The 72,089-nt window shown below is 41.2% G+C and overlaps 5 protein-coding genes across 6 annotated transcripts in view; 1 reads left to right on the top strand and 4 right to left on the bottom strand.

Moving 5' to 3' along the window:
- Window positions 1-531: 531 nt before the first annotated feature.
- Window positions 532-13,783, bottom strand: LOC145456695 (uncharacterized). The gene is made up of 7 exons (XM_080334796.1): window positions 13,590-13,783; window positions 11,803-11,867; window positions 10,642-10,819; window positions 10,061-10,102; window positions 7,660-7,773; window positions 4,321-4,477; window positions 532-1,021 (listed from the first exon to the last, which is right to left on the bottom strand). Exons 2-7 carry the CDS (start codon window positions 11,839-11,841, stop codon window positions 775-777), a joined length of 777 nt encoding a protein of 258 aa, XP_080190922.1. The 5' UTR covers window positions 11,842-11,867; window positions 13,590-13,783; the 3' UTR covers window positions 532-774.
- Window positions 13,784-23,528: 9,745 nt separating this feature from the next.
- On the top strand, window positions 23,529-50,460 carry LOC145456704 (uncharacterized). 2 transcript variants are annotated; one of them, XM_080334806.1, is made up of 15 exons: window positions 23,529-23,797; window positions 27,003-27,110; window positions 28,053-28,230; window positions 28,553-28,688; window positions 33,483-33,669; window positions 34,703-35,113; window positions 35,971-36,169; window positions 36,985-37,117; window positions 37,174-37,306; window positions 42,312-42,437; window positions 43,785-43,988; window positions 45,649-45,762; window positions 45,828-45,881; window positions 49,384-49,491; window positions 49,566-50,460. In XM_080334806.1, exons 1-15 carry the CDS (start codon window positions 23,702-23,704, stop codon window positions 50,199-50,201), a joined length of 2,823 nt encoding a protein of 940 aa, XP_080190932.1. In that variant the 5' UTR covers window positions 23,529-23,701; the 3' UTR covers window positions 50,202-50,460. The 2 variants fall into 2 exon arrangements, with proteins under 2 accessions (XP_080190932.1, XP_080190933.1); XM_080334807.1 differs by having other exon boundaries at window positions 23,531-23,797; window positions 45,652-45,762.
- A 498-nt stretch (window positions 50,461-50,958) lies between these two features.
- Window positions 50,959-54,443, bottom strand: LOC145456705 (ubiquitin-like modifier-activating enzyme ATG7). The gene has a single exon (XM_080334808.1). The coding sequence runs from the start codon at window positions 54,441-54,443 to the stop codon at window positions 52,416-52,418; it is 2,028 nt and encodes a 675-aa protein (XP_080190934.1). The 3' UTR covers window positions 50,959-52,415.
- A 38-nt stretch (window positions 54,444-54,481) lies between these two features.
- Window positions 54,482-56,956, bottom strand: LOC145456707 (mitochondrial tRNA methylthiotransferase CDK5RAP1-like). The gene has a single exon (XM_080334809.1). It carries the CDS (start codon window positions 56,343-56,345, stop codon window positions 54,600-54,602), a length of 1,746 nt encoding a protein of 581 aa, XP_080190935.1. The 5' UTR covers window positions 56,346-56,956; the 3' UTR covers window positions 54,482-54,599.
- A 14,757-nt stretch (window positions 56,957-71,713) lies between these two features.
- The window catches only part of LOC145457604 (uncharacterized), a 13,244-nt gene continuing 12,868 nt past the window's right edge, over window positions 71,714-72,089 (bottom strand). Inside the window, exon 9 of the mRNA XM_080335822.1 lies at window positions 71,714-72,089. This exon is cut by the window's right edge and continues 339 nt beyond it. The gene's annotated coding sequence lies outside the window, so the exon portion shown is untranslated.

Below are 72,089 nucleotides of genomic sequence, written 5' to 3'. Positions count from 1 at the left end.
ACTTTTGGGTCCATATTTGTAATAAACTCTGAACTTAGTGTGCTTTTTTTACCTTCTTGAAATTGGATATCAATGTCACCGACTTGTTACTAGTGGGAGCTACAGTGACACCACGGCGCCGTAGTCGGGTGGTACTAATGGGGCGTATAAACATGGAATTATTTCCTGCAAAAATCTCAACATTTGTAACAAATGTGCTGAGAAATATAAGAATTTTGCAATCTACTCAGAATTCCTTCGCGGGCCGGATGAAATCGTCTGGCGGGCCGTATGTTTAACACCCCTGGTTTAGAGAAAGAAAGCAGAAAGTCACTTTTACGTCATTTTTCCCGCGTATGTCGCAGGCTCAGACGTGCTGATTCAGCCTGTCACTACACCCGGTTTCGAACCAAACATTTGATGACGTAATAATTACAGTGCGCAAATATTAATTCACTGCGGCTATAATAGTGCGAGATAAAGTGATTGTAAAAGCTGCGATTAGTGTTGCATCGTAAGTCAAACGACAAAAATTATGTATAGCCACTGCACTTGAATTTCTTTTCAGGTTTATTTAAATTATTCCGCGTCAGAAAAAGTAACAATTATTTGCGATTTTCATCCGTTCTGCAATTTTTTTCATCCGAACAAGTTGGTACCTTCCAACAGGTTGATTTTATGGAATTATTATAGAATCTGATTGTTCCTTGACCAACTTTTTTCAAATTAAGTTACATTACAAAGACGACAAAATTTGTTAGTTGCACGCAATCACATCAACTCCGTCTCCCGGGATCACTGAGCAGCTCTTTCGCACAAATAATGATAGTCATCGGTGGCATCCTTATCCGTCCCGCTCGTCGGACTTCCTATGGTCATTCTAATATGGTCATCGATTGTGGTTCCTGGTCGATCGACTGACCACACGTTGGGCTCCGCCGTGACTCCATCCGACCAAACCCATTCTCCACTTGTTCTGTCAGCACCTATCCAGACGTGTACAGGTGCGCCGGTGGCTGCTAGCATCGCCTCCATCACCTCGCTGTAAGATAACGCTGTTGCTCGGCCATTTCCGAAGGACTACTCTAGGTTGCGGTTATAGTTAAGTACGTCGTAATATCAATTTTCGCTAAACACACTTACGACATCTGTCATGCTCATATGAAAACCAACTACAGAGAGAGGCGTGATTTCTGAAGGTACGGGGTGCAGTGGACATGTCTCGGGGCGGAGCGAAGGGGAGAGCGAGATAGCCGTATATTCAAGCATGTTTATTTTGACATTTCGGGAACCAAATGTCGAAATTGCCAAAAATTAGTATTTTTAAAAATATAAATTTCTATGAAAGTTTGTGATCGAACCCGAAAACTCGAGTAATTAAATCTGTACTTACGGCCAATCTGTGATTGATCAATCCAGCGATTAGGAAGTAGATGATATCCAGCCCTGACTTTTGGATTTAGCGCAAGGACTAGGCATATTTCTGTGTCGAAACCCCTTCCTTTTGAAGCGCGAAACCCCCTCCTTAAACGCGAAACCCCGTCATTTTGAAATGACCGTTCTGACGCTAATACTCGGTTGCAATTCAATAAGTCGTATTATCAGTGTTGCGCGCGGCCATTTAACGAGAGGCGTGTTGCCAATTAGCGAGATTCGGCTGTGCGCACTGCGCATTGCAGTCCACAACGTAACGAGACGCGATCTCCCGCTCAGATGACTGCAAAATTTGGTCATTGATTGTTTCAATTATAGTGCATTAAAAACCCTTGAAACAATTAGGTTGTATAGATAAGCCATAATTTTGTAAATACTTTCGACAGAGCGTATAGTATGAGCCTACGGACGATTCGCACCCGAATGGATGTTCTGATGATGATGACCGCCGACCGTAAAAATCCTGCATCGCGATGTAGTCCGGATTTGGTTAGAGATACTTTTGCCCGTTTATGACAGGGGTCGGAATTATTTATCGTCAAGGTCAAGGGAGCCATATTTGCCCTATATTATCAATTGTCAATGTCAACACACTGTGGCGTCACATATGAAGATTCGTGACGTCATGCATAACAAAATATTAAGAAACATGTTTTAAACACGGGCCATGTTTTAAACATTTAAGTTTTAAATTGATTTTTTTAAATGCAACCCTAGGTACGCGTAAGTAACATCACCTGGTGGGTTTAAAAATAAGACTATAATCAAATCATAGATTAGCATAAGGAGGTAGCAGACCCTATTTTTCGTAATACATGTCATGATGTGACTGATGTGGCGGTGTGTCAAAGTGTGAGATGCGTGAAGACCGTGATATGGGTTCTATATATAATTATTATAATCCAATTGTTAATTTGCCATATATCTAACGTTGCACTTAATTCAAAATTCTATATTTAAAACAAACTTGTTTAAAATATGTTCTTTTAGCCGTGACGTCACTAATTTTCAATTGTGACTACACAGTTGATCGACATTGTCATATCGATCCTCAAGAATTACAATTTAAAATATAGGGCCAATATGGGTCCTTTAAAATTTTTTACGGTCGGCTGTCATCATCATCAGAATATACAATTATATACATGTCGTTCCAACTACGTGCTATAACCGTTGAACCGACGACGATTTCTAGGGTTCCAACCATTCCATATTGTATACTTAAACTATATCTAGTGCAAGCCGCTCGAAGGCTCGTACTACATGTTTTTTTCTGAAAGTATTGGCGCAATTATGACATAATTATACAACTTTTGAAATTTTTTTTCAAAATGGCATTTGTTTAAAACACTGCATGCTTAAAAACATGTTGTAAACAAAGTGTTTTAAGACATCTATTATTTTAAATGCAACTCTACATTTTTATATCATTTACTAATAGCGTGTTGCACAGGTGGTCAAAGTAGTCAAGAAGACTACTCAAGTAGAAGTAGAAGTAGCGACGCAAAAATCTACTCAAGTACAAGTAGAAGTACTTTTTTCAAAGGCAACCTAAAACTACTTGAAGTAGAAGTAGAAATTCCTGGCATAAAATCTACTCAAGTAAGTAAGTAGTTTTGAAAACGGTCATAATACGTTCGCATGTAGCCTACTGTCAAACGTTGCTAATTGAGCTATACGGCGGGTTCAGAGAGCTTGATTCATATTGATGCATCACATGAGGTATTAATTTTCGAGAGCATAAGAATCCGTCTGCATCCTGGGATGGAAATCATAGTATCGCTATGGAAATCGCTATGGACGCTAATCTTTGTTTACCCGAACACCCCGTTTTAGAGCACGTCATAGTGCGGCGCCCTCACCCATATTATAAGGTCCATAGTTTAGTCGAAGAGCAATACCAAGAAGCTGTATCGGATACGGTGTTAAGACTTTGCGAGATTAGTATACGGTAATAAAAAATATGGCGGATCGTAAAAATGCCGTAGCCTACTACAGTGAAATTTTATTTTCGGAAATGGAGGCATTATTACACTAGCTTTTAAACTTCAACATGTAAGTTCCCCATGCAGATCCAGACAAAGGAACTGAAACTAATTAGAACTCAAACTAATGATACTGTGAGTTAAAAGAGAAATACAAACACTACTTCTGTAAAGCGGAAAATGTGTTTCATGTTTCTTGTTCAGATAGCTTCAACAGTGGTCTGCTAAAACAGGTCTGACGCTCAAAAAGTCAGAGACCACTTCTCCAGATTAGGACACGCCATGCTGGGCTGCTGGATTACGATATGATTGTGATAAATGCTAGATTGTGAAACTACTAGTTTAAACGTTATGATGGGCCATATTTACTGTGATGAATTATTTCATATGGACGACAATACGGTGGGAGTAAAGCGAGCCACGCTACCGCTACCTAAATTATAGCCTCTTCACCAATACTTTCGTCAAAACATACTTGTCTCTCCATATCTACTTTGCGCGAAGCGCGATGAAAATTCTGGGCTTTACTTAACTTTTATGAAAATTATATGTTAGTACTCCATGAAAACAGCCCCGAAATTCCTCAATCTCTCTTTCGATTTGGATGATTATAATACTTCTACTTGACAAACTGAAAATAGCGAAAAGTAAGTAAGTAGATCATAAAATATTACGAAGTAAAAGTAGAAGTAGCGAAAATTCGATCTACTTGAGTGAGTACCGGAAGTAGAGGCAAACTACTTGAGTACTTCGAAAAAGTAGAAGTACTTCGTTACTGACCACCTCTGGCGTGTTGATATCTAAGAACTCATAACGGCCTGACAGGGATTTTGATTTCTTCTCGATTTCTGAATCATACATTGGGTTCGTTCCATATACAGCACGGTATCATACGAATAATTATTATTATTATTATTCTTACAAGTTGATTGTAGTGTCCCTCATCCCTGACGAAGCCAACCGTCCACCCTGGCCTTCGCAAGCAGTCTTCGCATCCCCGTACTCGTACTCACCCGAACCGCTGACAGAGTAATCGTAACAGTTAGCTGCGCGATACCAACCGGTCGATTGAAATCCAACTGAAAAAGATACCAAAAGCAATGTCAACGACGGCAGGGGCAGAAGATCTTAGCGATGGACCGATCCGGATCGATGGAAGTAGCATTCAAAGACTTCGTCGCATGATGACGTATTGGTATATGAGTAAAATTTGTCTTGTTACCACAATAATGTGTAAGCACATAATTCGTATGAAATACCCAGGAAATTCCTGGAAATACCATGCAAAGAAATATTATCACCAAAATACTGCTCTTACTACTTGTTATTTTCATGTTCGTGGAGCGGGGAAAAGTATTGTCCCGTTAAAACGCAACAACAAATTTTTTTCAAACCATTGAGACAAATTTGAAATTGACCGAATATTAGGGATTGCGTTATAATGACTTGGCTATAGGGTGATGAGCGGGCTTACGCCAGTGAAAATAGATGTTGGGTCTAGATGAGACTAAAGAAATAAAAGTACCTCAACTCATTCATTCAACGACAAATTGAATAATATTTCGCCATGAAATTCGATCGTTTTAGAGTGATACCAGAGGCTTACAAGCAGACCTCCTCCAATTACCTACTAACATTTATGCGACTCTGTTTTTTTGAAATTACTTACTACTATTTCAGATCTTCATTTTCTACTGCATGTAATTGAATATAGATTTACGGTGTTAGTTTTACTTCTATTTGAGAAGCAACGCTAACTACTTTGGCCACCTTTGGGTTAATTCCCCAATTGCAGGTACCGCAGTGACACGGTCAGCGGTGTTAGCTAATGCTCGGAACTCTGAGGATTTGAGTCAATCTATCGGACAGTGGTGATCCAAGCATGTATCACAAAGGTGAAAAAACAACAAGGTAAATCTAAATCGATTTTTCATCGCTTTGACTGTGACGTTAGCTGGTTATACTGTTATTGGCGTAAATGCAAAGTAGTTTGGCATAGTAACATGCAATTGTCGGTTTCTTATGCCCAAGTAGGCTAGGCTAGGGGTCGCAGTTTCTGCGAGTCATAACCAGCACTTTTTGTGGTCTTAAGACGCAGTAGTGCTGATAAAGCATGGTGATTACACAACTGAGAATATAACCTAATTACGAATAAGTTTTATAGCGTGTTTTTTTAAATCACTCCTTTACATTTTGCGCAATACTTGATAAAAGTTGCAATAAAAAGTTGCATGAAATATAGAAAAAAAGTTGCAAGAGGTTGCAATGTAAAACTGCTACAAACAGCTTAAAACATCACACTATATAAATTTTGAGTAGCCTATTTAGGAAGCTGCCGAAAGCTTTAAAAAAGCTGTAAAAGTTGAAAAAAACTTGCCATAATGATGATATATTGCGAGAGATATCATGCCTCTGCTTACCCTTAATCCCAGAGAGTAAGTCAGTGTGTTACATTTGCGAACAGTTCTTTGCATGTAATCGGATAAATTGGGCACTCTGTGTCTACAAGACAGGCTGTCGCGTGTACGACTAGTTTACATATACGTGAAGAAAGACCAGTGCGTTAAATGAAGATATGCCCAACGAAGTAGGCTACGCAGGCAGTTTTCTGGAGTCAGATTACACAAGATTAACATCACGCAAACATTCGCTCTGCGTTATAGTGACATAAGTGACCCTGGCGCCTATCAAGGCACGACGCATCGCTATCTAACGAACCAATGTCTCAGCAAGCCATGTTATGTGTACAAGTACGACTCCTCCACCGTTACGACTTACGAAGAACCGCCCGATATTCCTGATCAGGCACACCGTATAATTGCATTGCAGTCAAGGGAGCATATTTCTGTGCAACATAATGGAAACAGCGCGCGGAATCGAGTCGAGGTGTTGGTAGGCTAAAGCGTATATGGAAAAAGGTTTGATGTTGTTCGATTTATCTTTACCACGTAAATTCATGCATCTCCCAGTGATAGTTTACGGCAGGGGTTCTCAACCCGCGGCCCGCGGGCCGCATGCGGCCCACAGACGATTCTTTTGCGGCCCGCGGCATCTTTCGATATAATCACTGCTGGCCCTGTATTGTTATGGAAGACCGATGTGTCACATTTATCGAAGAACGGTTGTTGTAACAAAGCCTGGAAGCTTGAAATAATAGCACGATAGTTTCATCTGGAGTTATACATATCAAACGTTGCTAGCTTGGTTTCAAGCCCAGCAATCCATATTTCGAATCATTTTTAAAATTGCCGACGACGTGACGGACGCATTGTTCAAAACTGCTTGGAATATCGCTAAACCCAAGAATCTGCTAGAGAAGGTATGACTTCAATAAAACTTTAACGCACTGTGCGAATATTCGCTGTTTCCGGAACTTAGCAGCAAGTCCTACATCACCTGACAAATTTCGAAGCTACAGTTGTCTGATTCAACACTCACCAGAAGAGTAACAGCGATCTCAGTCAATCTTTTATCGCACGTTCTGTAACACGTTGCCGCGTAGACTACTTTAGCCTAGCATTGGACCTATCCAGCGATGCACACAATGCACACACATTGCATAGCTAATTATCCAGGTGATTTTTATCAGAGTGGGCATGGGCATATTTCCAGAGGAAATGCTGACGGGGCAAACGTGGGAAGGGGACCAGGGCATCAATTTGACAAAGCTGACTTCTTTAACTTTTTGGTGTAGGGCTCCTGCCATGGAAGGAAAAGAGAAGAGTCGATTGATTTGCTCAGAAATGACCCCTAATGTCTCAATTCTTCTCATATCACTGAGAGCTCAAAGTGATAATGATCTCAGTAACGAAAAAGTCACCGTAATTTTATAATTGCTCGCTCACGCATTGACACAGAGAGTTTGGTTCTCTGGTGGTGGAAGGGTTTGAAGGGTGCATATACTATACCGACATGGCAACGGATGGAATGTACGCTCCATGAAGGGATTTACTTGCGCCACTTGATGATCAATATTCTCACAAAAACAGCAACTGCATATTCTCACAAAAAAAGCAACTGCAAACTTACGAACGCTCTCCATTAAAGCTTTAGAATACATAGAAATGTACCAAATGCCCGAATAAGACTGATAAATAGGCATAAATTTAATAGTAGCCTACAAATACATGGTGATAATGTTCTGCGGCCCGCAGCGTCTTTTAGTGTGAAAATGCGGCCCGTTATACGAGGGAAGTTGAGAACCCCTGGTTTACGGTGTCGTAACTAATACCATTCATTACATTACGCCTTTTCAGCTTACGTTGCGTGTTGCAGTCTTGTGATTGGGTAGTTGTTATACCCGAGCATACGGCCAGCCTTGTCTGCGTCCCCAAACAGGCGGACGAACAGGTTGACCATGACCCATAGCTGCATTCTGAAACCACAAAAGTTAAGGGTTACAATTTCGGCCTTTGACAAAGTATGCGGGTGACTGTCTATCAGTGAGTGTCAAACCATATCTTTGGTTTAAAACGGGTCGGCAACCTTTCGTAGGCAGCGTGCCAAGTATGTCAATGTCAAAATATTACCAACTGGCGTGCGAAACATGTTTAGCATTGTCATAATGATCGTTGTAAGCAAGGAATCCCACAATCCGCTCATCTGGAGCTGACAACGTAATAGCCTACGCCGGTGGCTCCTAAAGTATAGGATGTGACGGTCATAAACAGGATCGTAACTGCCGCACGCCCGCTCGAAGGAGGCCTAACGTTATTTCGTGAATGAACACAAATTATAGAGTAATGTTTTGAAAATTCATGCAACTTGATGAAATAACATTTCGCGCTTCGCGCGATGTTATGTTGCCGGATATTCAGCCCCATTCCCCAAAGAAAAAATACGCATGATGTATAGAAATGGGCATTTAGGTGTCGGCTGCTACTGCGCCTGACGCACCAAAACATATGAAGTTTTAGGCCATGTAACATGCGACTCCGAGAAGTGTGTCAGAACGATCGACAACGAAAAATAATTGGTCGAAAAGAACTGTCTTATGCTGACCGAAAACTTCAATATATATGCAATATACATATATGTTTAATTGTCCCTATGCACCTAAATGGCTGGCGCCGAATGTTCCTGTCCTGGCAACCTGAACCGCACAAGACAAATGCCATCACAAAGTGAAAAATTATTTGCCAGTAAATAAATACCAATTTGAAATCGTGTGCGTCTTTTAGTTTGGTACCTTTAGGCGATTTCAATATCAGATTTCAATATTTCAACATTGCTGACAGGAGGTCATGAAATTACATCAAGTAACGAAGTCATTATACCAACGGGCTCGTCCGAATATGATGAAGAATCATCATAATCGTATAATGGGAACGTATCGAAAATACCAGTAGCTGGTGTTCGCTGTCATGTTTGTTTTAGAATGCATAAATTTACCCTTTAACACGTCCAATAGTCTGATGCGGCCTGCGATCACAATAAGTCTGATAGCAGTTAGAGAGAAGTTTCCCTGATGTATTTTTAGGGATTATTTCTCGTGTAGACTTTTTGCATTCGCGCATGGGCGTTGTAGCTTAAATGGGTCGGCAAAACGACAGGCTAATGGGGAGGGATCAGGGATGTGGTGAAACCGAAATCATGTCCAACAATCACGCGACCAACGTGTATTGGCGTTTCTCCAGGATGAAAGTTTGTCAGCGACAAAATCAATTCTGCAACGTTCTGACGTCACCATTGCTGTGACGCAAGAAGGAAGACGGTGTCACAGTTTCCAAGCCGAAAGCATGGAGACATAGGGTGATTTCCGAGGAAAATCGGTATTCAAGACATCAATGTCGGTCGGTAATTAGAAGCACTTTCATAAGACGACGCCACGAAGACTTGCCGTTATACTTATAATTCTAACATTGCGTCGAGGGCCACAGAAAAGCGGTTGGCGGGTCGGAGGTTGCCAACCCTTGCTGTAGAGCAGCGGTTTTGAACTGTCGATTGGAATCAATTTTCCGACCGTTCTGCCACATATATGATGATTTTATTTTATATGATCGTCGTTGGGTTACATTACATCCGTTCAAGACATACGATGCGTAATGCGATACAGGCGCAGTAAGACGTAATGAACAGATAGGAGGATACCGAAATGACTATAGTTACTGTAACAGTATAGCTCCTAATCCAGCATCCATCTCGGCCTAGTGCTCCATTGCAAAATGTAAGAGATTGAAGCCTTGTCCACTAATTTGTGAAATAAAACACCACACCATATTCTATAATTCATTATGGAATCGGTCAATAAGATTGGGAATTGCATATAAATTGCTATAAATTTTTATCCGCTCTCTGCTCGCGTAATCAGATTTACCGGTAGAGCTGAGTTAGGTGATTTGGAAAATGTACGGCCGGTAAATACTAATTGAACATATTCGGGCGGACCCTTTGGTATAATGACTTCGTTACATGATGTGATTTCGTGGCCTCCTGCCTGCTATGTCAAAAGATATTGTAACGGCCCAAACGTACTAAACTAAGAGACGCACACGATTTCAAATAAGTATTTCTGCATCGCAGTAAGACGTCACTTGACGTCATACCTTCATGTTCGCGTTCACACAGAACCTTTCGAAAACCACTGATCTAGTCTATTATATACTCTTATACAGAGATGCGTGGAAATTCTGGTCGCTGCAGGCAAAATCATTCATACTGACCTGTAGTTGGTGTCGTCGTGGCCCTACTCCGTTCAATCAGCACTGCAACAATTAGGATAAATACATATATAGATAAATAAGTATCGTAAATTGGATGTCATGGTATACAGTAGAGTCCAGATGTGATCAGTAGCGATTTGATTTGATATGATCTCTGACAAAATAGTCAGGAGTCAGTGGTATTCAAGTATAGGCCTATATATTCGGCTGCCGTCATAGAAAAGCCTCCGAAAAACTTCATCATTGGATTACATTTCAAGTCATTCAGATTTAAATTGTTTCGAGTAAGATATGGCCAAAGTAAGGATATATGCCAGCGTGAGTATAGAAGATCATATTGATGTTATTTCACAATACTGCCCGACGAACAACTATTCTGAATAGCTGTTCAGAATAGGACTTCAATTCTTGAGGCTTCAAAATTCGAATCCGTCATTATGCTGCCGGATATATTCTCCGGAATACCGCTCAAAACTTGTTATCTAATCCTCATAATCACACTTGCAACCTTTCAGAGAATGTGTTGATGTACATTGTCCGCTTTACAATGTAAGATAGTAATCAATACTGTGAATTCTAACTTGACAATGCATAGTATAGCAGGTATGATCGTCCTAAGCTGCCCGATTGTCGCGGAGGGAGCGGCCCATAATATGGCTGGTAGTAATATGCAGGTGCTGCTGGTTCATAACGTGGTTGTTGTGGATAGCCTTGATAAGCGAATTGCTGTGGAGCGTTGACAGCTACAAGTCCTTGTTGCTGTGAAAATGGTAATATAAGTGAAATACTATCACAGATTATGAGCATTATAAGTTTAAAGTCCATCGAAGTCAGGCGCAGATAATCGCCCTTCTGCGAGGCATTGGTAACTCGGCGAGAGTTGCCGTTTTTTGGTTAACAGTTAACAGTAAACACTAGGCTACTTGAATTTGGTATTAAAAATGGTCAATGGACGGACATATCAGCTTGCGACACCGATACATGAACATGGCGATACGTGAGCACGAGAGCATATGAGAATCGGGAGTCATGAGCAATGAGCATACTTGAGCACGCGATACTTCAACATGGGGACACCTGAGTATGGGGATACATGAACAATGAACATGTGATGCAGAAACTTGAACCTCCTGATATCAACTCTCGATCATGATATAAGATAATCGCCACCGAAAATTGCCATCAGTTTAAATGGATTTGGATCTCAAACTCCAGTTCGAGGTAAGAAGCATAATTAAGACAAATTCAACGACAAATTGAATAACATTTTGCCAAGGAATCCTATCGCTTTGGCGTGATAATTCCAAATCCAGCAGGCTTATAAGCGTTGACCAACTTTACTTTGTGGAACTTCTTACTACTACTACTACTACTACTACTACTACTACTACTACTACTTCGCGCGAAGAAAATTTCAAGATTAATTGAAATCCCTCAAAAATTCGGGAGTCGATTCGTAAATTCAACTTACGCCAACACATGCTAATCCAATTACGTATCGATGGCCGCACAAGTTTCATTCTACGGCCGCAGGTTGGCCACTCCCGGACTATTATAGATGGTAAAATTCAAATAGATCTGGGGTTAGTAGGTCTATATGGCCCACAAATACTTCCTATTACCATCCAGTATGGTTGAGCTGCTCTGAGACTCTTCTGAGCCCAGAAACAATTTCGCAGTGCATAGCAAAATATCCTTTGTAGCAATATTGTATACATGTCAGAAATGGAAACTTATTCTACCTTCGCTGTTGGTGCTTGAGCATGAGCATTCGACGTCATATCCTCGGCTGCAGATTCCGCACAATCTAAATGTATCACGAACAAAGCAACTGTCATAGAAGCGAAAGCGCATCATGGAAATTTCGGGCGCAATATATATTGGAGTTGATGAATGAGAATCAACATCTATAGCAACGATAGCATCATTCGCTGGTATATTTCATACAGAGGTGGTCAGTAACGAAGTACTTCTACTTTTTCGAAGTACTCAAGTAGTTTTCCTCTACTTCTGGTACTTACTCAAGTAGATCTGATTTTCGGTGCTTCTACTTCTACTTCGTAATATTTTGTGATCTACTTACTTACTTTTCGCTATTTTCAGTTTGTCAAGTAGAAGTAGTTCAATCTTCCAATCAGGAAGATAGCCTGAGAAATTTCGGGGCTGTTTTCATGGAGTATCAACATTTAATTTTCACAAAAGTTGAGTGAAACCAAAAATTCTCGTCGCGCTTCGTGCGCAGTGGATACGGTGGGGCCAGTATGATTTCACGATAGTATCGGTGAATATAATTTAGGTCGCGGGTTGACGTGGTTCCGTTTACACCACATTGTCGCCCTTCGTTCATGTGAAATAATTCATCACAGTATATATGGCTCATCATAACTTTTGAAACTGATGTTTCGCAATCGAGCATTTACTTATCATATCGTAATCTAGCAAGTCCATGGCGTGTCCTAATCTGGAAACGTGGACTCTGACTCTTTTTAGTTTTGAAGCTGTTTTAGCACACCACCTTTGAAACTTTCTGGACTAAAGGCATGAAATACATGCTCCACTTTTAGAAGTAGTATTTATATTTCACTTTTAATTCCCAGTAACATATACTTTGAGTTAAAATTAATATCAGTTCTTTTGTCTGGATAACATACATGTTAAAGTATAAAAGCAAGTGTAGTGATGCCGTTAATTTCCGGAAATAAAGCTACACAATATGGCATTTTTACGGTCTACCATATTTTTTATTAACGTTTACTAATCGCGCATAGCATTTACACCGTATCTGATTCAACTTCTCCGTATTGCTCTTCGACTGAACTACGGGCCTTATAATATGGGGGATGGCGCCTTACCATGCTATTTTCTAAAACGTGCTATTCGAGAAAACAGAGGATTAGTATTGCATTTCCATATCGATTCTATCATGATGTTGATGAATCTATGTTGATGAATACTATCGAAAATTGGATACCTGTTGGTATGCATCAATATGAATCAAGCTTGTCACCTTTCGCATATAGCTCAATTTGAACCTTTTTACAATCCATGTGAACGCATTAGGATCGTTTTCACAACTACTTACTTACTTGAGTACTTTTAAAGTCAGTCAATTCTATTTCTACTTCAAGTAGTTTTAGGTTGCTTATGGAAGAAGTACTTCTACTCGTACTTGAGTAGATTTCTTTCGTCGCTACTTCTACTTCTACTTGAGTAGCTTTCTTGACTACTTTGACCACCTCTGATTTCATATTAGAATCAGAGAGTATACACGTAAAGTGTACGTACACGTACAGTTGTACACGCCTACCAAAATCAACACCTCACGGAGTAGGTTATTGCATTATTGGCATGCTTGTGTACTATTCTCGGCATAAACGAATAGGATATGAGCTGTTCAGGTCGTTCCTTCATACAACACTAAATCTGTCAAAATCAAGATGGGCGATTTCTCCGGTTGCAGGCTTGCAACGCTAGGATCGAGGCTTTTATATTATCGGTAATTTTATTGACGGATAAGCCACAAACTCACCTATCCCAGACAGTTACTGAAACCCGATGATTAATAGCGGCGCACATAGCAAACGGTAGCTGTACATTTCCAATTCAGAGAAGTAGGCCAAGTCTATCCCTAAAATCTAATGAGCACAAAATTCATAGTGGATAACCTACAGCTCGTTACCTCTCCCGCAGCACACGCCAGCCTATATAGCGATGTACTGTGGCGCAAAGGTTTTATATCTAATTTTAAAAATAAACATCACCTTGTATAAGGATATAAAATTGATTCCTTATCTCACAAGATCATAGCTATCATGTATGGTATAAACGTAAGGGGCATATGTAATATCAGTCACCGCACGGAAGAAAGCATAATTTCGAAGGTTCGTATGCCTATGCGATAAGCACACCGTACATTTGGGCCACAGGGCAAGTTGCTTCACTGTAATAATAACAGCTCACCAAACCGGTACCCCACGCTAAAATGGACATCGGATAGCCTCTAGCTATACGTTCAATACATCATACCGTTGTGAGTTATCTTTTTTCCGCAAGCTCACGGTCTCGCAAATTTCAAGCATAACGTAACTAACCTATGTCGGTTAGTTATCTATATAGTCAAAGCCGTTTAGCTTAACGCTTGGGCTTACAAAATTAGTTCGACCGGAGGCATTGTGGAATGTTTATATCTACCCTTACTGCGGCAATTATACAATAAATCGGGAAATATATCCATTTGGAATCGCAAAATAAAACAGTAAATCTGAATGACCGAACACGATGGATCTTTGGCAAGAGTACTGTCCTGTGTCCATCAGTATATTTGGACGAGTGCTACGAAGATAATAATCGCAATGCGAACCGCATTATAGAAGACGCATGTTGTTGTTGTTGTTGTTGTATAAGTGTAATATTGGTGCTCGACTGCTAATGGTCTTTTGCACCAGATCTATGATGCGAGTATCCTATATCCTTTTATGTCTTTATAACCCTCGACCGGTTAGTAGGGCATATTCTATCAGAGTGCCGATGGTAAGAGGATTGACCAGCAATGTTTCCAAGCGGAAAGGAACTGCGTCTCTAATTTGGTCCCACAGATACTGTCGAGGGCCTTCATACTTGGTGCAGTGAATGACGTAATGCTCAACGGCTTCAGGTACGCCGCAGTTTTCGCACTGTCCAGTATCGTGAATTCCTAATCTATGCAGATGAGAGTTCAATTTGTAATGACCGGTTTGCAGACGGATAAGTATGGCGTAGCCGTAGGCTCTTCTTGTATGTGTTGATACTAGGGATGGTGTGAAGTGAGGTTCACGTTCGCGATCTGTGTGTGAACCTCAGAAATTTAGAGGTTCCCGTTCACAAACGAACCTTCGTAGGTTCTGGACTATGAACCTTTTTCATAGATTACCATTTTCACGTCAATATATCATCTTTCGTTGAAATTCTTTGCACTTCAACTTCGCACCATACTATGCATGGCACTGGCAGCATAAAAATAAACATCACCAAACGGGCATGCACCCGCCAGTAGTAGTATAGATCGCTCGTGATTTGACTGGGGCTCTTATGGACGGGGTGGTGACCTGCCTGAAAACCCGGCGTGATGACCCCCCTTTTAGACCCCCCTCTCGGTCGCATGGTGCCATTGTGTCTTATGGGTGCGGTGATGATGCCACCCTTTCGGGTATAGGCTGTGGTGATGATATACCGTGAAAACTCGTGTTGGTGACCCCACCCTTTCGGTATAGGCTGCGGTGATGACCTGCCGTCTCGTTGGTGATACCACCCTGTCTGGTATACGTCGCGGCGATGACCTGCCATGGATTGTTTGGTAGTAACTAACGTTGTGGGTATAGGCCGTGGCGATGAGGTGGTGTTGAGTATGTATCAGGTATGGTAAATAGTCACGTGACTGGTCCTCAGTTAATGTGTATATTCCAAATTATTATATATGACAAATTCGAGTTAATCCCAACGTTTACGGTGAATGCGACTTCAATATATCGTTATTCTTATGGAACCGGTCACATGGTAACGTAGCTGATATAGACGCGACTAGATAGCGTTACAGGTATAGGGATCGCTCACGTGGTTCTACATGAAGACGTCGTAGTTCAGGCATAACAAATGACCGATCGTGTTCTAACTCCAAGTCTTTCCTCGCTGTCTATTGATTCGTACGTAACCTGAATGATACCAACTTTCAGATCGGATTATTCGCACCTTCCATACCGCTGTTTCGCACCTACAGAATAGTCTGCTGTTCACAGTCGTAGCATTAAGTCGCGATTTGCCACAGAGCCGGCGTAGACGGTGATTCGAATAGCAACAATAACCACGCTCACAAACTAACATTTCAAAAAAATGTGTGAAATAGTTTGCTAAATCTAGGAATTACTCGCATGGTAATATTTTGGTAATTAATCGGTCACAGAGCCGGCGTAGACGGCGATTCGAAAACCAACAAGAACCCCGCTCACAAGCTAACACTTCAAAAAGGCGTGAAATATATTGCAAATCCTACGATCGCTCACTAGATAACACCGCAGACATAGCCATATATCATGGTTTCGTGTTGCAGAGGTAGGAATCATTCTCAAGGTAATATTTTGGTAATTAGTTTGTCACAGAACCATCGCAGACGGTGATTCGAAAACCAACAATTTGACACTTTCCGGCGATCGCTATGTCAGTGTTTTCACACCTCTGGAATAGTGGTTAACTTTAGTTGCGTGATACAAATCATGAGAATATTCAATCAATGTGTCGATTTGCCAACTTGAAATGAAACTCACAACACAAATCAAGTTGTTTGGTATGAACAATGCTGTCTGGCTCTTGGTATGAACAATGCTGAACAATGCTGTCTGGCTCTTTTTCTCTTGAGCAACTCTCTCGTTTCGCCAGACAGCATTGTTGCGTCCCAATGCCAATCTCCATAACAATGAAAAATTCGAGGCTGATTGTGGGAGTTCCAGGTCCACGAGCGGAATAAAATTTATATTTTCGTAATCAGTGCAGAGTCAGCTCTCGATTGATACCCGTTTTACCAAATTTAATGATCGGCAAGCCGGTCAAAAATGACCGTCAAATTGCCTGTAGCCAAATGGAAATTGTGACGTGATACAATTTCACTGAGGCGTGAGATTTGCCTGTGTCGACACCATATAGGACACTATGCTGTTACTGTATATTTACCAATTCGAGTTGTAATCAAAATTCAATATCGTAACCATTTACCGATTGGGGAACGCGGCGAATAATACACATCCATTACCAAAACATCATGTCGATTTCTATCATTACGATAATCGAAACACATTGAATCGAATTAGTCACAAACTCTTTTCGTACGCTACATGACGCTGATACCGATGTTGGTACTGCGCTGAGTAATATTGTGTTGGTTAACTTCGATTTCAAACTAATAAAACTAGTTACTTTGTAGAAAACGAATGGATATCCCTACAAACAAACACCAAGGTACGAAAGATGTTTACATAACGCGAAACATTCGACTTCACTCGATATCTCCATATACGAAACTGTAGAATGACGGTGTAGACCAGTGGTTCTTAACCTTTTTTCGTCCAGCGCCCCCTTTCAAAAATTATCGTGCTCCAGCGCCCCCCAACTTCATATTGTGAGGAATGTAATAAAGACAATGAGTAAGAGGGAGGGCCGTAACAGCACTTCGTCAACCCCCCTATAAACGATTGCCTTGCGCACCCATAGCGTGATAAACCAAAGTTCTGAGGGCTTCGCCCCCACGAACCCCATAGCGTGATTTCGATGGTCAGCAAAGTTTGTGTGGCCTGGTCGCCCTAGGTACCAAAATATTCTATAATGCATGAATGAATAGGTGGTAATTACATATATAAGTCGCTATAAACTTTTTATCCTCTCAGCCCACGTAATCAGATTTACCAGTAGCGCTGGGTGAGCTGTTGTATAGGAAAATAAAGGGCCCGTAAGTAATAATTAAACATATTCGGGCGTGCCCGTAGGTAAAATTATTCGTTACCAGGGCCGTACCAACACTGCGTCAGCCCCCCCAAACAAAAAACGTTGGTCCTCGGCCCCCATCGGGTGATAAACCAAACTTCCGGGGGACTTCACCCCCAGACCCCCTTTCGGCTGTCCGCTATTTGCTGATACTAGGTATCTACATTGGGTGTCCATTTACTGAGGCAGCTACTCTGGCCTAGACGCGCGAAGCGCGAAAAATTTCACTAATTAATGATTGAAATTGTTCAATATGATCGGGAATTGCATATATATTGATATCAATTTTTATCCTCTCTCTGCTCACGTAAACAGATTTACCGGTAGAGCTGAGTGATGTGTGTTTGAAAAGGTAGGACCCCTCAATAATAATTATACATCTTTGGGCGTATACCCGTTGGCAGGAACGAAACGTCACTTCGTCAGGCCCCCGAAAAAACTTGGGTCTTGGGCTCCCATAGGGTGATAAACCGACCGCCCCCCCCCATCACGTTGTTCGCTTTTGCCACGGAATCAGCTGTACTGTTTAGCGAGCCAGTTCGAAGCGCGAAAACTTTCTATAATTCATGCTAAAATCGGTCAGTAAGACCGGGGATTGCAAATATATTGCTATCAATTTCTTGTCCTCTCTGCTCACGTTACCAGATTTACCGGTAGAGCTGAGTGAGATGCAATGTTCCCTCAAAGCTGCGCACGTGCGCAGCGCTGACACCGTATCTGCGCACAGAAAATCTACGTTGCTCACAACAAATCCGAAGTTATGACCTTTTTTTAGTCGTTACGCACTGTTGTCCAAGGGTCAGCGCAGTGAGTTGTTGAGTGTGCGCAGACTCATCAAAACTTGAAGCGAACATTGTGAGGTGTTTTGGAAACTGTAGGGCCCGAAATAATTAAACATATTCGGGCGGGCGAACCCGTTAATATGACTTCGTTGCATGATGTTATTTCGTGACCTCCTGTCTGCAATATCAAAAATATAAAATCGCCTAGCAGGAATATCCCTGTCGCCCAATCGTACTAAACTAAGAGACACACACGATTTCAAATTGGTATTTCTTCACTGGCATATAATTTTTCCCTGCCAGATGGAATTCGTGTTCTGGGGTTCAGATTGCCAAGACAGGAACATTCGGTGCCAGTCATTTAGGCGCCCATGGACAATTAAACCTATATGTACTTTGAAGGCTATATATAACGAAGTTTTCGGTGTTAATTGTTCTGAATACTCATTAAGGATATGTCCTATCACCACAGGATATCACCACATCATCTACTGCGAAGCCATTTTTCTCCAGCGCCCCCATACCGCCCCCCTGAGCCCAGCGCCCCCCATATCGCTCCCTGAGCGTTTCCGCCCCCCTTCAAAATCGCCGCGGGAGCAAGGTTAAGAACCACTGGTGTAGACTTTCAAACTAGAGAGTGTTTGGTTAGACTCTACAAACCGTTTTGATATCACAAGAGTATTTTTACACGAATGGTGACGTAACCAGATATTCAAATAATCCAACACAGAACTATAGTACTTACAGAAATATCATAGTTCTTGTGATAAAGTTGTATGTGCACAATGTTTATCGTATATAAGTCCTACACATTCATATCCGTCCGCCTTTTAGAAAACATTATACAGGCGCCGCGAAATCTTTCAAAAACAAAAACACGGTCACCTATCAATGTCATGACAGTAATCGAGTTACTTCCACAAAAGAGTAGATATGATTTCTAGTCACGACTCTCAAATCTTGCACACAGAACAATCTACTTTACCAACGAAAAGTGCTGAGTCATCACATGATTGCCCTCAAAACATCAGTAGATGGAGCTCTATTAAAATGTCCCTAACCCTTTGCACGCCAGTGGCAAATTGTGCAATGAATATGTTTTGTGAATCGAATTGTTGTTCAGCGTCAAGTCTCCACATTGAAGCATACATTAAAACAACAGAATCGTAATTCAATTAAAACCGCGAATCTATTTTCATTTTGCCCCAAACTGTCACACACAGAAAAATAAATTTTCTTACCCCAACACATACTTGTAACCAATCACTTTCATCAAACACACAACTCAATAAAATTATTTACTTTCTACAACATCGTAATTCCGATTTAGTTGAACATGTAGTTGAGAAAATCTGTTTATTAATGTGTATCGAAATCATCGTCTTCTGTTTACGGCGTTAGTGTGTGTTTCGTACCTGTGGACCCGTATTAAAACGGACTCGACATGACTGAATGCACGGAGGTAGAAATCGCATCGACTTACACGCGGTTACGGTTTTAAAACGAACCATCAGGGTTGTAACCAAGTCACATGGTTCCGAGTCACGAGTCAATCTTACTTTTGTGGTTTTGACTCGAGTCAAGTCGAGTCATTTTCACTTCATCACCGAGTCGAGTCCGAGTCCAAGTCACCGTTTAAAGGGTCAAGTCCGAGTCATAGAGATATGACTCGAGTCCGAGTCCAAGTCACAGTATTGAAGTCATGTTCAACTCATGTTTTCAATCCTTCTTTCGTGATATCGAATTCCGATGCTACAGATAGACGAGACAGGCCGCCAATATGATAACTCTAATCGTAGAACTTGAAATCAAATATCTGTCTTGTCAGTGTGATATACATGTCACAAATACAATCATCACAAATACATCACAAATACATCACAAATATACATATACATCACAAATACAAGCATTCAGTTTTTATTACCAGCACATCGACGACAGCTCACCTAGCTGATAGAGAACCAACGAATTCACGTCTACATGCTATCTGATAGAGAACCAACGAATTCGCGTCTAGATACCAGCGGATAGAGAATCAGCAAATGCATGTTTATGTCTGGAGAGGTATTTTCACCAGGCCAGCATGCTGTAAAAGCGTACATGCACCTATGTGCACTACTATCATTTTCATCCCATGATGTGGACGAATGCTTATGCTATCGAAAATTGGATACCTGCTGGTATCCATCAATATGAATCAAGCTCGTCACCTTTTGCATAGTTCAATTTGCACCTTTTTATAATCCATGTGACCGAATTATAGGATCGTTTTCACAACTACTTACTTACTTGAGTACTTTTAAAGTCAGTCAATTCTACTTCTACATCAAGTAGTTTTAGGTTGCTCATGGAAGAAGTACTTCTACTCGTACTTGAGTAGATTTTTACGTCGCTACTTCTACTTCTACTTGAGTAGCTTTCTTGACGACTACTTTGACCACCTCTGGTATTAACCCAGAAAAGATGACGCATACGGCGACTCCCATGGAGTGAACTTAGACTTCGTGCCACCACGACTCTGCGAAACTTCAATTGTGATGTTAAAGTTGATCGGAATTTATATATGACTCCTTGGGAAATATAATTGAAAATATAGGTCCAATATGGCTCTTATGCCGAAAAAGGCTCCCGGCTGCTGCGCTAATAGATTCTCTGTTTCGTTTGTTTTTCTAATTTAAAATCCCATTAAGTAAACGAATTCCATGTAGGGTCCACGGGAAGGTTCATTGGAGCCAGGAAGTATTCATTTTAAATGAATTTACACTTTAGTCCCCACCGTGACTCTCGCCCGCCGACTTTCCAATACTTCCAGTCGAACCCCCGGCTTTCATCCAACACGCTTTGATTGAACGAATGTTAAAATTTTACTCCGAAGTCTCTTTATGTTTGCATATTATCTATGTAGCGTGCGTGCATCATTTTGTTTGATATATCCCAATCTGGCTGGGAAACGAAACCGATATGCATCGCGACTTTTGTGTATCTCCCCGCTCTCTCGCTCTCTCTTTCGCCAACTTTCACGTTACTTATCTGCCAGCCGATCATACAATTATCATGTATAGTTATATAGCAGCAGTCAACATTGCACGCTATAGATTACGTAGCCTCGTGTAGTCGAGTTAACACTTGCGTCAGGTATCCATATCGGAATACGACGCCTCTGGAGTTTGCCATCAGGGACAGCTGTTTTATGTGACGTCATAACGCTACCTCTCAAACTGTAGAGAACGGTATACCGATCGATACTTAGTAGCAGCGAGAAGAACCGTGAATGCATTGCAAGTTCAGTACATCGTTAATCTGCCGGTGGACATTCCAGTACTGAGATTGAGATTGAGGTCTATTGTATTACTGGATTATAGACATGTTTGCAATTCAAATTTGACTGCAGATCACAGAGAGCTCAGGCTCCCCATTCTAGCGCGTGAGTTCTCTCCAGGTTGATACAAGCTCCGCGCAGTGTGTAAACAAAACCGTTATCTTTCTTCCCAAAGTTATGTTCCATTCCAGCCACACCATATAATGGCCTCACGGAAGGAACTCGAATTTGCAATGTTGAAAAATGGTCGTCACTTTTTCGTACTGTTTGTTAGTATGACTATACACACGGACCTAATGAAAGCTATTACAAGGCGTGCCATGAATAATGAATATTGGTCGAATAAATTAACACTTGCGATCATAATTTCGAGGAAATCGCAGGTATATATGATTCCCTGTGCCAAGAAAACTATTTGTCATCTAAACTGTTGTATGTGACCTTTGACATACAACATATGCAAATACATGTGTATTGTGTAACGTTACAGTCATACATACTCGTCCGAAGCACAAGGATTTCAACTAATTACACCGAATGCAGAAAAGTGGAGTTATATAGAGATTGGTTGAACAATATTTCTTTTGGGCTTAGGGTGTGCTGGTGAATATTCAGAGAGGATGCAGATAATTTACGGCGATAACGGGAGGTTATGATATATATATACAACTATATACGAGGTAATTGGTTCGGTGAAGTCACAATATCCAAATACTAACTTTTATGAGAGTATATATCAGTGGTCGGGAACCTATGGCTCGCGAGCCATATATGGCTCTTTTGGGTATAAGATATGGCTCTTTGACATATTTTTAATTTTGTTCTTGATTTTATCGATATTGCAGCAACTTGTTAAATTTTCATAACGACCAGAATAATTATTAGTCTCGTGGCAGAGCTCAAGAGAGTGGCGTATACATGGTTACGGGCTTGGACCCCTTTATAAAATACTCAAATTTAAGGTACTGCAGCGTCAGCGACAAATATCGCTCGCGAATTCAATGTACAAGTGCATGACATCGCGCGCCGCGAAATCTTGGATTGCTCCGTTTACGTTGATTGACCGAAGAGAATTGCAATCTAGCTTTCTAATTACACACTGTCTTCCTGATCCACGACAAGAAATGAACTGCCTTGGAAATTACATTCACGATCACAAATAAATGTTGGGCAATTTTAAAATTTCCAGTTGACGATAATAGAGGTTTATACCTGGCATCTTGAGTATGTCAATACTCAGCGTAAAATTTCGCGTCCATATGGATACCAAATTCAAGTCCCATTCGACCAAGATTGTAGAGTTAATAACTAGGATACGATTGCTTATGACAATCTTAACATTAGCCTTCCTCGATTTTATGTTTATGCGTTACAATCAACGCTTAACTATACATGTTCTTGATTATTAAGTCGCTTTCTGGTGGTGCCATTAAAACGTAGGCGTGTAGTGCAACGTTCATGTTACCGCCGAATACTACGACAATTGAGACTTCGATCAATATTTACATTTCCGGAATCAGTTCTACAGTTATAGTCGATTAATATCAAGTACTATAAATTCGGGGCTTGGTGATGATTTGCGCTGTCACAGGATGATTAGTAGCCTGTGAGATTTTACAGAGAAAATATGGCGCCCAACACGAATCACATGTTGTGAGTTCGAAAAAATACTGCAATGACGTCACAAATTTCATTTGTGACGTCACAATCGATTGACAGGTATGGCTCTTTGCGAGTTAAAATGAAAAATATAGGGTCAAAATGGCTCTTCAGACGAAAAAGGTTCCCGACCACTGGTATATATGATCGCATATACGCATTTCATACTCATAGCTACGTTCATGGTTGACATATTTGTTCACACCTCCTAATCTCAATACCATTTTCCACATGAAAAAATACGGCGATCGTGATCAATTTCCTGAGCTTATTTAGAACGAAGTTTGCAATCATTCTTGCTTTGATTGAAAGAACAAGTTTATAACTGATTGAACCGTTTAACAGAAATGTTAGTATATCAAAGACCCAAATATGTCAGGATATAATGAAATGCTGGAAAAGTATAGAGATGTTGACGAAGATGAAATCATGTCTGGATTATCTAAGGACGAATTAGCGCGTTTGGAGGTACGTTATCATACTAGTTTTTATCGCCGCAATGAGGTTGATAGAAACCAGACGTCCAGAACGTATTCGGTAGCAGCGATGCGGCCGGCAATTGCAATCATCTCAGAGTGTACCCTATCATCACATATGTATCACAATAAATATACGGTAGAGACAGTGTCATCGTGACAGAGATGAGAGATCCAAAATATTTTTTTGGCTGTACTAGTGTACAGCAGGTGTTCTTGAAGTATGGTTAGCAACCGAAACATGGGTCGCGACGCGACGGCTCTAAATTTGGGTCGCTACCGCACCAGAGCGATCGTTTAGGATGTAGCCTATGTAATATGGCTGATTTTCCTGCAGCGATTTTTCTTCGCGCTTCGTGCGATCTCCTGAGGGTAATGTGGGTATTCCAAGTCCCCGGTGCTGGGTACTAAAGCCAATAATCACCATGAGCAGAAACGCTGTCGCGACAATATGGCTGGATCGTGAAAATATGACGACCACTATATTTTCGGTTTGATGTCATGGTAGGATTTGCCTGAAATTTGGGTTTCTCTGGGAAGCTCAAACTTCCACTGCTAATAGCTGGGTATAGGGTAGAGAGGGAGAGAGCGGGACCGTACCTGCCACGCCCAGCGAACCCTCCGTTGGAGGTAAAGCAAGATCGAATAGAGCCCAAATTTATTTCGTAAATCAACACAAATGAAGCATTTAGAGCAATATTTCGTAATTTCAATAAGGGTACCTCTCAATTTGCGTTGTCGAAATATCGACGGCGATAAAGCCTGTGCCCAAAAAGACTGCTGCATGTTGGTTAAAACCTGTGATTTTGATATGCCCAGACGCCGATTATTATTATTCCTGTCCTCGCAGAGCGTCACACAAATAGGTTTTCTTCTGGTTAGGTCGGGAACGTGTGAAAGATTCCAATATATTTCGAGTAACGACAAACTTCCGGATGTCACGAAATAACCACACGGTTCAACAGAGTAATTTTAATACCAATGGGCTCGCCAGGAGCTAATCCACGATACCCTCATTAGTAGTCTTCATAACCACGTTGCATAGACATAAACGAGCACCACTGTTAATCACGATACACACACCATAGCAGTGGTTCTCAACTGCCGGTCCGCGCCGGCTTTCGTGCCGGTCCACCAGGTATATTACAATGTTATACCTAAATTTCAGGATGCAATATTTTGAAGGCTTGTCTAATTGATAAAATAAATAAAACATCAAATTTTAAACTGAATCAGAACTTCGTGGGGGAACATTAGGTCTGGAAACATGTGCGATATGACTTGAAGTTCAAGCCGTGCCATTTGACGACATGCGAGCGGCAAGTACAAGCTTACCCACTAAACAGTTTGCGCGATCATTCGTTTTCGATCAATTCATTTTGTGCGGGACCGTAACTGCCGCATCTCAATCCCCGCAATTGAAGCGGGGCTGAGCTTTAAGAGGGTCTAAAATTATTTCGTGAATGTACATAAATTTATCCAACTTTTTTCAAATTTTTCCGCGCCTTGCGCGATTTAGTGCGACTAAGTGTCTTGATTATGGGGTGCCATTCTCTCAATAAATACGCGTGATTTATAGAAATAGGCATTTCAGCGTCAGTCGACGCATTAACACACAATGAAGTTTAGGCTAACATGGGACTCCGAAAAGTGTACCAAAACATTCGGCAGCGAGAAAACCTTGCCCGAAAACGACTGCCCTTTGTTGACCAAAAACCTCGATATGTATATGTCTAATTGTCCATAGGCGCCTAAATGACTGGCGCCGAATATTGCTGTCCTGACAATCTGTACCCCACAGGGCAAATTATTACGTGTGAAGAAATACCGATTTAGAATTGTGTGCGCCTTTTAGTTTAGTACGCTTGGGCGCCACTATAGCCACTATGTATAACAGAGAGTTGGTCGCGAAATAATGACCTGTAACGATGTAAATTATTCCAACCGGCCCACCCTGAATATGTTTAATTATGAATTACGTGCCATAAATTTTCCAAGACGACATCACTCAGCTCTACCAGAAAATCTGATAATTCTGAGACGTTAAAAAATTATAGCAGCAAATATGCAATTACCAATATTATTGACCGATTCAATCACAAATTATAAAAAAAATTCGCGCTGGGTGCGATTAGGTTACATAAACTCTCTGGATACGCTGAGTAAAATGAATGTGCTCACAAGTCCTAGTGAAAACATCCATCCAACTGTCGGGTCTTGGTGGCGAAGCCCCCAGAAGTTTGGTTTATTATCCTGTGGGGGGCCCAAGACTAACGTTTCTTTGGAAGTGGGCAGAAGAAGATATTTTTGGCCCTGATTTTGTGGGTGGCCAGGTATAGCTGTTGAAGGGTGCTTTCGAGCGCCGCATTGAATATTCGTAGTAGCCAGAGCAGCTAGCCTACGTCTGGTGTGGTAGTGGGCAATGAGCAAGGTAGCACAAGATGCTCGGTTCGACTCCGAAACACTTCTTCTCTCGATATTGTCGAAGAGAATAATATTATTCGAGTTGGCGTGGTCGATTAAATCCAGGGCCTTCGGCGCGTAAGACTGTAAACGACTCTCGGCCGTCACATTTATCTGGGCAAGGCAATTTTACCTTGACTCGGCACACTCGATCACTACCGTAAAATCACAAGGACGCCATCATAAACATCATTAATTACGATCAAAACCCTCAAAATATCACTCTCCAGCACCATATACTTGCAATAAAATGTTTGTATACTTTACATTGGGTTGATTTCAATTTTTGAAAGTCCACCGGCCAGCCAAATATTGTTTGAAGTTTTACCGGTCCGCGAGGTGAAAAAGGTTGAGAACCACGGCACTATAGTACAGCGTACGAGTATGTTAAAATTTCTACGTATAAAATACGTAAATTTATAGACGGTTTTAGTCATCTTTTATTCACACCCTTCGCTCTGAGTAATTTGATTATAACTCTGCAGAGTATGCCATTCGATAACCTCATCAATGACTTTTCTTTTTTGAAATTAGGTGGCGAAGAATAACCACAATGTTGACTATAGTAACTCTATTATTTCAGACGGGCCACTAATTGGCCAAATTATTGTCCTTAGATATGTTATGTATATCTACTATACTTGGTATGTCGTGTATGAATTATTTGTTGTGCTGGAACTATCCATGCCTCGATCGAGTCCTTTCAATGTGTGTCTTTGTGTTTATTTTTCCAGAATGAAATTGACAGAGAAATATTGGAGAAACCCCCGGATCACGAAGCGTATGATTCAGAATCCTACACAACAACATCAACATCCAGCGATGAAGACGAGCCAAAGCAAGTACGGCTCAGTCATCATATCTGATAACCGGCATATATAAATGCCCCTATTAAGGCAGTGACGTAACAATAACATGCCAGCTCTTGGAGAGGGTGAGGGCGCATTTAGCCTTCCCGACAGGGTAGTGTACACTGTACATAAGAGTAAATGTATCGTGTATTGATGCACTTGTAGCTTGTTATACACATAACGAACCAATGAATTAAGACCTGTATATCATTAGGCGACATAGCGTTATTATTATCATCGTAGCAGCGTGCAGTGTAGGCTACTGTGCAAAGCATTGTTACAGATTGCAGTGGCGGTAGCTCTGTGAGCCTGAACTACCCTGTACTACTGGTATAGTACACAGGCTGAAATAACTATGAACGAACAATCATTACACACGACGTGTTGACTTATACTAAAATATTGATTTCAGCAGTATTGGGCGCCTGATTCCCAACAATCTGAAAACGTGTCATTTTGTTACATTACAAAATGAATGTCAATAATCTGACAGTAGAGCTTGTTTTCTGGGGCTGTGAATTGATCTAGAATAGGTATATATGTATAAGCAGTTAGCTATCGGTGTATATAAGAACATGATACTTTTAACTAGCGCAAGTTTTTATTGCGGTCAAATCCGTGGAAAGTTGCATTTATGGACAAGCTCTTTGAAATTATTAAGGTATGAGATACTCGAATCGTTCCGTATCCAAGGCACTGTAGCATGAAAATGAAGAGAAAAATGGAGAGTAGTTGCAAAAAGTTGCAATATAAGATCCCTCCAAACAACTTAAAATACCATACTACATAACTTCTGAGTATTTAGGAAGCTGCCGGAAGCTGTAAACAAATTGCAAAAGTTGCAAAAACTTGCCCTACTTATAACTGTTTTCACACTATGGACTACGGAATAACAAGAATTTATGAATGTTTCCAATTGCTTGTCAATTACAGGAGCTCATGAAGCAAGCAATCGCAGAAGAAACAGCCGAGAGCATTTCGGAGCCTTTAGAATCTGTCCCCAGGCCTAGACGCTCGTCCAAAAGTATTCCAGAAGCGTTCGCAAGAGGAAAGCTTGACAAAACACAGCTGAAACCTGTTAAAAAATCGCTGTGCCGACAAAAAAGCAATGGTTCTCTTAAGATTTGTCCGTATATATCTTATTTATGCCATTGCAACCGTACAAGTACATGTATTGAACGAAAGTGTGCCTTGTCATTAGCAACACCCGGCGCTTAATGACATATCGAAAGTAGCTGAACTTCGGTTGCTTCTAGGGATACATCTAAAACGTAAAATCTGAAATCTGAGGAAATGAACCGTGTTCAACTTACCGATCTTTATCTGACTGATTAAATACACTGCTTTTATCTCGCATTATATGTTTAATATATCTATGGTATACGTAATTTTAGGTTCTACATTTCGATTCTATCTTTAAATTATTTCGACAGACAAAGGCACCTTCAAATTGCCGCAATTAAGAACAACGTCATCACGGAAGTCAGAGAAAACGTTGTCAAGCGACGAAGGTAACGACACTCTCAAGAATGAATTAATTCAAGCAGTCAAGAAACGTGAAGGAATAAAGTAAGTACTAATCCCGATAGGGGATGGTTCACATCGTCAAAATTTCCCAAAAATCTACGACATGAAACGTGTTTGCATTGAATGAAATGGTATTGAAAGTTAACGAGTTCATCATTGTGTGTGAGTATTGGAATACCAACATAATCATACAAGTTATACGGGCAGGACCGTAACTTCCGTACCCCGAACTCCCGATTGTTGAGGGGAAGGGGCGAGCTCGAAGGGGGCCCAAAATTATTTCGTGAATTAACACAAATTACACTGGGCAACAATTTTGAACGAAAAAATTGTTGACATTGATTTTGCCCTTGACTTAAAATGCCGCTGGTTTTCTTCTATCACGTCAAGTTTTTGCTTTACGACATATGCCCAAAATATGCAAATTTTCACGAATTGAGCCATATCACTTCTCCATACCATATAGAAATCTACACTTTTATCATATAATAAGTTATATAGCCAAGCGGTCAATTGAATAATTAGGTAAAAAGGTACTTGTATCGATATGCTGATTCTTTCACCCATTTTTGGTTAGAGGATGCAATCATCCGAGGATATTTTAGACACATATTTGATGTAAACTGCAGGTTATGGCAAGTAAAATAAACATTACATTTACTATCAACTATTGGTCCAATGCCCCCCCCATTCAGCTTATCCAGTGTAACTTGAAACTCCTGTACGCTCGATAATTTGGATCAAGATGAAGATCTTAGGGATAGCAGGCCTAATCATGAAGATTTTGAAATCGAAGATGATTCAGAACGTATATAGTCTATCAACTCAACTTAAATGATCTGACATATAGGCTTTCGGACTCGGAAGTAAAATATTCGGATTATCATTATGACTTCACAACAGAATACAATACGTCAAAGTTCAAATATGTATCTTTTATGTCACCACAAAGGATAAAATGCCTGTTATCCGTCACATTAAAGATACTTTGGTTGGTTGTGGGATGTCATGACTTCGAAAATGTTTTATTTCCTGTAGCGTCCGTAGCTTTGTACTATGTCTAGTCTGCTGTGGCACGGCCAATCAAGGTTTCAAGGCTTCCTCAGTGGAAAATAGTATCAAAACTATAATTCTCGTTAGCATATAATTTCAGTACTGAAAAAAATCGTCTTTTACTACTCGACTCGAATCATTAAAATTAAGAGTGGATTCAGATTCGAGTACTCGAATCATTGTGCCCAGCCCTAATTATGAGTTATTCGGACGTAAATTTGGACCCTGAAACTCGCACTTTATTTGTCGGACAGAAGTAATATCAATTTAAATCAACGAAATATAGCAGTGCGAATGTTCATTTGGAGTCTATTGATTTACTTTCGACTGCTTGAGGATTTTGAAACGTTTTATACAATCAAGCACAGAATATTAAAAGTAGTACTTTTATGTGGGTTGTGAGACAATGTGGTGGATGCCTAACCCAAACACTTGACGTGATATAGAAAAACGGAGGTAATTTTTCAAGTCAGCGCCCAAAAGTTATTCGAAATCAATTCTCCGATCAAAGTCAACAAAAACTGTGTTTACCAGTGTTATAGAGTATCTTTCTGGAAATTCATGCAACACATTCGAAACAGCGCTAGTTAATGTACCTGGATATCTTGATTATTAGGTCCCTTTCCCCCCAAAAAATAAGCATGAATTTCAGAAATGGGCACTTCGGCGTCGGTCATTACCGCGCCATGAGGCACCAAGACATATGAAGTTATAGGCCATGTAACATGCGACTCTGAGAAGTGTGCCAGAACGATCAGCAGCGAGAAGATTTTGGCCAAAAAGGAATGCCCTTGTGGTGACCGAACACATCGATATATATACAATACATATATGTTTGATTGTCCATTGTCACCTAAATGGCTGACGCCGGTTTTTTCTGTCCTAACGATCTGAACCCCACAGGACAAATGCTATCTCACCGGGAAATGTTTTAGCCAGTAACGAGATACCAATGTGAAATCGTGTGCGACTTTTAGTTTAGTACGTTTAGCAGATATAGGACACGAAATAGCATCATGTAACGAAGTCATTATACTCACGGGTCCGCCCGAAGATGTCCAATTATTATTTAGGGGTCCTACCTTTTCCAACACACCTCACTCAGATTTTACTGGATGATATAGTATCCAAGGAGACATAGAGATAATACATAGACATGGATTAAGACAATTCAAATATTGATTTGATGATAACGCACATGTGTCAGAGACATTAACGATATTTCATAAGCTGGACATCTTTTATCAATTAGTCCAAATTAGGGATGGAATTAGGTTGTGCCGATTCTTAGGACAGGATGGAAATTTGAATATGCGAACAGCGAACGGTTCATAGATTTGCTGATTATGTGTTTGGTGAAGCTTCTGAACGCACAATACTGACACATCATCATAACAAGCATGTTGCCTTTAAATACGTTTCTAACACGAGGCTTACTGAGTTAAACTTGCCTTCTTGACGTTCTTTTGCGAGGACGACATCAACATAATTTACTGTTGTCTCAAACAATTGATTAATTCTGTTGCATATTTTGCACCTCATAATTTGACATGATGGGCCTATAACTAGGATGTTCGGATTCAATTGATGTTGTTTCAAATTGCAGCAACGAATTCATTACAATACTGTCATGTTATGACAAGTAATACTAGGCTTACTATATTTTGGAAATCTAAAAAGAGGACACTTTTTCAGAAATTTGAGACTTGCAAAACCGGAGAAGAATTCTCAAAAATCGGTGAATTTTTCCCACTTTGTGATCGGTTGACTAAAAAAAAGGTCAACTTCCCCGTTCAGAGCCCAAAATACCATTTCTTCCTCCACATTGCCGGCTGGTTGCCTAAAAAAAAGGTCATCTTTTCGCTCAGAGCTCAAAATACCGTTTCAGCGTCACTGCTGTGCTAATTTACGGCATATCATTAAAAAAGAGGACAAAATCTCAAAAAAGAGGACAAAAGACAAAAGGGCGTCCTCCGAGGACACTTTCAAATAAGTCAAAAAAGAGGACAAATCCTCTTAAAAAAGGACGTATGGTAACCCTAAGTAATACATATTGCGCTACCTCCGACGCCGAAACAGAAGTTACCTATCATTTGATTCTTTATTGATCGCAAAGCATTCATCTTATACTCTTTTCGATTTTTGTATTGATTTGAATGATATGAATGAATTTAGGTCGAAGTTACGAACAATTTGCCCCTAACTGCGCATATAGAGAACGAATCCACCTAGCATACGCGCCAAATGGTTTTTACATGTACAACACTGAAAGTTGGAGTTCTAAGCCAAGATCACAATTGTTATCCGAAATAATAGATTTCCGTTTTGCGTTTCTTGGATGTTTAGCAACCGAAACATTTCAAAATGCGTGGGTCCCGACCCGAGATCTGGTTACTGCGCCAACAATAAAGTCACAAATGGAATATTAGGATTATATATCAATATAATATAATGATGAAATATCTTAGGAAAAAGTTTAACCAAGTCTCTCTAGTAAATAGATTTGTACTGCGCATTTTAACACTATTTCTATTACGTTTCTCGATCCCTTCGCGGGCCGCACAATATGTCGTCACGGGCCGTAGTTTGCCCACCCCTGATCTAGTCAATATATTAACGATGTTAAGTTCTTGTTTTGGGCAAATATACAACTACGTAAACTAGAAGTGGTTCGCAACATAACCTTTCACAATCCGCTGTTACACGGTTGCTAGCACGAGTTGCTAGGCGAACTATGAGATTTCACCAATTGCGTTCATTAAAATATGATACTGTCAAACTTCACACGGCCTCAAAAATATTATTAATTATATGCGAACACCGTTTGCTCACGGCCCGGGACAGCTGGGACCATGCACCATCGGAATTGTCTTTTCACGTTACCGTAAACTACGGTTACCCTAAAGCAGGGCCGGCCAACCCGTGGCCCGCGAGGTAATTTCCGAAATTTCTAATATCATCAAAAATCGATTGTACAGATTGTGAACTTGATAGGCAAACCAAAAATTTGATTAGTCTGGCCGCAACACTTCAGATGTGATGACTAAAATATCAGTTCCGACGCATTGACAGATCCATCAGCCATTCACGTATTGGTATATCTTCGTACACTACAATAAAGCAGAATAATTTGCGATAGATTTATCAAAGGTAAAAATTTTCTACAAGCTTGGTGCAACATGTTGTCACTCGATTTCTTGTTTTTAGTATTGTTGCCCTTTTGTGAAAATGGAAGAATACCCAATGTATCAGATTGAGTCTAACTATATTCGCGATTACGAGACAAAGTGTCGTTCAACATATGCGACATTGCGTTTGCGCTCGCAGTAAGACCGTCGACTATGAAACCTAGGCACGAAATAATTGACGCATGTTGGTTGCAGCTTTCGATATCGATGTGTCCACTGTCCATGCGCTGAATAGCCCAGTCCTCGCAAACTTAGCCCAGCGATATACAACAGGCCGCAATATAGTCAAGTGACAATATTATTGACCTATGAACTTCAAAAAATTTTCGCACATCGCGCGGCAAGTGACCCGCGCGATAGTTCGTCAATCAAATGTGGCCCTTTGGCTAAAAAGGTTGGCCTGCCCTGCCCTAAAGTTTGGGTAAATCGCCATTGACTTTCACAGTGTTAATCGTAATTGGGGGCAAATTATATTAAGACACAGAAAGTTTGCGCTGTGGTTGTCAGCGAGAGTTCAATCGTACGCAACACATCGCCGGCCTGCTTACCACACTTCGGTAAGCTCACTAGTTACCAGCGCTGCTTCGCATTACAGACGCAGAACAAAGAGAGGGAACAGTAGTGGAGTGGCGAGGAGGCCTAGTTATTGCGCATCAAAGGCAAGGCGGAATTCGAAAATCATACGCTATCGAGATGGCAACGAACATCATGTTGACTCTTCCTCAGTCAACCGGAATTTCGTCACCGAGGAACTTCTCAATCTGAGGCCTATGCTGAAAAGAGTGAGTAGTCAGTCGTAGATGATTGGAATATAGAAGAGTTAATGCGAGAATAACTGTGTAGCAACAATAAGGTTTTGAAGTATGACTACATTTTGGTGAAGTAACACCGCTATTTCATGTGATGTCGAAAGTCCCAACAACGTTCAAAGCTTTGGCGAATATAAGAATATATCTCCGCTTTCACTACTCTCACAATATTGATTTCACGTGCTTTTACAGTGGCCTAGGGTGGTTTCAGGGTTCAAAATCGACCCTGCTTTGGCGATATCTAGGATGTAAATTTCTCATTGGAACCTGGCACGTTTCGCTCATCCACGTATGTAACGAAGCACAGATAACTGTCACTTCGATTCTGGTTCTCTTTGCGTTTTCAGTATTCAATATTCACGCTTATATTTAACGCTGATAAAACACTATACTATATACGCAATCGAATATCTAATAACCTTCATCGGCTGTGCACGTGATTAACTTTTTAGGATCGTAACTAGCGTTGCATTTAAATCAAATGGTTGTTTAAAACACTTTGTTTAAAACATGTTTGAAACACTGTTCCATACAAATGCCTTTAAAAAAAAGTTATTTTTTTTTAAATTGTACAATGATGCCATAAGTGTGTAAATACTTTCCAAAAACATGTTCTATGAGCCTATACGGACGATTACCACCCGATATAGCCGACGTATACGATATGGGATGGTTGGAACCCGCGAAATAGCCGGTTCAAAAGCTATAGTACGTAGATATAGATCATTGGTACGAAATGCATGTTCTGATGATGACGACCGCCAACCGTAAATATGCTGCATGACGATGTAGTCCTGGTAAAGATATTTTTGGTCCGTATATGACAAGGGTTGGAAGCCTATGTTTCGGTAAAGGAGCTATATTTACCCTATATTTTCACTGTCAACTCACTATGACATCACTATTGAATATTCGTGACGTCATCGCCTAAATAACAATGGAAACACAACCCCAATCGTAACGTAACATCATACTTTAACCGCATCTGAACATAAGTTTAACGCAGGTGGCCGTAAAAGAACCGAAGCTGGTATTACCGGAGGAGTTACACGGGGTTAGCTTCAACAGAATCACGGCCGGAGCGCGGCGCAAACAAGACGAAGAAGAAGACATTGACGAAGGCGATCCCGATTCAGCAGTTAGTGACGATGGAAACCTACCACAAAACTCCGCTTTCGGATATGACGCTGATAATGACGATTGCTGCCTTCCCGACGAACATGATACTAGGCCTTCCCGTCGCAAAGCTTTGTCGGAAAGTAGTGAGACGCAAAGCGAAGGTGTAGCTACAATGGCGTCTACCGCGAGTACAGGCGCGGAGTCTTGCGATATGTTCGCTGGGGAACTGTCCATCAATCCCACAAGTGTCGAGGAAATGCTGGAAAGGGTAGCCGAAAACGACCCCACTCTGTCAGAGGTATGTAACCAAGCTAAAATCAGCGACGGAATTATATCGCAGTGTGACGTGCGGGACTGCGCTTGGAAACAAATGATCTATCCCAAGCACCACGTTGTTATATCACACAACAAACGCCTATTTATAATATGAACTGATGAATTCTAGTCTCGGGTGATGGTAGCTATATTTGCGGCAGCGACAGCTGTTATTCAGTTACAACCATTGGCCATTATCTTCCTTCACGTTACAACTTGTATAACTCCCCGGGGTAATGTAGAATTTCGCGTCACGAAACGCCAATGTTACCTGCCTGATGGAATATCGAGCCCGCACTATAGTCATCGATAATTTCCCTGTATTTGAAGCAAACCTGCCTATTTTATGCTTCTTAAATTCTGTCAACTAGAAACTATAGTCTTGCGATAGATTTGTATCAGTCTAATGAATGATATCGTCTGTAAAATTCAAGTACCACTGTTATGCTACTCACATGTATTGGCATAGTAGGCGCATCGGTAGTGACACATATACCTATTCCGCGTTAATCACGAAGAGAATCTTTCGGTTCTTAATGTTTTACTGGACACTTAATAATATTGGACGAGGCTTCTGAAACGGCACCTTTCAAGTCGTTCATTTTCTACCAGTATATTTTGAGTAGCTTTGGAATGCCCTGGACATTGCAACATGTTTGGTCAAACATATGTACCTTAGCTCCCCTACTAAAGAATATTGCTCGTTCCTCGTTAGAAAAATTGGAGTCACTATCCACTGCGACAATCGCCTATAATGGGCGCATATTGCTATTTTCGCTTTTACGGTCGGCCCAGGCTCAGGAAAAGAGGCTCTTTAACCTAATTATATGATTATTTCAGGTAAATTTGAACAATATCCACGACGTACCCATTGAGCGCTTTGAGGAGCTGGCCGACGCCATGATAGATAACACGCACGTCACATCACTGTCATTAGCCAACACCGGTATTACGGATAGAGGCGCTAAAGCCTTCGCTGATATGCTGAAGAAAAACAACACATTGAAGAAATTGAATTTGGAGTCGAATTTTATCACAGGTTCGTCGTAATCGTTACATGATTAAACGGGCAGTTGCCGGGGTTAATTTTTAAGCAGATCTTTGGGTATTCAACAAGCGTTCGTGAACTTGGGGAAAAGTGTGAAATTATCCCATATTTTCAATCGGAATGCAGTAAAACACAGGCATTTTGCCAGTATGCTCAGTATTTGATAGATTTTATTGAATATAAGCGTTACTGCCACCCAGTCCAACGCAGGAGTGGATAATATTTCAATCGAATAAGATGATCAGTCGACATTGATACCATCTATAACATAATTTCGTACACTTGTCTACAGCGCCCTTGTATACAGGAAAATATTGGTTTTCTGGATTAGGTCGCCTGCGACAGGAAGTCAAAAGCCGTCAATGATCATGTCGCAGTAATTCATTTGGCAACTAATGACGATTAACATCGGACCAAAATACAGAACATGTCTTTTTATGTCATCAAACATGGCCGTGCATCAAACTATCTTTGTGCCACATCCTGAACGGTGAAAGACAGCTCCAACTATTGTCAGGGAAGACGTGATTTGAATATCAAGGAAATTGACAAATGGATTCAGATTCGAAGATTTTTTCCGGATTAGGATTGATTTAGATGCGGTATTTTTGCGAACACAAATTCGTATGTTTAATACTCACTTATACTTCCATGCACCGTTTTGTTGGCCGCTAGTCACGCAGTATGGCCCACCGAATAACCACCGCTATGGATTAGATATTAGATGATGATATGAGATGAATTGCGATCAGGTGCTGAAATTAATCAAACCACCACTGACTTCAATTTCAACAATTTCCTTTCAGGAGAGGGAGGAAGACGCTTGATCTCCTCTCTGAGAAAGAATAACTGTTTAGTAGAATTATCTCTCGACAATCAAAGGCACATATTCGGAGCAAAAGCAGAACAAGATATGAGTAGAATGCTGAAAGAAAACACGTAAGATAAACGCTGCCTGTTCCTTGATATGTACAACTAATCTAGCGTATGTCCAGGTCACTTCTAAAGCTGGGATACCAATTCGCCAATCCCGGACTGCGCATGGCAACGTCGAATATACTGACGAAGAATATGGACATTGTTAGACGTAAAAGGGTTGCTGAGGAGAAGAAAAAACAAGCAGGGCAGGTACGTCAATATTGTTTTCTCGTCAGATTCCATTGCTATACACAACAAACAAACAAAGTTTATCGCATCACTAGAAACACACCCATTCTATTCGTGCTGTTACTGCGTTAAGAGGAAATGGTGATTTATATTGGGTTTTGTCGAGTCTAGTGCAATTATGGACAGTGGGCACTGGACGGACGCACATCTCAGAGTACAGGTCATACTGTTGCTTTTGCGAGTACCCCTTTGCTGTCGAAGCCTCGGAATACCTACTGCAAACGCGGAGAAAGGGTGTTCAGACAAAATTCGGACTAATGATGACGCTATATAATATTTTCAATTTCCTGCTTTTGTGATGTCATAAATTGTTTGCTCACAAAACTTTTACATTTCCGAGTGGAGAGGTCACAAGTCATGCGTATGAATTTGGTACAGAGGTGGGTAGCAGCGAGATATAGTCGTATAATATAATATTAATTAGAAAACCCAGTGCAATGAGTTAACCTATATGCTCATTTGAGAAATTTCGACAAATTCTTCTGAAATACCCTATTCTCGCTCCAGATATGTTCTAGGCAACATTCGCAGGTATATGTAATCGGTAGAATAGCTGTGTCAAGCAAACTCGGCTTATCCCGTGATCGCAGTGACCGGGGTCGTGTATCGCGTCTGACCAGATTGCAGTTGCAGAATATGTTAGCATATAACCGTAACCCCTTTTCTTGTAGCGCTTTTAGTTTCCCACAGCATTGACTGAAGACATGGAGGTATACGCTTTGTAATTTTGAAAGTTTCGCTGCTTTGTGACTAAATGCTTCGCTGATCGATATTTATATACATATACTCAAGTTCTTTCGGAATTATTTGTGTTCTTCTGCTCGTGTATAGAGTGGGTATAGGATCATATGCTTCATATAGACAAGACATGCCTTGTAAGTGATGTAACATCATTATGATCACCGATCACTTTGATCAGGTATTGTTGTTGACCACCTCCTGTTGACGCAAAGGGCTATATGTAGGGTTGTATAAAAATCAAATGGAGTATTAGAAGACTTTGCATAAATCATGTTTTTTTACAGTGTTTTCAAAAATGCTATTTCAAAAAAACGATTTTGTTTTCGAAAGTTGTATAATTATGCCATGATTGTGTAAATATTTTTGAAAAAACATATAGCATAGACATAAGGATGATTTGCACCCGATATAGTCGACTCATACTATATGGAATGGTCAAAACCCTCGGAATCGTCGTCGGTTCAACAGTAACAGCACGTAGTTATAGTATGGAATCGATACTCTGATTATGATGACCGTCTATGCAGTCCTGGTCCAAGATATTTTCTGGTTCGTTTGAGACAGGGTTCGGAAACATTTTTGGCTAAAGTAGTCCAATTTACCCTGCATTTTCAAATGTCGACGTCAATCCAATGTCACTTGAAGACTCATGACTTCATTTATAACAAGTTTGTTTTGAATGGATTTTTGTTTCAAATGTAGTATAGCTATAAGAACATGCTGCAAGGCAGCGACACACAGGGCTAACCATAAATCCTGCGCCACCGAATGTTATGAAGAATGTGGCAAAGGAATACTGGCCGCAAGCAATAACTTGATGGCATCAAACATAATATTGTTACTTGGTCCGACATTAGTTGATTCGTAGACAATGTGTATAGTAGGGATGGTGTGAACGTGAGATTCACGTTCGCGTTCTGTGTGTGAACCTCAGAAATTCAGAGGTTCACGTTCACAAACGAACCTTGGTAGGTTCTGCACTGTGAACCTTTTTCATATATTACAATTTTTCACGTCATTGTAACATCTTTGGTTGATATTCTTTGCATATCAACTTCGGACCAGTCTATGCAAGGCGCTGCGGCAGCATAAAAATCAACAGTACAGGAGCATACACCTTGTCGATCTTGAAAAATTTACTTTGTATATTGCATTGTATGTAGGCAGAAGATGTAGGCTATATTTTCGAAGTGGAATTAAGTTTGAATCGGATTAGGGTTAGGATTTGAATATACGAAAGTTTTGGATTTGGATTGGATTAGGACATAGCAATTTCAAAGCCGCTCATCTCTGGTACATGCACTAATAATTATGACGAGCTTCTTCATGGTGTCCACGGAAAATATTTAGGGGGTTAGGGGAATCCGTGCTATATTTTGAATTGTTCGAGATCGCATTCAATCCGCATCCATATCCAGAAAATTATTGTGAGATAGCCAGGTAGGGTTTTGAGATGGCATACAGAGGTGGTCAAAGTAGTCAAGAAAGCTACTCGAGTAGAAGTAGAAGTAGCGACGAAAAAACCTAGTCCAGTACGAGTAGAAGTACTTCTTCCATAAGCAACCTAAAACTACTTCAAGTAGAAGTAGAATTGACTGAATTTAAATGTACTTAAGTAAGTAAGCAGTTGTGAAAACGATCGCAATTTGTTCACATGGATTGTCAAAAGGTGCAAACTGAGCTATGTGAAAGGTGCCAAGCTCGATTCATATTGATATATACCAGAAGGTATCCAATTTTCGACAGCATAAGCATTCGTCCGCATCATGGAATGATAATGATAGTATTGCCATGGAAATGGGATACTAATCGTCTGTTTTCTCGAATAGCACGTTTTAGAAAATATCATGGTATGGTGCTCTCCCCAATATTATAAGGCCCGTAGTTTAGTCAAAGAGCAATACGGAGAAGTTGTATAGGATACGGCGTAAACACTTTGCGTGATTAGTAAACGTTAATAAAAAATATGGTGGACCGTAAATATGCCATATTGTGTATCTTTATTTCCGGGAATTAAAGGCATTACTACACTTGATATTATACTTCAACATGTATGTTATCCAGACAGAAGAACTGATATTAATTATAACTCAAAGTATACGATACTGGGATTGAAAGTGAAATATAAATACTGTTTCTAAACGCGGAACATGTATTTCATGTCTTTAGTCCAGAAAGTTTCAAACGTGGTATGCTAAAACAGCTTTAAAACTAAGAAAAAAGTCAGAGTCCACATATCCAGATTAGGACACGCCATGGACATGTTAGATTACGATATGATAAGTAAATGCTAGATTGCGGAACATCAGTTTCAAACGTTATGATGAGCCATATATACTGTGATAGCCTAGACCAGGGGTGGGCAAACTACGGCCCGCGGGCCGCATGCGGCCCGCAACACCGTTCTGTGCGGCCCGCGAGAGTCTGAAAAAACTTTTTAAAAATATTGATAAAATGGGCACTAAAAATCGAATTAATGCAGTGACTTGATTAACTTTTTATTAGTATATTTCACCATGATAATTCTAAGACAGTTATTCTCAAACTGGTGCGCGCGCCCCCCTGGGGACGTGAAAGCATCTGAAGGGAGGCGCTAAGCTGCGCTTAACAGAAAAAATTTTCGCGCTTCGCGCGATTTACATCCAGTTCAATGATATTGCTCTGTCTTTAGTATGAATTACATCTACAAATCTCTCATCCACAGTCGTAACCTTCCATGCCATCAAATTACCCGTTAGGTTTGCTAGCAACCTGGTTGCGTTTTGTGATATGACGATAAGGGGGCGCAAGATCTTTCACCACCATAATTGTCTTAAAAAGTTTGGGAACCACTGATCTAGGGAAAATACTTAATATCACCCAGCGAGTTAGCTGCAACGAGATTGAAATAATTTGGATCACGAGTGGGATTTCAAATTGGCCACTCCATTTTTAATTATTTCAGTGTTGTGCTGATAAAAAACGATTCGGGCGTGTCTTAGGTAGATTCGTTGTCTGTATGCGTAAAATTGGGGTATTTATATTTTATCCACACATAGTAGAAGCGTGTTTGATGCTAACATGGATGCTGTCAGCATTGTGTGTCCTGGAACTGAACCAAAAGTGGAATTGGTAAATCAATGAGCAGATCGCTTCTCTCAGATTTAAATTTCAATCCTGTTCTAACAATCGGCTCAACCGACTTTGATCTCTATAGTTTTGACAAATTGGTTATTGAGGTCCTACAGCCTATGAGATCTCACCACTATATATGTTTCTGACGCGTGTACGATATCATCAATGCAATGTTTGGTTTGTTTTAAATAAGCATAACTGTATTATCTCCATGTCCTCACTATATAATCAAATATCAATATTGCGTTTTGGTTTATAATCCCAATTTTATACAGTGCGGCCCGCGAATGGATTCAGATGTTGAATGCGGCCCGCGAGCTCAAAAGTTTGCCCACCCCTGGCCTAGACCATTTCATATTGGCGAACGGCGACAATGTGGTGTGAACGGAACCACGCCAACCCGCTACCTAAATTATATTCACCGATACTACCGTGAAATTATACTGGTTACTCCGGATACACTGCGTGCGAAGCGCGACGAAAATTCTGGGCTTTACTCAACTTTTATGAAAATTAAATGTTGATACTCCGTGAAAACAGCCCCGAAATTCCTCAGGCTATCTTCCTGATTGGAGGATTGAACTACTTCTACTTGACAAACTGAAAATAGCGAAAAGTAAGTAAGTAGATCACAAAATATTACGGAGTAGAAGTAGAAGTAGCGAAAATCAGATCTACTTGAGTAAGTACCAGAATTAGAGGAAAACTACTTGAGTACTTCGAAAAAGTAGAAGTACTTCGTTACTGACCACCTCTGATGGCATATGATGTATTACCAAGTCCTCTAGCGAGTCCATTGTCCACTTCCAATACGTCTCACCAACAGGAATTGGCAGATAGCTAGGCTACATCTAATAATTGTCCGAACGACACATGTTTTGCCTTGACTCCCTGCTTTTGCATGATTTTGATATTATTGATGAACTAGTTTTACTGCATTTTGTCGTAGAGTGAGAATTTCGCATGCGCGTAATTTGGGAATTTTATCACATTATTTACCAAAGAGGGTGTTAACTTAATTGCGCGGTCTACTCGGCGCCGTCCTCTGTTTCTCTGCATCGCACTTATACCCCACTTATATAAATAAGTAACGTGGGTATACAAAATGCAGGCACGGCGACCGCAACTACGGCGACAACCTAGCAGTGAATGGTACCGAAAAGAAAGATTGCAACGTTTGAAAAAGCTTCAGGAGCAGACAAAATTGCTTGGTCTGGATCCAGCAAAGCGCATTGGGGTAGGTTGGCCAAAATTGGACCCAACGTAGGCCTATATTTGTTTCACTAATAGCCTATAAGCCTACATAACCAGGAGGTATGTGTAGACCCGGGAGCCGGCAACCTTTCCTATGCAGCGTGCCAAAATATCAAAAATTGTAAAATATTACCAACTGGCGTGCCAACATTTTTAAATATGTCATATTTAGCGTTTCAGGCAAGGAATCACACCAACCACCTATCTGTAGCTGGCAACGGCATCGGTTGCGTCAGTGATTCTTGCAGTAATGGTTGCTGTTGTTTGTGGTATTCATGGTGTTTGTCGACTACTGTGCTCATCTACACTAGGCCGATATTCCCTACTTTTGATTCGTTATCTGTCGACCTGTAGCACGGCCCACTTCTAGGCATTTTGTAAGACACGTGTCTTACAAAATGCCTACGGTACCGCTTACGCGGATGAGCTGGCGAGATGGAGCCTAGATAAACCTCTAGCACTTAGGCAAGAATTCCGGAGTCGACCTCGGTCGGACTCGAACCCACAACCCATTGGCGTTGTAGGTTGTAGCTGCATATTATACCACTACGTCATCTCGCCACTTGCAGCATTGGTCGCGAAGGGTATAAATTTTGGTCCGCACTGTGTGCACCATTAAAATTCAGTCGCGTAATTATCAATATTCTGTGGTTGCCTTGATCGTTTCCAAGTATACTCTGTTCGGTATACCATAGCCAATAAGTGACAGGCCTATCAAAGATTTTATGATGAGATGGCATGATGATAAAAATGTGCCAAACTCTGCAAATAACATTGGCTACGCACACAGTGCATGGATTCGCATGTTGCCGAACGTGTGTCTCATATCGTGAAAATACCCTGGGCCAAAATGCTGGTTAAATATTTTTATGGGTTTCCCAAATCGTAAGGTCACGGTAAATCGCGCGGAGCGCGAAAAATATGTCCATTATAACTAAAACCAGCCCCAAAAGACGCAGTATTATGTTGATTTATCAAATAATTTTTACTGTTTCCATTTTGACAACTTATCTGACAAACGTAGTTATAATATGTCGCGGTCATCAAATCATTTGGCGTGCCATGAAAAATCATCTCGCGTGCCGCAAATGGCACGCGTGCCGTGGTTTGCCGACCCCTGGTGTAGACTCACGCTTACACCAAGACCAGCTTTTCATATGACCTTTCCTGCTGTTTTGACTAAGTCAAGTTGGATGTAGAAACTTGATATGAATGCAGCATATAGTGTCCTGTAGTCGTCACAATCATGTAATATTGTGATGTATAGTTATTGGTTACGTTTTGGGTTATCTTAGTCATCGTGGAAATATTGATTATACCTTTTATAAAGGAAAAGGATGTCGAAAAGGTTCTGAAGAATATGAGCCAAGAAGAGGTGTCTTTACTGGAGCGTTGGTTCACGTCAAAGCTGTTAGGTCCTGTGGACAAGCCGCCGACAGTGGAAGATCTGAAGACTAATTCCCCAACAAGAAAGCCAAAGAAAGAAGCAAAACGTAGCACTGATTTGCGTGCAGAAAGTGCTAAAAAGTCCGAAGTAAGCTATTCTGCTGCGCTACGCTGGCAACGAATGGATATTGTCGTAGCGATGTGCGATGATAGCCTATGTATCCGAGGCTCGGCTTTCTTAGCTACTCTCTCCGCACTGTAGCGTATATTCACACCGGTAGGCTTACATCACGGGTGGTAAATACATACTCTATTCGCTAAGAGTGTACGAAATATTCTTATTTCGATATGAGGTCAAGAAAAATTGGCTACGACTCGACTTCCGAGCTCTTCATCAATGTATAGTCGGTTTCTCATTGAATTCTGTCATACTAGAATAATGTTCGATTCGAGTTAGTTTTCCCTGAACACTTGTCATTTCATAGATCAGGGGTGGGCAAACTTTTGAGCTCGCGGGCCGCATTCAACATCTGAATCCATTCGCGGGCCGCACTATATAAAATTGGGATCATAAACCAAAAGGCAATACTTGATTATATAGTGAGGACATGGAGATAATATATATGCTTATTTGAAACAAACCAAACATTGCTATTATGATATCGTACACGCGCCAGAAATAATGGCGAGATTTCATAGGTCGGTCGACCTCAATATCCCATTTGTCAAAACTGTTGTCCCGATTCTTAGAACAGGACTGAAATTTAAATCTGTGAGCATGAGCAGTGATCTGTTCATAGATTTACTGATTCCGCTTTCGGTTCAGTTCCAGGACACACAATGCTTACAGCATCATAACCATGTTAGCTTCAAACACGCTTCTACTATATGTGTAGATTTCGCGCCCCCTTATCGTCATATCACAAAACGCAACCCGGATGCTATACCAAACCTAACGGATAGTTTGTTGGCATGGGAGGTTACGGCTATTGATGACAGAATTTTAAATATGAAATTCATACCAAATACAGAGCAATGATTATGAATTTGAAGGGAATCGCGCGAAGCGCGGAAAAATTTTCAGTCGAGCTCAGCTTCGCGATCTCCTTTAGATGCTTTCATGACCCCAAGGGGCACGCGTACCCCAGGTTGAGACCCACTGCCTTAGAATTATCATGATGAAATGTACTAAGAAAAAGTTTAATCAAGTCCCTGCAATAATTCGATTTTAGTACGCATTTTATCAATATTTTTAATAAGTTTCTTTAGACTCTCGCGGGCCGCACAGAACGGTGTTGCGGGCCGCATGTGGCCCGCGGGCCGTAGTTTGCCCACCCCTGTCATAGATTCTTATAATTCGGATTCGTGTTGTCCCCATCAAATTAACTTCCAAAGTACAACGAATGTACTAGGCTCAACCTTCATTTTACTCTGTTTGGTATGTTATCTAACCCCGCCCTATCGCCCGCTGTTGCTGAATTTGTTCTATCCGATACAGTAGAGTCATCTGATGGCCGTTTTCGTGAAATTGTGAAATTTCCTGAATCTGTTAGCGTCCGTCGTACACAAGATCTTAACAGGTGATAAGTGCCACTGAAAACTTTTAATAATAATAAAAATAATAGCTAGACCGCGTGTCCGTGGCGCACCACTCCATTATAGGAGATGAACGCCACTAGACTAATACACCATACTACTCTTACCAACGAATCCCGGCTCTCACTTCGTTCTTCTTTTTTCGGCATTCGAGAAGACACAGTCGCAAATCGAATGTATTTGATTCTTTTTCATGCGCAACTTTGTATAAGCAGGGGAGTTCTCTTCATCCGCCGGAGAGAGCGAGACGGAGCAAGAGTCCCGTCGCAAACAGAGATGATTTGCTCGCTTCGATTCGGAGCTGCAGCCCCGTCAGACTGAAGAAGGTTCCGCGTTGTAATCCCTCCACTACGCCCGGTGTTAATATGCGTTGAATATATTTGCTACACAGGTACCGGCTCGGCCCGTCAACTCGCCGAAAGTCCCCAGAAATGCAGAAAGCCAGGTAATTGGTGAAAAAACAAGAAAAGACGATACTAACAGCGCAGTAAGAAAGGATGCTGAACGGTCTTACACGGTTAGATATTGTATCTAGGACTAACGCAGCTGAATATTCCAGTAAAGTTGATCGTCCGCAGGCCCATCAATATATTATTATTTATTATTATTATAGGTGTCACAAATACGTAGCTAAATTTCAAACCTGACATATTTAATTCCGTGGTTCTTAACCTTTCGGAAGGGATAGAACACCATAATACAATCCATATGTAAATTATGCAATGCATTCATCAGAACATTCACAGTTGGATTATATGTACTGCAACAATACAGGGTGTATAGTTCCTGAGAGTAGAAGTATAGCTAACCAAAGTATTATAGGGTTAGCTGGCTGACTACTTAACCTGGAATCCTGTATCCTGGCGAGATCTTCTTAAGACGCATATATACGCAAGACATATACGAATATATTTCAGACGTTGTTACAAGTAGGTTTAGCAAATGCGTCTACTCCTACTGACTCTCTCGAATCAGTAGTTTTATACTAGAGGCAAATTACTCTAGAACAGGATGTCTCTCGGTTACGAGATATACACATTTCATGGTTGGGGGATCTCCTATAGTACTTCTTTCGGTAATCTCCGTCGGCCTTTTTATAATTAAGCTATCTGTCTCATTGATTAAGGAAATGTAAACTGAAATCTAGTCGGGCCACTGGAAACCGCTATAGCCCCTGCTCAAATTGGTTTCGTCTGACCACGCCATTGTATAGCCTACTGGTCAGCACTGGCGTAGCCAGCGAGGGGCGAAAGGGGCGATCGCCCCCCTAAAAAATTTTTGGAAAATTTTTCGTAAAATCAATAAATATGACATTATTTTAGGGCAGATGAATGCAACCTAAAAAATTTCTTCGCGCTTCGCGCGATTTAGTGTCCATGATCATAACAGTCTTGCTTTTATTATCGGTGTCCCGAAAAAAATCTTCCGCAAATACCCACAATTGATTTTAGCTGCATTCTTGATTATGAGAATACAGCAGTACCAGTAGACACACGAGAGTAACTCAAGGTCGTTGGGTTGATTGAGTTTAGGGTTGTCAGTATAGTATGGGGATTGGGGACTGTTAGCTCCGACAATTCCCGTTACGGGACACACGAAGACATATAAAGTAGGTTACATGCAACTTCGCAAAGTGCGCTCCCAAAATGATTGACGGCCATAAAACCGACGCATGTATTCGATATAGATTTTCGGGTACTTAAATGGCTGGCGCCTAATGATCCTGTCCCTGCAATCAGACTTCTCCGACATGAATGCGACTGGCACAGGAAAATATCGCCACCTCCCTTTAAAAAGTGCTAATTTGAAATCGCACGAGTCTGATCAAAGGAGTTTTGTAATTTGGTCTGGTATATATATTAGCAATTCCAATCTCTAAACTAGCATCAATCTTTACCAGAGGTCACTAAATAACCGTGCTTCAACGAAGTAATTATTAAGAATGGAATCCACTTGCTCATATACACGCACCAATATTATTGATCAAATACTTTCATTTACTCAAAAACATGTACGCTCCGCGCGACTATAGGTCCGAAATGCACACTGCTTTTCAACTGGAAGCAACTGGAAGCTTCCATAGGGTATGTGTGTGTGCGTGCGTCTAAGAATCGTCTGAATAAAGGGTAGTGATGAAATTGCCCATGGCAGGATGTACGGTTCTGCGAGGTGTTCCCACGGGAGAGCTTCCCTAAACTCATAAAAATCCCCCACCCCCCCCCCCACAATAAAAAAAAATGTAATTCTGGCTACGACCTTGTGTGTGAGCGATCACTTGAGTGGTGACAGCTTTCTCCGCAAGCCATGAAGTAACAGCAATAAATGACAACTGTCCCGTCCAGCGTCCACGCTATACAAACTCTAAATCAGTGGTTCTAAACCTTTTTGTTGTCGCGGACCCTCTGTGCACCTTCACGTACCCCGGCGGACCCCCAGTTCTTATTTCAAATTTGCCTCTATTATTATGCAACCTCCATCTGTCTTGTGCAATTATTATCTGTAGGCTAGTGATGAACAACAGCGTAATGACCTTTCTTGACAATAACACCGACTTTTTATTATTTTAAAGCGAATTCCGTAGCTGCATTTCTTGAAATACAGGGCTATGTCTTGAAAATCCACGTCGTCGATTTGATATGAACGAGTGCCGAGAATCCATTTCCACGGAGATAGGTGGTGGCGAATGTAATAATAACGCGTAACCCGTCCGACGACACATTTGGCTATGATGGCAACATTCATGGATCAATATATCCTCCAGCCTAGTCATTTCTATCTAGCAGCTCATCGTGAAGTTATTCTGGAATAGCGGTCGGTGTATTTCATAGGAGAAAATGGATCTCTGCATACAATTATTTCCAAAACCCCTGCAAAACATCCCTAAACAGCAATGTGTTCGTATAAGTAGGCTATTGGCAATTAAAATGACTTTGCACGGTGGAATATTTCATCTCAGACGGTCATTCTCTGTTTATGTGGGTCCTGAACTTTCAGCAGTTATGAAGCGAAAGTGCTTCATCATCTCTCTAATTTAAAACAACCCAAAAATAGTTTATTATTATTAGGTTATCAACCATTTTGCAAATTTGGAGTTTTCGTGGATCCCTTGAAAAGGCTTTGCGGATCACCGGTTGAGAACCACTGCTCTAAATAGTCTTGCCGTGTGTTATGAACATAGTTCAAGTGTACTTGCCCTGAATGTTCGATGACACCACTTCTATCAGCTTTACCGGTAAATCTGATAATGAAAACGTATTTGCAATATGCAAGTAACAATATAATGAACAATTTTCATTCTTTAACCAAAAAATTTTCGCGCTTCGCGCGAAAGTATTGACGTCAGAGTTCTCTACAATCACACATCACTTTATATGAGCGGAATATATGCATAAAGATCGCCTCAGATGTTGTGTTAATCATCCAATAAGGGCCCAAGACCATCGTTTAGCCCATTTTTCCTTATCTTTAGGTGGGAGGGGCTCATTTACGTCATCGAATTTTTCGCCCCCCCCCAAATATTTTTTCTGGCTACGCCCTTGCTGGTCAGCACGCGGGGTTGTAACCAAGTCACAAGGTTCCAAGTAAATTATACTTTTATAGTTTTGACTAAGGTCAAGGTGAGTCATTTTCAATTCACTACCGAGTCAAGTCCGAGTCAGCGAGCAACGGGTCAAGAACGAGTCATACTGATGAGACCCGCGAGCGGGTTCAAATGTTCAATGTTAATCATCGAGTTCAAGTCAGGCTCAACTCACTTATGGGAATCTCTTATATCGAAGACCTCGCATTACACTCATTTTTCTCACTCTTAACAGGTTTATTCAAATAGATGCGATACACTAGACTTAAATCAAATCATTTAGAATGTCACGAGTCATATTGCATTTTAAGAGAATGACTCGATTCAAGTCGCGTCATTACAAGGTAAACTAACTTCATGGTTGCAGAATCCACACCATTCTTCGGGAGGGCTTCACGGATCGCAACCAGAGACACCAGCCCGTTCGAGTCAACCAGAGTTACGACCACCAACCCGTCGCCAAGCGGAAGGGAAAGTGAGCCGGCCGCGGAAAAATCCACACTAACACCACACGCGCCCGGTACCAACCACGAATGTGCATGTTTTCAGGTCATGTCCATTTCAAGTCCCGTTGTGAGCCCCGCAAATTCACCCGCTAACGATACCAGCACCTGTTCCTCGACTAGTGGTAACAGGATTAGGACGGATCCATACCCGGCAGAGAGCGTCCAAGCAAAACGCTCACCGTCGCCGGAGGTTCAAGAATGGAAGGAAGGGCTGGAGTACGACAGCGATGAGTATGAAGTCGTCGAAATAGAAGTTACCGATTCGGAACAAGATTCGGATGATGGCGATGTTGCGGAATCAAAAGACAGCAGTGCCACCGCTGAGCGCAGTTGTGCAAACGACAAACTCGAGCATTTGTCAATTAAAATAAGCGCACCTGCCATCCTACACCTTGACGATGGAAATCAATCGCATAAACACGGATCCGACGCAGCTCTTAAACATAGCCAATCAAAATCACAGCCAGCCGACATTTCAGGCTCGCCAAATCCATGTGTCCCGGTACATGCAAGTATATCGACAGCTAGTCATGGTCCGCATGCTTCCCCACGTAGCCCGTTGCCAAGTCCCGGACATTCAAGACAGTCTTCAAGATCGCCAAAGGCGTCACCACGTCCAATCAAAAAGAATATCAAGCCCGAGTCTTTGTCCACTATCAATTCATTCTTCAAGTTCTGATTCATCCGGTTAACTTTTTTCGTGACAAATGCTCAACTCCGCGAACCGTACTGCGGGATACAACACAGTTTCCGCAATTAGAGATAGGCTATTGTTACTTTGTGCAACGTACGCATCAAATGTAATTATGCGTTATCTTTTATCTATGATCCAATGACAGATAGCACACTGTTTTTAACATCATTTAGGCTAACATATGTTATATTACCGAGTGTTTCATTTTTGCCAGTGACATTGAAATATATAGCGCCTTACTTGAGTTAATAGTTAATACTCATGAGTCATGTATATATAGGAAAAATTACAACGGTAAATACACCAGTACAATTTATACGATCGTATGAGAGGCAAGCAACATTTAAAGGAGGCCGACTTGTGGCACAAATTAAAGTGGCATTGCGATGTGGTCTCGGATTGAAGCAGCAATTAACCTCAGGAAGCTGCCGCATTCAAACTGCATCTAAATCATCACCCAGAGTTATAGCATTCTACTCCATCCATCTCTCTGGTATTGAGGGCACTCTTCATTTATATGCCTACTTAATTCTTTGTGAAATTTTCGAAGAGAGAGAGATATGATATTATTTTTCGCCTGCACCATCGAGATGATTTGACGACGGAGTTGCGATATAGCCGTGAGGTCATCTAGTCTGCGCTCATGTTTTTTCTCCTCCATGCTATCCGTGATGGCTGAGCGCCTAGCAGGATAGCGATTTCCCTGACCACTATTCCCTTCCAACCAAACAAACAACAAATCCACTGTCGCGATCTATATTTGATAATTCAAGACGCAAAACTCCAGTGAATGAATTAACGAAAATTCGCCATGACAATCCAGTACAAATGAATGTTCAGGAAGTTGAACGCAATGGAGCTACAAATAAGCCCGAGTAAACATACTGAACTGAACATGCAATCAGCGTTGCAACATCGAAGAGTCATGAATGTGAATAGCACTTTCAGACACAGATCGTAATTGTTGATGACACTCAAGTACACAAAATGCTGTGAATTTCGACATAACTCCAAGGACAAATGGTGATTTTCAATACATGCTCAAATTAGTTACAATAGAAGGTGGAAAATGTGGTGCACGGGAAAAACGCATTGGAAAAGTAGACAGGAACGCATAGACATACGTTTGTTAGTCAATCGCCGATTATAGTTTTCTAAATTACAAGTAGCATCCTCGCTCTTCGCCTAATGAATATTGGCGCCGCGAAACAGTGACTTTTTTTAAAATTGTTACCGTGACACATGGACAGCATCGCCAGGTTGTCAGGCGAATTTCACCCACAAAAGTGAGACAAATCTGTCCATATGCTTCCTAGTTGAATTGACAAAATGTAAAAAGCAAGTTTGAACTAAAAAACGTATGAAGTAGAGGAGGAAGTATAAATACATCAATACATCATCATAACAGTAAATTGATCAAGTAAGCCAGATCTATTGAGTACTACTGGACAAATAGAAGTACGTCATTACCGACCATGACAACCTCTGCTTGCGGATCAGTGCATATGGCACGTGTTGGTGTCATCCACGCTGCTGAGTTAATATTATGGTAATCTTCATCGAGGGAGAACTTGTTTTTGAACAGATATTGAAGTCAATTCTCGCCGTGGTAACAGGGATAATAGAAAGGACTCCACTAAGCCTCTCTAAGCCAAGCAAATAAATTCAGTGGCGAAATCGCCAATCACCAATGCTTTCCCCATAAGCGACATGAAGTCACAGCAATCGACCTTGTTAAAGAGAACTATTGAACGAGTTGACTATCTCTGAAATTCCATCAATTGCAACCGAGTGCGGATGACGCTGGAATGCAAATTTAAAGAGTGCAAAAGAAATAACCAATGAAGCGGACATCACAAATATAATTGCGAAATCAAATAAACCAACGTCTAAACCCCAATTCTTGTTTGAAGCTGGAAGTTCCCTGAAATCGATTCGTTTCAAAATTTACCACAAAAATTGCACAATGACAGCTATTTCAAAAAGATCGATTTATGCTACATTTTGTAAAGTTATAAATTCCCATTCTAAATCATACATATTCATAAATATACACAATAATTTGCATTCATACGCTACTATATCATAAGAGAGAAAAATCATAGCGTGCAATTACAACAGCAAGGAATGCAGCAGCTTTCAGCAATTTTACTTTTGAACATCATAACCGCGGTCCACAGACTACATTGCCACGTGGATCTACACACTTTCACAATCGCTCAGTTCTATGATTTGCTCCTCCACGGCGGCAGTTTCCAAATGCAGCAACGTCAAGCCTGTGATATCTTCCAAATACTTCGGCGGAGAGTTGAACACTTCCAATAGGAAGTCGATCTTGCCGTCTGCGTAATTACTCAAAATAAACTCAGAGCAAGCCGTGCACTTGCTGAAGGAGTACGTCGTTGGCAGCAGCATTTGATAGTTTGACAAGTAACCTCTTATTTGATGGGGAATCATCCCCAATGGCAAATCGCCGACATTATCACCCGTAAGTGACGGCAAGTAGTGGGCCCCGTCTTTATGTTGTATCACGGACACGAATAGCTCGGCCGCGTATGCCGCAGCAATCATGGAAACGCCGGGCCGCGACACAGTGCACTGCTGATCGAGGGTGCGATCCCTCAAGGAGTTTCCAGGTGCGACGACGTCGTTACAGAAATAACAACCTAGTTTCGGCACTGATTTGCATGCACCGACTTCATTCGTGACATTGTCAACGCCGTGTCTCATGATTAGGTATGAATCAAATCCTAAGGCCGCATTTATCACTAGTTTCTTCTCCGCGGCCCCTAAAACAGTGGGTAGCCATCTGCTCTCGCGAGTGTCCATCAATAGAAATACAGCGTCGTGGGCTTGAATTAGCGATATCAACTTATCAACATCGTTTCGAGCCTTTTCTAGCGTCTTTTCGTTACTGTTGACAGGGTGGCCTGGCATTGGAATGGATAGCTCAATCCCGGTCGCTTCCACGCCCGGAAATATCTTTTGCAGTTTCTCAGCAGCAGCGATAGCTTTAGGCCTGCCGCCTGCAGTTGAACAATCCGAGAATTCAAACAAGGACTGTCGAACAGGGTTTGAAAACGATACCTTTCCATTATCGACGAGCGTTAACGTTTTCACACCCCACCCCAGTAAAGCCCTCGCTACGTTGCAGCCAAGTGTACCGGCACCCAAAAGCAGGCACTTGGACTTGGATATTCTCTCGAGATCAACACAAGGCATGAGACGCCACCTCATCAGTTTCAAATTTAAATTGACAGCCGATTCGGCCAACTTTTTAGGGTCCATACTGTCTGCCAAATGGACCTGCCTGGGCAACATCTTCTGCTGGTGGTTCTTCTCCCAACCCACGGGATCGGGCATGGCTGCTATCCCAGCAAAAGTAGGATTGTACGTTAACTCCAACCACAAACTGTCAAGAATGCTCTTGCAGCCTTGCGTGGTTTTACATCGCAAACCCAGCACACAAAATTTCCCTTGCAAATACTCTGTCCAATGGATTGTGATCAATAGAAGTAGATTCCTCAAAGGCCAACCGGGATAGTCTGCTAATGTGCTTGGATCAGAGAAAACAAAACACAACGACCTGTCGCTCGAGACAAGCTCCACAAGTTGTGATAGGTTGTGGCATGTCGGTGTTTGAAAATTTGGACCGTCGTAGGCAACGATGAAAAATCCTTTATACCCATCGTAACTGTGGATGGTCTCAGAGAGAGACGACATTGCATCTTCGGAGAAGTTATCCTTCAGTAAACAAGATCTCTTCACAGTGAAGTGGTCAGTGGCTTTGAGAAACGAGGGAAAACCAAACCAATAGCAAAAATGATATTTTTTCAGGTCGGCAAAACTTAGAAGAAAAAATCTGGCTAATAGAGACGAGTCCAAAATAGCATTCCCATTTTTTATGTCATCGTATAATTTCTCTGCCTCGGATTGTAGCAGTCTCTTCTTGTCGAACTGTTTGAACTCCTCACTAGTGTTTGTGTTATACAAAAGTCCGTGTGTATTTAAACCGAAAGAAGTTGACTTGTCTTCGAACGAGTCAAATTCGACACAGTGCTGACATGGAATGCCACTGATATCGGCATTGGAATAAAATCCATGTATTTCTCTCGGAGAGCTGTCTAGCTTGAATTCATTCAATTTCTTATCGACGAGTTGATACCAGAAACCGGGTGATATCGTGCTTGAAAACGGAACGAACTTCAGCTTCTTATCACTAGCCATGGCTTCATGTGGGTGATGTAAGCATATATAGGCTAGAGCTGAGAACAAATACGAGGGATTTTATCGTTGGCATTAAGAACAAACAAAATCGCAACCTTCATCCAAAGAATCTGTTAAATCATAATCGACAGCGGTTACAAAACATTCTAATCAGTATCATGATGTTGCGAATTGATTATGAAATTCCGACAAGCTAATGATACACATGGGTTCTGCGACTAGAGAACTGACCAAACTATTCACTATCTTAACCATAACATAATCCCCTGGTTTTGGGGTTCTTTCAGTAGACTGATGACATTTGTACACCGGGATATCTCTGACAGGGAATTTGACCTTAAGATTTCCATCGTTACGGCCGCTGACATGCGAGGATGACTTTCTATCCAAGCCGTCAACTAAAACAAGTTGAGTTTGACCGATATTTTTTGGCAACACATTGGTGAGACAATTGGTGAAAGTCGATATTATTTCATTGAGACGCCGACGTTTGATATCGTTCGGGACGTCATCCTTCATACGGTGGTAGGCGTGTGTTTTTTGCCGCATGCTGTAAGCAAACATAAAAGCCATTTCGTATTTCACGTGCTCCATTAATGTTATAGTGTCACGGTGGTCATGCTCTGTTTCACCACAGAAACCAGATATCATATCGGTGGATAAGCAAGCGTTTGGAATGACATCACGAATTTTGTCGGCGAGCTCCATATAACTCTCTCGCGTATATCCTCTCCTCATCCTCTCTAAAACATCTGAGCTTCCACTTTGGGCCGGCATGTGTATTTGCTTGCAGATATTACTACGGCCCTTAATAGCTTGGAGTACCTCGTCGGGAAAGTCTTTCGGGTGTGGAGAGGTGAATCGAATGCGCATCTCGGGATCGATATGAGAAACTTTGTCAAGCAAATCGGCAAATCTCATGCCACCGTACCTAGATTTGTAGATAGTCTTAAATCCTTTGCTCAAATTCGGACTGGAAGAGGTGTATTGAGATTCTGACGTGTCACGGTAGCTATTGACATTTTGTCCCAACAAGGTTACTTGCTTGACGCCTTGCTCCGACAACATTCTAACCTCATCCAAGATCGAGGACGCTGGTCTGCTTCTTTCTTGACCACGTGTAAACGGAACTATGCAATAGCTACACATGTTGTTACATCCGCGCATGATTGAGACGAAGGCTTTCTTTGATTTTTTATCAAATCTCACTGGCATGATATCGGCGTAAGTTTCGTCCGTCGACAGCATTACATTGATGGTAGAAGAGGAGCTTTCCGAGCATTCTTGTAGTAACCTAGGAAGATCACGATAAGCGTCAGGACCTGCTATCACATCAACGGCACGCTGTTTGTCCAATATTTTGTGTTTGAGTCGTTCCGCCATGCATCCTAGGATGCCAACCTTTGGATAACCATAAACGGCACTACATTCCTTCAACTGCTTCAGATATTCCAAACGCGACCAAATCTTTTCCTCTGCCTTTTCTCGAATCGAACATGTCACCAAGAGTATGACATCTGCTTGATGCAAGTCATCAGTCTTGGCGTAGCCTTTGTTTTGCAGTATTGCCCATGCATACTCCGCGTCATTGACATTCATTTGACAGCCGTATGTTTCAAAATATACTTTCTTTCCATGATGGAGCTGCTCCTGCATATACGGAGGGACGATGTCTTCCACGATACCTGGAACATTTTGGACACTAGTGGCCGAGAGAAATTTCTTGAGGTCTGGAACGTGAGCCAATCTCTCTTTCACACTGGAGAGTTTTGATGCTGATCCAGTATGTCGATACTTTCTTGGAGTATTTGCACACCCGAGTCTTATTGCAAATTTTGCAATCATACTCGAAGTCAAGTTAACATCGTGCTTTGCTATGCGTGTAGTTAACAGGATCATCATTCATCAGTTAGCCTATGTTACGTACCAGAGTAACCTGTGGGATTTTTCCGAAGAGTAAGTTAGTTTTGATTTGGCAGTCAGTAGGCTATACATGAATGGTGCATTTACATTTAGATTTGACGGTGGAGTTCTCAAGCCCAATCAACCGCATGAATGCACAATGCACTATTACAAAGAACCATAAAAGTAGCATAAACAATATAATTTATCATTATTATATCTATATTTAGCATTGATTTTTAATCACAATACAGCACAGTCAGATCAGAAGAGCCAAAGACTCTGAACACGGACTTGAGTTCATTGGCTCTGGCCCTGTGGGCTCCGGACAGTGGACATCGACACACATATACTTTGTACTTATATCCCAGTATGGAATCGGTGTCCAAGGCACGCAGGATCACGCTGACTTGGTCGCCAGTTGCACGCGCTCACGCCGTCACGGGTCGTTGATTTCATTAAAAAAAAAAAAAATTGAAAAAAGTCAAATGTTCTCAGCCACCCCAAATGCTATATTCCAGTTAGTATGTGGTATATAATGTTTTGACCTAATCCTCCAGCCAGGATCTGTTGATTACTGTCTGTCGGTAAAGTACTTGCACCTTTGCCAGTTCCTAACCATTAGCATCTGATGATTAGCATCTGTCACTGGCTTAACACAGTCATTTGAAGTCAATAACCTTGCTTGTCGCGCCTCAAAGTTGACTCTGTCACGCGAAAAAAGCGCAGGATTTATTTCAAAAAAAGGACTGGAGATTCCAATCAGGCTTATATCGATGCTAATGCAACCATGCATTTGAAAATTGCGACATGCTATGAGAATTGAAGAGGACCTGACAAGGTACAAACTTCTATAATACTAAAATGTTGTGAATTGTGATCGCGAGAAAAACAGTATAGCCACGAGCTATGAGTTGACACCACTATTGCTATTCGAATCTCGGTACTTTTTGCCTGATATATCAGGTGAGGTGAGCAGCGATGATTCTCCAAGTTTAAGTAATTTAATAAAAAATATTTGAAAAAAATAAAACGTAGTGTGAGCACAGGACAAGGGTTGACATGACACCACTGAGTTATATAAACACCGGGTAGGGTACAGTCGGCGACGGCGAGCATGTCCACACTCAAGTCGAAATACAAGCAATTACTACTAAATGAATACTAGTCCATCCTCAAGATTACTGGACCTGGCGGACCACGACTGACCTATTGATCTCGCCTTCCATGACATGCCACCCCATTTTTGTCGCTTGCTTTTATTTCTATACTATCTTCTATACTTTTCATTCAGTGTAGCCTACAATATGCCTCCTCTTTACATCGCCTAGGCCAAGGTGGGTGTCTGATTCCATAGACTACTCCAAGTCGCTTCGACACCTTCCTATCTTTTCATTGTATCGCATTCTGTGGTGTATTGAACTGATAAAAATTCCTGATAAACCTATATCATAATGATAAGTTACCCATCAATTGCTCTCAAATTCTAATCACAAAAAATAAATATCAAAGCTACTGTTTGATATACCGCAAGTATCGGATGTATCACCAAGATCATGTTTCTGGTCATGTCGCGGGCACATATGATGTTTCGAGACGAGAGTTGGTTCGATTATGTTCACAATAAGAGCAATTCTGTTCACAATAAGAACATTCTCATGTTCACAATAGGAGCAGTCATGTTCACAATAAGAGCAGTCTCATGTTCACAATAAGAGCAGTCGTTGTATTCACAATAACATCAGTCGCAGCACCACCATATCCCCGGACACGATGTCCGAGTGGCAACATAGTCCGCACACAACCCAGACATGATGTCCGAACACCCCCAGACACGATGTCCGAGTGTCAACGCAGTCCGAACACACCCCAGACACGATGTCCGAACGCCCCCCCCCCCCCCAGACACACCCCCTATGTCCGAGTGTCAACGCAGTCCGAACACACTCCTGACATGATGTCCGAACACCCCCAGACACGATGTCCGAGTGTCAACGCAGTCCGAACACACCCCAGACACGATGTCCGAACCCCCCCAGACACGATGTCCGAGTGTACACGCAGTCCGAACACACCCCAGACACGATGTCCGAACGCCCCTTCCCCCAGACAAACCCCAGACACACCCCAGACATGATGTTCGATACCCCCCAGACATCCTCCAGACACGATGACCGAACTCGCCACGCCCCAGATATGATGTCCGAGTGTCAACGCAGTCCGGAGACACCCCAAACATGATTTTATGAACACACCCTAGACTTGATATTTGAACACAGGCCGGGGCATGATGTCCGAACACGATTTCCGATTGGCAACGCAGTGCGGACACACCTCAGTCATGATTAGGGCTGGGCAAAATCGAGTACCTAAGTGATTCGATTCTGAATCGCGTAATATGCATCGAGTCGAGTCGAGTATCACTCATTATGACGTCATAACAGAATGCACCACGCCAAAGTGCAAATGTGCGCGGTTTATGTCAGCACAAATAATATAATGCCTGTTATCCATTTCATTGATGATACTTTGGTATTTTTTCGACCATATCGATTTCATTTCAGTTGATGACAATGTTGTGGTATAGTCATGACTTCGGAAATGTGCCACGTCAGGTAACTTTCGTAGCTTTGTACTATATGTTTCGTATGCTACGACACCACTAATCCAGGTTTCAAGGCTTCATCAGTGAACATTAGTATCGAAACTATAATTCTCGTTGATAAATTAACTTTCAGTGGCGAGAAGCGTATAATTTCAGTACTCGAAAAAATCGTATTTTACTACTCGACTCGAATCATTACAATTAATATTCGATTCAGATTCGAGTACTCGAATCATTGTGCCCAGCCCTAGTCATGATATCCAAACACCCCCAGACGTGATGTCCAGAGTGTCAGTGCGGTCCGAAGATACCCCAGACATGATAATACAATAAGAACAGCCATGTTCACAATAAGAACAGTCTCATGTTCACAATAAGAGCAGTCATGTTCACAATAAGAACAGTCTCATGTTCACAATAAGAGCAGTCATGTTCACAATAAGAACAGTCTCATGTTCACAATAAGAGCAGTCATGCTCACAATAAGAACAGTCTCATCATAGTGTCCTATATGGTGTCGACACAAGCAAATCTCACGCCTCAGTGAAATTGTATCACGTCACAATTTCCATTTGGCTACAGGCAATTTGACGGTCATTTTTGACCGGCTTGCCGGGCATTAAATTTGGTTAAACTGGTATCAATCGAAAGCTGACTCTGCACTGATTACGAAAATATAAATTTTATTCCGCTCGCGGCCCTGGAACCCCCACAATCAGCCTCGAATTTTTCATTGTTATGGAGATTGGCATTGAGACGCAACAATGCTGTCTGGCGAAACGAGAGAGTAACGAGAGAGTAACTCTCTCGTTTCGCCAGACAGCATTGTTGCGTCCCAATGCCAATCTCTCGTTTCGCCAGACAGCATTGTTGCGTCTCAATGCCAATCTCCATAACAATGAAAAATTCGAGGCTGATTGTGGGGGTTCCAGGGCCGTGGGCGGAATAAAATTTATATTTTCGTAATCAGTGCAGAGTCAGCTTTCGATTGATACCAGTTTTACCAAATTTAATGCTCGGCAAGCCGGTCAAAAATGACCATCAAATTGCCTGTAGTCAAATGGAAATTGTGACGTGATACAATTTCACTGAAGCGTGAGATTTGCTTGTGTCGACACCATATAGGACACTATGGTCTCATGTTCACAATAAGAGCAGTCATGTTCACAATAAGAACAGTCTCATGTTCACAATAAGAACAGTCATGTTCACAATAAGAACAGTCTCATGTTCACAATAAGAACAGTCATGTTCACAATAATATTCACAATTCACCCGACATGGTGTCCGAATACCCCAAGACATGATGTCCGAGAGTCAACGCTGTCCGAGACTCCGAACACACCCAGACATGATGACCAAAAACTGACAAATTTTTACACGAAAAAACTATATTTTAACGAAATCTGGCACGATGAGGAATTCCGTAGGTTACTTCACGCATCATGGTTCGGACATCATGTCTGGGGTGTGTCTGAGGTTACATCACGCATCATGGTTCGGACATCATGTCTGGGGTGTGTCTGGGTCAATGTTCCCTCTAAGCTGCGCACGTGCGCAAATGCGCAGTGCTGAAGCGGTCTCTGCGCACAGAAAATCTAAGCTGCGCACAAAAAATCCGAAGTGATGTTTTTGTTAAAGTCGTTGCGCACTGTTGTCCAAGGGATCACGCAGGCGCGCAAACTCATGAAAAATTAGAGGGAACATTGCCAGGGGCAAATAGTGTTATCGCTGAAGTCTGACACCGAGGTACAAGTGCGGCCCGCAAAGGTATATTGCGCTCCGTGAAGAAATGAGACTTTGCAATCACGTGCGCCTAACGAAAAATCTTTTCTTTTAGTATGGTCTCGTGCGCGTGAGCGATACTGATGTCATTTTAATAGCGCATTATTTTCTGGGAATGGCGAAATAACATGGTTTAACAAAGTTATAAATAACAATGGGCTATATCTCGAAGTTAATCTGCGAGAAACTAGCGCATAGTCTTCTCCGCGTGGCGTGAACATTACGTAAGATTTCCTCAGGACCGTAACTGCCGCACCCCAAACCCCCAATTAGGGGGCCGAGCTCGAAGGGGGCCCAAAATTATTTCGTGAATTAACATAAATCATGGTGTATTTTTTGGGGAACTTTTCAAAATATTTTTCGCGCTCGCGAATTAATTTTGTCAAATATCTTGATTATTGGGTATCCTTCCCACAACAAAAAATACGCGTGATTAAGAGAAATGGGCACTTGGGCGTCGGCCATTACCTTGCCACGACGCACCAAGACATATGAAGTTATATGCTATGTGACATGCGACTCCGAGAAGTGCGCCAAAACGATCAGCAGCGAGAAAACCTTGGCCGAAAAGGACTGCCCTTATGCTGACCGAAAACTTCGATATATATACATATAAGTTTAATTGTCCATAGGCGCTTAAATGTCTGGCGCTGAATGTTCATGTGCTGGCGATCCGAGTCCCATAACAAGATAAATGCCATGTCGAGGGAACATTATTTGCCAGTAGAGAAATACTAATTTGAAATCGTGTTCGTCTTTTAGTTTAGTACGTTTGAGCGATTTCAATGTCTTTTGACATAGCAGATAGGAGGTCACGAAATAGCATCATGTAACGAAGTCATTATACCAACGGGTGCGCCCGAAGATGTTAAATTAATATTTAGAGGACCTTCCTTTTCTAACACACCTCACTCGATCAGCTTTACCGGTAAATCTGATTATGTGAGCAGAGAGAAGATAAAAATGGATAGCAATATTTATATACGATTCCCCATCATATTGACCGATTCAATCATGAATCATATAAAATTTCGTACTCGGCAAAAAGCGCAGTGCCCGAGGGGGGTCTGGGGGCGACGCCCCCAGAAGTTCGGTTTATCACCTTATGGGGGCCCTGGTTGCGCACTATTGTCCAATGGCCAGCGCAGTGAATTATAGTGTTTGCGCAGACTCGTGAAAAATTAGAGGGAACATTGGTCTGGGTGGGGGTGGGGCGTTCGGACATCGTGTCTGGGTGTGTTCGGACTGCGTTGACACTCGGACATCGTGTCTGGGGGTGTTCCGACATCATGTCAGGAGTGTGTTCGGACTGCGTTGACACTCGGACATCGTGTCTGGGGTGTGTTCGGACTGCGTTGACACTCGGACATCGTGTCTGGGGATGTTCGGACATCACGTCAGAAGTGTGTTCGGACTGCGTTGACACTCGGACATCGTGTCTGGGGTGTGTTCGGACTGCGTTGACACTCGGACATCGTGTCTGGGGATGTTCGGACATCACGTCAGGAGTGTGTTCGGACTGCGTTGACACTCGGACATCGTGTCTGCGGGTGTTCGGGCATCGTGTCAGGAGTGTGTTCGGACTGCGTTGACACTCGGACATCGTGTCTGGGGGTGTTCGGACATCATGTCTGGGTTGTGTTCGGACTATGTTGCCACTCGGACATCGTGTCCGGGGGATATGGTGGTGCTGCGACTGATGTATTGTGAATACAACGACTGCTCTTATTGTGAACATGAGACTGCTCTTATTGTGAACATGAGACTGTTCTTATTGTGAACAAAATTGCTCTTATTGTGAACATAATCGAACCAACCCTGTAGTGCAGGGGTGTCAAACATACGGCCCGCGAAGCAATTCTGAGTAAAATGAAAAATTCTTATATTTTCCAGCACATTGGTAAAAAATGTTGAGATTTTTGTAAGAAATACTACCAAGTTCGTAGGCCCCATTATAACTACTCGACTACGACGCTGTGGTTTCACTCCAGTTATCTCTATAGGCTAGTAACAAGTCGGTGAAATAAATATCCTATTTCAAGAAGGGAAAAAGTGCACACTAAGTTAAGAGTTTTATACAAATATAGACCTAAAAGTTCTTCAAAAAGGAAAAACGCCAATGCGGAACCGTTATAGGCAGTTTACATGGAAAATATGTTAGTCCACAAATATATAATTAGAATATCTATGATTGCACTGCTGTGTCGCTTTCAACCCACTACATCCCCAGACATGAGAGAAACGCGACTCGCGGTTTCATAATAATAAACCAAATTTCAACGTTCGCGTTTCCAATCAAATATCGTGTATTCCTCACAACGTATATGCCGGGCTACCGCCAGATTACGACTAAATCAAAGGGAGCATAGAATATGGCAAGTTACATCGTTGTTAACGCCATTGTTTTAGCGGACAGTCATAGCATTTCTGTCAATTTCATTGTTTGCGAACAATGATGTTGCGACTTCTTACTTTAAAAACCGTATGATCCGTGTATTATCTATATATGCTTTCGAGGTATTCAAAAGCAAGATCACGAGGTAACATTTTGTAAACAGTTGACTCGTCCGGCTCGCGAGCGATTTGAAGACTTGAATCCGGCCCGCGACGCAATTTGAGTTTGACACCCCTGCTGTAGTGTTTCGACGTAGGTCACTGTGATATACTAAATAAATTAACATCATATCAATCAGCGTACAATCTACCGATTCATTTCACCGCATCACGTCATTTTTGAAATAAATAATAAATAATAGGTAACAGCTCAACACTCACCGCATCACGTCATTTTTGAAATAAATAGTAAAGAATAGGTAACAGCTCAACACACTGTTCGCGAACGATTACCGCCATCATCATGACATTTTCACAGCTGCTAGGTGTCGCTCTGCTGCAAACGAGACTAGGGTTGGATTATCCGGATAACGGTTAACCGGTTAACCGCAGGTGTTTTTATTATCCGATATCCGTAAATAAATCTGCCGGTTAACCGGATAAAATAGTATCGTTAATAATGTGTTTTAAACTTTTAGGAAGCTTCAATAAGTCGTATTATCAGTGTTTCGCGCGGCCAATTAGCGAGAAGCGTGTCGGCAATTAGCGGGATACGCCAATGCACTGAACCGACTCCCGAAAAAAACGCTCTCACAATACTGTTGTAATGACCTGCTCTAACATCAGATTTTGTTCAACCTTACCGTCGCGGCCGTCGAAATACAGTTTATTTCGCGCAGGGATATATAGAACTCCGGGATGGCTGACTTCATTTTGGCCTTTACCTAAGTAGGTCCAGAAAGTTACCCGCAATCTGCCTCGAAATATCCACTTTTCTGCACGCTAGCGATACAGCTGTTTCTAGAATAACGATCCTCAACCTTTTGCGGAATAGTTAGTGAGTAAGCTAGACATTCTTCCATTATCACAACCTTACTGCTGTATAGCCAACCTAGTAAAGTATGACAACTCTGAATTTCAGTAAATCATGAATGTGTTTAATTTCTACATATATAATCTGCATCAGGCCATAAATAACAGAGTGAATAACGAATAATATCAGCGTCTTCTACCTATTTACAAGCTATTGTCGGAAACCTTGCAGTTGGGAAGGGGGGGGGGGGGTAATAGGATTGATTAAATCAACTGTTTCGATTCGCGTTAACCGACAATTACCATTGAGTATAGGGTTGCATTTAAAACAAACATATTTAAAACCAGGCCCTTGTATAAAATATACTTTTTTTAAGCCATGACGTCAAGAATATTCAATAGTGTCGTCATATTGGATTGACATTGACAATTGCAAATATAGTGTAAATATAGCTCCTTTGACGAAATATCTGTGCTATTGCTGTTGAACCGACTATTTTGAGGGTTCCAGCCATCCCATATCGATATTAGTCGGCTATATCGGGTGGTAATCGTCCGTAGGCTCATACAACACGTATTTTAGAAAGTATTTACACAATTATGGCATAATTTTACAACGTTGAAAGAATTTTTTTCAAAAGGCCTTTGTTTAAAACACTGTTTAATGCATGTTTTAAACATAGTGTTTCAAACACCGTTTGTTTTAAATGCACCCCTACCATGGAGCATTTCCAATAACGAAAATATAGCACGGCCTGTAAGGACTCGAAATTGTGATAGCAGCATTGTCAGCTTCTATGTCACTCAATGAAAGTTGATCAAGAAATCACACATCATTGATACTTCTCTTCAGGTTCAAATGTAGCCTCGGGGGGTAGAAGTTTGGTACATATCAATATCAATTCAAGAAGCATTCGGTAGACCCAGTTGTTGAATTCAGCTGATATTTTGTTCACCGAGAAATAGTTTCATGACCGCAGTGAAGAAATTACCACCATGGCTTAACGGTACATCACGAATGGGCCTCCTGAAGCATTTCATGCCATTTATCAGTTAAGAAATATTCAGTATCATTGTCTTGCAGATTTTCCGATAATGTAAAAAAATCATCTCGGTGAGGAGGCACGAGATCCAAATATTCAGATCGTGGCCATCTTTGCCAAGATTTCAATGGAATGTGCCCAGTATAATATATCAGGATATCCACTGTTTACGTGATGCAAATGCTGGAACATCGCGTTCGTTTTTCCGGAATCTGCAACAAAAAATGAACAAATGATGTATTTAGAGACACAAATTAACCTTAAGAATATATATACATGTATGCAGAGTTGGTCAGTAGTGAAGAACTTCTACTTCATTGCAGTACTCAAGTAGTTGTTGCCTATTTTCGAAGATACATCTTGTAATTTTGAAGCAGCCATCTCCAAACTTGAGTACCTTGCAGGCATTTCACTTTCTACAGCTATTTGAGGAAGTTTAAATACCAGTACGCTCGAGAATACGACTGTTACTTGAGTAGCAATGCAGACTACTTTAACCACATCAGGATTAATGTAAATCGCTCATTTAATAACGTATCACTAGAATCAGCCAAACTTACCTTGGGCCGACTGAGGAGAGGTCCATGCGTTATTGCGACGATTTGACTAAACCTTGCAAATTGAAAGCAATCTTCAGAGTTTTCTCTTCCTCCATCGTACAGGCCTATAGCCTATGGGCTATAAGTGTTTATATGGTAAAGACAGGCCGTATCTCAGGGTCATATCGTGTCCTGACGATTGTGTTGGCTTATCCATTCAAGGGAGTGGGCATCTTCATGGCTTCAGTAAGAGCAAATGGCCAACAAATGTTGTGGCCATATAGGCCTACTGGGAGTCAGCTATTGGCAGTTCACAACAGTGCACTTCTGTTGAAGTATAATTCCAGTACTGTAGCATTGAGGTGCCGTTCATTAACAAACATATGCCTGCCTTGTTTTACCAGACATGTAACTGATGAATAGTATCTGTAACAAGAGATTGGATTCAACAGTTGTTATGGACACTTACACAACTGCAACGACCTTGACGTGTTGTGTTGTGTTTGTATTAGATTCAAATGTTTGGTTATCCCTAATTGAAATGCCTCTTGAATCTTGCACACCGGTGGTGTACTCAGTGGCTCCAATTCTTACTAGGAATAATCCAGCAATGATCTGGAATACCGGTAAGCCTGCAATACCAGCACTACCTGCATATTCACATATTAATCTATAGTACAAGATCTTAACTGACGAAGTCCCTCCTAACGGTCGCCTTCATAGTTGACACGGCACAGTGTAAATGTACACTTGTACTTGTACAATGTTGTACAGCCTTGGATGGTGACATACATTCGCATAACATACAGGTAAATGAAAAACATACCGTAAGGCGTAATCAAAATCATACTGCGGATATCAATGTTAACGTTGGAAATTATTATACATTTTGTTATCTTCTCACGATTATCAGCGCAGCAAAACATGTTACATAAGATACTACAGAAGCAGAGATATTCCGAAGGCGAGTAAATGACCGTACCGGTATACCGGTAAATTGCTGCTGAAGGAATAGGGCTAATACCGCAAAGTTTCAGACTACCTGAACATCTCATAACCTAGTTAACCTCTAGCTTTATATAATAACATAAACATGGATATTAGATGCCTCTACCCCTCTCAAAAACTTAAAATAACACACAGATGAAGCGGCTGACCAGAACGTGCATCAAACTGAATGCGCGAATCTGGACCCACTTAGGTAATACCGCGATGACGCAATCGACGCAGTCAGCCATCCCGGAGTTCTATATATCCCTGATTTCGCGTCATTTATGCCCTTGCCTGTACATTGTACAATCGCCTGTACAGCTCACTAAGCTATAACGGAGGACATTTTCGATTTCTTGAAAAAGTAGGGCAAATCCTCCTAAAGGAGGACGTATGGTAGGCTAGCTCTATCATTCTGACCTCAGTTCACTATAATAATGAATTTTTATCCAATCAATACTTGCCACGAGGATTCCCGTTTCGAGATCTTTTAACTAAAATGTGGGGATAGAGAATGCAGAGATGAGCGGATTTGAAGTATCTATATCCTAATTCAATCCAAATCCGAAACTTCAAAACCGAATTCAAATACTAATCCATACTTTTTTATATTCAAATCCATGTCCAATCCTAATCCGATTCTTACTTGAAATTCAGAATAAAATGCTAATTTATGCAAGGAAGAAATTGGAAATTTTTCTTTTACAACCAACGAACCTCTTGATTTAAGATAACATTAGCATATGGCTGCACCTCTCATGTTCATTGGCACCAAGTGTACCATAGTGTAGTGGAGCATAAGTACATTAATAACTGACCTGAATAAAGTTTGAAGTCATTCGCCACTTGACATATTATTCACCCTAGGAAATCGATAAATCCAATCCAAATCCTAATCCACTATGAAAAAAAATCTCTAATCCTAATCCAATCCAAATCCGACAGAATTTCACAACTCCGTTTTTTTTTTCAAATCCTAATTCTAATCCATGCTCATCTCTAATAGAATGTTAACGTGGAATGGCAGCGACTGATTACGACTGACTTGATTTCGTTCCGCTTCGCTTAGGCTGGATTCAGAATAATTTTGCGAATACGACTGTAGGATTTTTGGCAATCCAAAAGTTATTTTCCAGAGCGAAGAATTTACTGGTCTTGATCGAAAGCTACTGTTGCACTTATTCCAAAGATATAAATTATAATATGATCACTGGTCAGGCTCCAGGCTTTGACGAAAAATCGCCCTCAACATCTGAAATGTGCATCGTTCAGAACAATCGGATAACCGCAAAACAATGGCCGTAACAATGACACGTTGCGGCTCTCCGATTGTTCGGACAATGCCGATATTTCAGACTTGGAGGGCGGATTCTAGGGGGATCACTACCTGATCATATTTAAAAATATATTCTCGAAATATACGGATCACGATTTTCGAATCGGATCCAATCCTGAGCCATAAAATGCAGAGATGGATTTGGAAAACAAATTTGATGATTTTGAGCGAATTTTTCTGCGAGCGCGCATTGTGCAACCTGCGCATGCCTCGATCATTCCAATGTAGGCTATGTATCAATCGATTATTATTAGGGCCATTTAAAGTCATTAAAGTCATATTTTTTTCTATGCATTAGTAAGTCGTGAAATCAATTTTAACGCAAAAATCGCATCCATATGGAGTATATTAAGAATGTTATAAAGTCATATAAAGTCATAATTTCCTGGTTAGGTCATATTTGAGTTCTAAAGTCATATTGTTGTATACCTTAAATAAAAAGTGCCAATTGAAGCAATTACGCACTAAGGAAGTAAGGCAATTTCTGATTGAACGAAGGCAAACTGTAAGGTTAGCCTACATAACATTACAGTCGCAGACCTATGAGGTCACACATTGCATTATGAGGTCACACATTCCATTGTGTTGCTACACAATCTGTTTTACTTCTGTGCACTGAAGTGGGACGTCATTTGAAGTTCAGAGACTTCCACAAGTGAAAGAAATAGTCAACGCATGGGAAGCTGAAGGAGTTATTGTAAAGAGCGTCAAAGATTCAGTGAACGATCCAAAGTTGACGAGTCAGTTAACAGAAATATGCCTCCACTACAACAATATTTCAAACTTGATACTGAAAATGGAAAGTTGTACGTACACTATCAAAGACCCTCATGCTGATCTAAATGCCCTCGATTTCGGAAAAGATCCGCTTGAGCTCAAAAATTACTTTAAGAACCGACTGGACAAAAACGATGTGAAACAAATTATGGAGCTACAAAGACAAGACATTTCACCAGCGCTGTATGCAAAACTGCAGAAGTGTCAACCAACATCAGCGTCTGTGGAGCGCTCATTTTCCTTACCAAAGTCATTTTTACGTCCAAATCGTAACTTTAAAGACTCCAACATTCCACACTACACGAAACTGTACTGCAAAAGTGGTTTAAACTAAAAATAGATGTGTATTACTGTTATGTTGTTCATGTTTTACTCGTCAGTTTCATGAGTGACTTTGGTTACATGAAAAAATACACGATTTTCGCATAAAGTCATATAAAGTCATATTTTCCCAAAAATAAAGTCATATAATTGATTTTTTAAGGTCATATAAAAATGGCCCTAATTATTATTATTCGGGCATCTACTATCTTTCGGCTGAGTAGGCGCTGATGCATTGATAGATTGTTCCAATAAGTCTCCTGATAATTTAATTAAAATAATAATAATAATAATCGATAACTTCTCGTGGTGTTTGAAAGAAAATGTAGAAAGGTAATGAACTGAACTGATCAGTGTGAGATAGATGTAATTGTGAACAAACCGGTACGGATAGGTGGGTCTCGCGGAAACCAGGGATGTATAGAACAGAGTTCTATATATCCTTGGCGGAATCATCATACATGGACCTTTTCCAAGCCTAACGCAGATGTGGTCAGTGTTATTGGTTTATAGCAGTGGTCGGGAATCTATGGCTCGCGAGCCATATATGGCTCTTTTGGGTATAAGATATGGCTCTTTGACGAATATGTATTTTTGTACTGAATTGATCAACATTGCAGCGACTTGTTGGTAAATTTTCATAACCGTCAATATAATTATTATCGTGGCAGTATAAACATGTATTTGAGAGGTAAAAGACAACGCTGTCTTCAGGCTGAGGGGCTCGGACCCCCTCTTTTGAAAATGATCAAATTTAAGTAGCTGTCATACCGGCGGCCAATGTCTCTCGCGAATTCTATGTACCCGACTCGAAATCTTGAATTGTGCGATGCGCTGATTAATCAAAGAGCATAGCAAACATGGGGGCGCCCATTTCAAAACGCAGTTTTCAAATACAAATTGTCTTGCTGATCTACGGCGCGAAATGAACTGTTGTGGATGTGACATTCACAATTAAAAACTCGAATTACAAACAACGCCATAGCTATCCCCACGTTCTTGATTGGTAAGTATAGCTCTGTGTAGTGCCGGTGATAAAATGTATGCGTGTAGCGCAACCGCCGAATACTTTGGGAATTGAGAAGTCGTTAAGTATTTAGATTTTCAGAATCAGTCAGACTGTCACATTCGATTAATATCAGTTATAATAAATTCTAAGCTACTTATACGATGAATTGTGTTATCAATGGTGAGGCTTGGCCCGTCTGTGCCTTACCTCTCGTTTCGAGCTTTATTTTCGAACAATAAATATCAGTTTTTACAGAGAAAATATGGCGCATACGAGGAACCCCATGTATTATAGTGAGTTCAAATTAGTGCTATGATGATGTCACGAATTTTCAATTGGGACGTAACAGTTTATCGTCATGTATGGATCTTTGGGAATTGAGATGGAAAAAATAGGGCTAATATGGCTCTTCGGACAAAAAAGGTTCCCGACCACTGGTTTATAGCCTAGTGGAGTGGTTCTCAACCTTTTGACCTCATGCCACTATCTCAAAGGGAAACATAGTTGGCGGCACCCTCGCAATTCGAGTATCCTGATTGGCGAGATAGCGTAGTGGTACGCTGCAACGCTGTAGTACTAACGGGTTGCAGGTATGAGTCCGACCGAGGTGGACTTCAGAATCCCTTCATATATGTTTGAGATTTATCTAGATTCCTCGTCGCCATGCGATCTGCGTAAGCGGTGTAACAATAACAGAAACATCATTTCGAAAATTGCACCTAAATTATGGTGATTTATTCTCATTCTACATTAGTCGCAAATATGAATCTTGCAAATTTGATAATTGTCAAAAGCGACACACAAACTTAAGTTGAGCCTCTTACTTGATATCCCTAACGACTTCTTCATTCAGTTAATTTATGATCTTCGGCTGAGTAATCGTCAGCAACTATAGTAGAGAATTGGAAAGTACTGTGGATATTACCAATCGCATCACCACATGACCTTCCGCCTTCTGTTTCAACGATGTGCCAAAGGGGCACTGCACTCTAAAAATGATGTGGCCTCTAATTGAAGGGCAAAAGGAAAGGTGATTTAGATACCGCGTTCAACGGAAGATGTTCAGTCAGGAGATTTATGTCAAAATCGGTCCTCGTGTATTCTATATTTTTGTCGTGTAGGACATATTTCCTTCATAACATCGGCTGACAACTATATAAAGTTCGATATCTGCGGGACTGCTGGAGCGTGAAGTTCTTGTGGAAATTTCGGTAAATTGCAGCTCCATCACGGTGGCGTTCTGAAGAAAATGGCTGCGGCCAATTTTTTTTCGTCTTGCCCTTCAATTTGAGACTACATCATTTTTAGAGTGCACCGATGCATTACCCATTACCTAACTTATATACCCTGTCTTTCAACATATAGCTTCTAAACCAGTGGTTTAGTCTTCGCGGACTCCTTTTCTTGAAAATAACATATTACCATTAGGCCTATATGTAGAAACTAGAAATTGGGTTGATTTTTTATTATTTCAGAGCGAATTCCGCAACCGCATTTCTTGAAATACGTGGTCATGCCTTGAAAATCCAATTGAAAATCCTTGAAAATCCAATTCGATTTGATATGAACGAGTGCCGAAAATCCATTCTCACAAAGATATGTGGTGGCGAATGTAATAATAACACGTAGCACAACCGACGATACCATTGGGTATGATCGCAACAAATATAGCACCAAAATTTATAAACAGATTTTTAATGAGCATATAACGTCCAGCCAGGTCATTTCTCATCTTGAAGTTATTTTGGAAGAGTGACTATATGTATATCACACGATAAAATGGATTTTCGCAAAAATTCGGAAGTCACTGTGATTACCAGTAAAAGTAATAAAACGAAACTTGCCTCGTGGTTTTCCTAATTTCAATAAATGCAAATTAGGTTATCAACCATTTTTTAAATTTCGAGGTATCGCGGACCCCCGGTTGAAAACTACTCTTCTAAACGTATAATGAAAACACATATAATATGTGA

This window comes from Botryllus schlosseri, chromosome 15 (genome assembly GCF_051294905.1).
Source record: "Botryllus schlosseri isolate E-star chromosome 15, Bs_hap1, whole genome shotgun sequence".
NCBI lineage: Eukaryota > Metazoa > Chordata > Ascidiacea > Stolidobranchia > Styelidae > Botryllus > Botryllus schlosseri.
This window is presented reverse-complemented; position numbering and strand designations above follow the sequence as displayed.

Coding starts and splice junctions, on each gene's coding strand:
- LOC145456695 (XM_080334796.1), bottom strand. CDS start 11,841: ATGACGTCGAATGCTCATGCTCAAGCACCAACAGCGAAG. Junction 4,478..7,659: donor ACAAGACTGCAACACGCAAC/GTAAGCTGAAAA, acceptor TATCTTTTTCAG/TTGGATTTCAATCGACCGGT. Junction 1,022..4,320: donor AGGGACACTACAATCAACTT/GTAAGAATAATA, acceptor GTTATCTTACAG/CGAGGTGATGGAGGCGATGC.
- LOC145456704 (XM_080334806.1), top strand. CDS start 23,702: ATGTCAGGATATAATGAAATGCTGGAAAAGTATAGAGATGTTGACGAA. Junction 27,111..28,052: donor ATGAAGACGAGCCAAAGCAA/GTACGGCTCAGT, acceptor TGTCAATTACAG/GAGCTCATGAAGCAAGCAAT. Junction 28,231..28,552: donor GTGCCGACAAAAAAGCAATG/GTTCTCTTAAGA, acceptor TTATTTCGACAG/ACAAAGGCACCTTCAAATTG.
- LOC145456705 (XM_080334808.1), bottom strand. CDS start 54,443: ATGGCTAGTGATAAGAAGCTGAAGTTCGTTCCGTTTTCAAGCACGATA.
- LOC145456707 (XM_080334809.1), bottom strand. CDS start 56,345: ATGATGATCCTGTTAACTACACGCATAGCAAAGCACGATGTTAACTTG.